Source organism: Lepisosteus platostomus, chromosome 11, assembly GCF_059453375.1.
Source record: "Lepisosteus platostomus isolate fLepPlt1 chromosome 11, fLepPlt1.hap1, whole genome shotgun sequence".
NCBI lineage: Eukaryota > Metazoa > Chordata > Actinopteri > Semionotiformes > Lepisosteidae > Lepisosteus > Lepisosteus platostomus.
In genome coordinates this window covers 23255923-23315030 of record NC_142621.1, presented here as the reverse complement: position 1 = coordinate 23315030, position 59108 = coordinate 23255923, and the positions used below count along the sequence as shown (strand labels likewise).

At 36.0% G+C, this 59108-nt stretch overlaps 1 protein-coding gene across 1 annotated transcript; it reads left to right on the top strand.

Annotated features, from left to right (window-relative positions):
• The first annotated feature begins 21091 nt into the window (after positions 1-21091).
• Positions 21092-58124, top strand: LOC148652203 (vitellogenin-like). The gene is made up of 34 exons (XM_088598892.1): positions 21092-21168; positions 21263-21283; positions 24090-24241; positions 24864-25115; positions 25460-25621; positions 25916-26064; positions 26544-26694; positions 27068-27225; positions 28790-28955; positions 32994-33119; positions 34225-34443; positions 36168-36385; positions 36495-36592; positions 39803-39927; positions 40013-40108; positions 40455-40574; positions 40928-41117; positions 42065-42152; positions 42489-42674; positions 43455-43599; positions 43900-44122; positions 45114-45223; positions 45435-45689; positions 45779-45841; positions 46021-46236; positions 48279-48421; positions 50384-50522; positions 51863-51977; positions 52911-53091; positions 53527-53624; positions 55364-55458; positions 55555-55714; positions 56513-56674; positions 57867-58124. Exons 1-34 carry the CDS (start codon positions 21129-21131, stop codon positions 57974-57976), a joined length of 4932 nt encoding a protein of 1643 aa, XP_088455018.1. The 5' UTR covers positions 21092-21128; the 3' UTR covers positions 57977-58124.
• The last annotated feature ends 984 nt before the right edge of the window (positions 58125-59108 follow it).

Here is a 59108-nt window from a genome sequence, read left to right as displayed (position 1 = left end):
ATATGCTGCAAACTATAGAAAACCAGAGGATATATAAAAGAGGCTTTTTTAGTTATGCAGATGTTTGTTTAATGGTTTGCACAAATAAAGACAGATTAACTCAAGAATTAAGAACTTACCTGCGTCTGTTAGATCAGTGGAGAGATTCATAAGTGAAATGGCTGAAAATGTTAACAACAGCCATTGGCATTAAAAGATATACAATAATTTAGTGTTGTATTTGTGAATGTATGGATATAAAGGTGGATATTAAGGTGCCACAATTAGTAATTTGTGCAGGATACTGTGACTGAGATGGAATTTGTGAAGAGCTGTGCTACCTAAAACCCATGTATGCACAGGCAGAGATATAACTAAGATGTTTATTGATCATTTTGAGGAAAGAGGAATTGACATCAAGAAAACATATTCTATGATGACTGATGGTGCCCCTGCTATGGTAAGAAAACAGAAGTGATTTGTAAAGATTATTGTGGATCATTGGTCACCCCTCTGTACCTTTTTCTTGTATTATTCATCAGAAAAATCTTTGTGCCAAGATTTTGAATTATGAGCCTAATAATGTAATGACTACAGCAGTGAAAATAGTAAATTTTCTTGTTGATTGATCTACCTTGATGTACAAGCAGTTTTCTAACTGTGCTTCAGGAGATGAACATTGAAGGGGGCTGATCAAACTTCAATGGGTATTTTCAAAACATGGATTTCTTGCAAAAAGTGCCATTTTTTCTCTGGACACTTAACCTCAACTTTCTGCTATTTCCAACATCTTCAAGAACTTTCAGAACATTGCACATTCCATGTTGCTGTGTTTGGAGTGTACATGCGAGAACAAGTATCAGAATTTTGTGTCAGATTTCTGGATTTCTAACATTTTGATCCAATATTTTCTTTTCTGATTAGACCAGACAACTGTGATATCAGTGACAAGGATTTTTCACTTTATCAATAGATGTGTGTTGAGGATTTGGGAATACAAGTAATTGAATTACAGTGCTCAGACATATGGAATTCAAAGATACAGGATCTGTGAAACACACTTGAGGTTATTGAAAGTGATCACAGGGTCTCTATCATGACCTGTATGTATCTGCCAGGAAAATCTGACTGTTTGAAGAAAGTAACATTTTCACTGTTCTCAGCATTTTGATCAACATACCTCAGTAATTGGGTGTTTTCACACATAACACCAGTTCTTTGCCCCTCCTGTTAACAGCTGATCACTCAGAGGGTTGTGTGCTGCTTAAAATATCAAGCTACGAATCTGAGGTTGGAGAACTCAGCAATGACAAGCAAGAGAAAGGATCACACTAAATGGAAAGATGTGTAGTGTGCTCTCTGAAGGCACCAGTTCTGTAGGGTTTGGGCATTTACTGGGACAATTATTAATTGTAGCAGTAAATCACAAAATTGATTATTTTGATGGCTTTAGAATCCAACCATGCGATATAACTCAAACAACGCACGCACACAGGTACTAATACACGAGGATACATTTATTAATACATAGAATATGCATGTAAACCTAACAGATCTTATCGAGAGGGTTATCAGAATACAAAAGATATATATTCAATCAGTTACAAAGTGTTACACATCAAGAGGACATACGTTCAGTATATCATTCATTTAGACCGTTTCGTAAATGAACTTGGTTACAACTTCTACATTGGATACTCAAAACAAGTACATAACTCTTAGGAATTAAATTATATCAACTGGTTGGGATAACAATTGAATTCTCGAGCTGTAATGCATTGAAGTTGAATACTCATCCAATCTCTGGGGATTCAGATCTCCTCCAGGCTCTCTGGCTCCGTGCCAGGCTGTGCTGTGCGGCTTGCGACGGTGCACTGCAGATGCTCACTGACCGGCTAGTTAGTGTTGGCTTTAACTAGCAAAGTTTGTGCACAGGAGAAAAGATGACTGTGGGTCCCAGCAGGTCAGGAAGAGGACCGGTTCGTTTCTTGATGAAGCGCTAGTTCTGAATACTGATTCAGCTGTCCACAGTTCCGACCTGTTCATGAGGCTTGCTAACCTCGGGTGGATCCTCTGGTTACTCTCTGGCAACCTCCGCTCTCGACTCTTAGAACAAAGGAAAGTTCTGGCACTCGGACACCCTGGCCGTTCTGTGGTTGTCCGGGCTGAGTCTCAGGATGGTCAGGAGGCGCGCTGCGAGAATATCCTGCCCTTGGGAGCCTTCTGCTCCTGGGCCGTCCTGCCCTGGAATTCTCCTTAGAATTCCCTTTAGAATTGTCTCAGAATTCTCTCAGGCCCTCTGTGTTGCCGGTTTTTACCTGGAGGAACTTCAACTCGTTCATTGGCTGAAAGTTCCATGGGCATCAGAGTCCCACGTGGGTTACTCGGCCCTACCAGTCCCTGATTGGTTGATCAAGGTGAGATATGAGTCACTTACTCCTGACACTTAGGAATGCAGTCCAGATGTCCATCTGGCACTCCCTAGACAGATAGGTGCCAATGGATGACCATTGATCATGATAGCCAGGCTTAGCTAAGTGCATCCCCATTTGGGAGCTGTCCCTTATCAAAGGAAAACATCTTTAAATCAGCCTGCATGAATAGTTTCTCTGTGGCTGCACCACAGAGATGAATAGAGAGATGAGGCCTCATTTGGGAAAGCACAGCAACACTTAATTCTGTCTTATTAATAAGCATTGCCGCTACAGATGTATTTTTAACATTAAGAAAGTATCCATAGCTTGCAAATCTATACATCTGTAAACAGGTACATGAGCTAACTCTTGGCACACTTTCTGAAAGGATATGGTAAAGTAAGTGAACTATAATTTATACTAGATATATTAAACTACTATTTAAGCCGTAACAATCTAATTGGAGGATTAGCAAAACAATCTGAAAACATAGACAAATTTCATACTGGGTTAAACCCTTGCAGGTAACATTTAATGTAGACAAGTGTTGGTAGCAAAAATTACAGACATGGAAAATGGTGAACTTAAAAAAAATGTTATTAAAAAGACCTAGGTGTTGAAATCTAATTTTCCTTCTAGACAATGTGAGAAAGCAATTAGAAGCTTTCTATCAAACTTTTATTTATACAGTAGTTAAAATTGTTAAGTGTTGAATTTAAATAAAGGATTATTGCATTAAAATTGTACTACAGTATGTACTAGTAAGACCTTATTGGATTTCATTTTCACTTTTAGTCACCGTGCAGCTTTTTGCAGCTTTTTGAATCAAGATCATAGATGAAAGATCTGATGAATTCCTGCAACAAGATTTCTTGCTCTGAGTCTGACTGGCTAAAAGAAATGAACCATTTTAATCTGAGAAGACTATGAATTAATGCAAGTATTCAAAATCATCAAAGGCATCAAGAAGGTCAGCCCAAAGAACTTCTTTAGAACCAGCAATGAAACAAAAAGCAACAAAAATATCTTATATTGAGAATTCATAAAATGAGAACTGGACACACTTTTTAAACGGAGGACTAAGGCAGTCTGAAACAATCTAGATAGCCTAAGTGCTTAAACTTATGTCTAGTTTACTTCAAGAAATAGCTGAATGGTTTTTCATATCCATTAACTACTAGCAACCAAAGGATCTAAATGGACTAAATTATCTCATGACAACTACAACCATTTTTAAGTTCTTACCAGACAATAATTCTTGTAATGTAAAGGTTCCATACCTGTTTATTTCTTGAGCATTCATTGATGTTCTTTTTATAAAACTTTAAAAATGACAAAAGTTAAGTTTCCAAAGCAACCTACTCTGAACATAGGAGACTAAGAATGTTTTCATTTGGAATCATCAATAGTTAAACCATGTTGGCAGTAGCATAATTGTCCATTTGGTGAATATTTAAATACTGTACATATTTCAAAATGATGTATAGTAATTACCAATTATTATAATAAATCTCACAATTTATAGCCCTGACTTTATAGACGTAAACAATCATGGTACCTTTAGTACCTGAAGTAAATTATTTTTATTGTAACTATAGGATATGGACAAAAACAACAGTTAAGTGGTATTTATAAATATAAAGTATATAATATAAAGTGATATTCACCCTGTATCTGGAAAGATTTGTTTGTTAAATTGACACAACATAGGTACGTAGGCTTTTTAGGAAAATCAATATGTGGAAAAGTACAGGTCCAGATAATGTGTGTGGTAGGGTCCTACAATCTGTTCAGATCAGCTTTGCAATATTTTTAGTTTTCTCTTCCAGATGTCCTTAAACTTACAGATCATTACCTCTCTGTGGAAGAAACCCATCATTATTCCTATTCCTAAACTGCCAAGCCTTAATAGCTACAGGACGGTTGCTCTCACATCTCTCCCAATGAAAACTCTTGAGAGAATAATTAAGGAACACATCACAAAGAACACACAAGCCCTCATCAACCCCCCGCACTTTGCATACAGGGAAAAGTGGGGTAGACAATGCAATACACACATTGCAAAGTCTGTCAACATCTGGACCAACCAGGGACCTTTGTAAGGATTTTATTGTTATTGTTATTTTATTGTTCACTTCTCCTCTGCATTGCATTCAACCACTTTCAGATATCAATCAATCTGAATGGTAACCTGATAAGGTGGGTGCAAGCCTTCCTAACTAACAGGTCGAATTGGGGAAGTGCTTATCTGACATTCACTACACATCAATTGGATCACCACAGGTCTTGTCACCTCTTGTACATTTTGTATACTAATGATTGCATAAGCAAACACACAGATAGACATCTCATTAAGTATGCTGATGACACAGCCCTGGTCAGTATATTAAAGGACACAGAATGCCATCATGGGCCTATTCTAAATGATTTCACTAACTGGTGCAATGAGTTCTCCCTAAAGTTAAATGTTTCAAAAATGAAGGAACTGGTTATTGATTTTAGGAAAAATACCACACCCCCTCAACCCACTATAATTGATGGTTAGCCTCTTGAAATTGATGATGGCTATAAGTACTTGGGACTGGTCTTTGACAAAAACCTAAAATGTGTAAAAAGTGTATTGTAATTGTGTTTTATCTTGTGTATTCTTCTTATTTATTGTTGTTGTCATTCTGTAAAGTGCTTCGAGAAGCCACCTTTAAAGGTTTTATTATATAAAATTACGTTTTTTATGATTATAAAATATGACAAATATTGTGACACTATCTATAAAAAAAGGCCAACAGAGACTCAGCTACATTAAGGTAGATAAAACTATTCTTACACTTTTCTACAAATCACTCATTGAAAGTATTTTAACATATTGGTTCACTTGTTGGTTTGGCAACATAAGTACCGGTAATTGTAATACGCTGGGTAAATTAGTGAATATACTGTAAGTGGCTAAATAATCAGGAATAATCAAATCAACTTAAGTATCCTTTACAAAGAGTGGGTGACTAAGAAAGCCAAACGCATCATGGAGTGTGTGTCTCACCCCCTCCATTGCGAATCCACACCTCTCCTATCTGGGAGGCGCCTCTGTGCCCCCAGGTGTAAAACCAACAAACTCAGGAAATCTTTCATTCCCACTGCAATCACACTCTTAAACAATGCAAAGTAACTACCTTGTCTCTTGTTTCTTATCTCCTGTAACACCACTGAATTCTCTTCCCTTTTGGTGATGTTTATTTGTCATTGTGTTGTGTTTGACTGTGCCGTAAAACAAATTTCCCCTAGGGGACAATAAAGCTTGAAATTAATTGAAAAGGTATCACTTTAATATATATAGAGGGATGTGTTACAACTAAATCTTTTTACTCTAAAAAGGAATGAAGAGCACGTTCAGCAATAGACTGATTCATCCACGGTGCGACAGGGAGCGCTACAGGAGGTCATTCTTGCCGTCTGCCATAAGACTGTACAACGCATCCACCGTGCGTCTTGGCAGAGGCAACAGCGACAGTGACCTGTTTCTGGACTAAACGCATATACACATCTACTGCTAAATCTGTTCTCTTTCTTTTTCTTTTTCTTTTTCCCGTTTACAACCACTTTTGTGCAATATATGCCAGGGACCTGTGCAATACATTTATATTTATATTTATATCTATGGTTACATCTATATTTATATTCATACGTGTGATACAATTTTCTGTGTACTGTTCTGTTCTAGTTTTCTCTTGTGTGTCCGGACTGTGAGTAACTCTTGTATTGTATTGTATTGTATGTATTGTACTATTATTAGTATATAATTCGTTACACTGTGGCTGTGTTGTGTGTGTTAAGCTGCTGTTGCACTGCAATTTCCCTCACGGGATCAATAAAGTATCTATCTATCTATCTATCTACTCTAAGATTTAAAGGATTATTTTAGTTGATTCTTTGCATGATATACTGTAATATAAAATTAATGACAGAATTGTTTAAAAACAGAATAAAAAGAAGGATTCTTGTTAACTCTGTCTCCATTTTTTTACATTATTGGATTATTTACATATAAATTATAAACCAAATAATAGTATTCCAATGCTTATATTTATAAGGAAAAATGTATCATGATTGTAGCACCTTTTTATATAAACTGCATGTATTGGTCACATAATCACATAAAATAATCCCTATAACCCCTATAAGTGTTATATGTATTAACTTATTTTGTGACATCCGTACTATGGCAAGATTTCACCCTGTATAATCTACTACTTCTATGTGAATCAACAGCCACTTACATGCTAGTTTTTGATAAGACATGATCTATTGATATTCTTATGCTTTAAAATACATCAACCTGTTTCAAGCATATAGTATCATATGTAATATTTTTTTAGACTTGGGCATACACTAGAAATATGGTGATAGTTATATGTGGTTTAAATAAAAGTTTATTTTTTAAAAGCTGCAACTCAGCCCTATTGACATAAGATGGTTAATTACTGGCCACATGATTACCACAAGAGTTGCTAAGCAGCTTTATGACTTCAGCAAAGAAAAGACTTGCATAAATTGCATTACTTAGGTTAATCATTGGCTTAAAAAGTAACATCCACAGAATGGTCTAAGATAACATTGTTAATTATAATAATTTGTTTTTGCAAATATCTTGCAATTCAATGTGTTGCATCCCTTAAAAAAATTGTTCTACATTTCAGAGGGAGACCCTAATTATTTTCTTAAGTCCATCTGTCAAACAGGACAGCAGCTCTAACATTTTGCACACTACAAAGCACTGGTCTAAAGCACTGTCCAGTAATTACTTGATTACAAAACTTAACAACAGATGTGAGATGCAATAAAACTCACAAGAAGAATATTCAAACCAATTGTTGACAGATTTCACTGGTTTCACTTTGTTGTTGGGTACCATTGGCTGCAAGCAAGCTTTGCAGTCAATAGAATGAAAACAATAATAAACATAATCAACATGATATGATAACCAATTATCGTAGTTTTCAGAAGTTATATCTACTTACCCATAAATTATGCAGTTCAGCTGGCGCTTGAATAATTGGGTGTTACAGGAAAACGTACTTCTAGGGAATACAGTATGTAGCAAGCCTTGCCAAAAGCTGAAGGCAGTATAATACACAGTCACTCCAGTGGCTAATTTTGAAAATCACGCATTCTAAGAGTTTTTAGGCAGTCAAGGAAATACAGATCAAAAACTAAAAAAGTTTATGGGTGCATTAACTGATAATAATCTAATACTTGTAAGTTATCATTATTTGACAGAAATAACCTTTAGTATCATTGTTAAGGTTGTATTTATCTTCCTATAAACTTTTTGTGACAGACAACCCCCACCTTGTCCAAATTAACTTGTTATAGGCACACCTAGACATTATATTTCTCATGCTACTCACACTTTTTCACCCTTTCTCATTACACAGATGTGAAGTTTTTAAATACCACTCTTGGTCATTACCACACAATATATTTCCATTTATTTATTAATACAATTCCTTCTCAGTCACCCTTGTACATGACCACATAGGAGCAAAGACCCGCTACAGTCTGACAGACCACCAGGGAATGCACTCTGCACCACCAGCTCCACCACTGTGTCTGTTAGTGAGAGGCTCTCTTTTCATCAGAATCCCTCTCCTTTCACAGTTCTTACACTTTGCTTCCCTTTCAGGGAAGGCTGGATGTTCCTCTCCACCTGTTGGTCTTCCAACATAGACACTTCAACACCTCTATGGCCCTTGTCCAGTCGCTTCTCTGGAATTAACCCCTGCAGCCATCACCGCACCTCTTAGATTGGCCACACTCAATTGTCCAGCCATGCAGTTTCTGCTTGTACCAAACACAAATGTACACATCAGACTGCTTTTTGCAGGATCATGAGAGCCTTATACTGAAGATTGTTACTCTTTCAAAGATGGTATTCCTTACTTAAGAAACATAAGGCAGGCAATTTATATAGTATGGCTCACAGCTGCAGCTTATCAAGGCATCATCCCCCTGCAGTGGTGACCTCCCAACCCAGCACCTGACAGCATAAAGCATAAAGCATTACCTTAAAACTGCGGAAAAATGGGGTTGTGTGGAACAGTGTTAAATGTAGTGTTCCAAATGCATTTCATATAAATACATGCTAACATACATTAGGAATTAAAACTAAACTTAACATAAATATTATTTGGGACATTATTTTAAATAAATCAAGTTCAAGTTCATGTTTATTTGTCATTCCAGCTATATACAAGTATACAGTGGAACGAAATATCATTCTTCCTCGTCCACGATGCAAATACAGGCAGGACAGACAAGACACTGACATAAACAGTGTAGACAGGATAAACATGCAGTGCAAAGTGCAGATAGTGCAAATTACAAAATAAATACATAATACAATATACACAACACACTGGGTGGATTAAAACCCTGTTTCTGTAATTGCGGCAGGTTGAAGTTGATTCCATGGTGTTGAGGAGCCTGACAGCCTGTGGGAAGAAGCTGTTACAGAGTCTGGTTGAGCTAGCCCATACACTGCAATATCTTATCCCAGATGGTAGGAGGGAAAAGCGTTTATGGGAGGGGTTGGAGAGGTCATCTACTATACTGGAGGACCTGTGTATGCAGCATTTGTAATAGATGACAGAAATGGAAGGGACGGAGGCTCCAACGATCTTTTCAGCTGTTTCCACAATTCGTTGCAGGATCGTGCAGTCTGAAGCGTTGCAATTCCAAAACCAAACAGTGATACAGCTGGTCAAGGTGCTCTCAATGGTGCTCCTGTAGAAAGTGGTAAGAATGGGCGGGGGAAGGTTTGCCCTCCTCAGTCGCCGCAGAAAATAGAGACGCTGCAGTGCTTTCTTGGCTAGGGAGGTGGTATTGAGGGACCAAGTGCTTCTAACTGTCTCCACAGGGGAGCTATTGATATACAGTGGGGAGTGATCAGCGTTGGCCCTCCTGAGGTCAATGATTATCTCTTTTGTTTTGTTTACATTAAGAGATAGATTGTTGTTTGTGCACCAGTACACTAGTTGCTCCACCTCCCCTCTGTATGGTGACTCATCGTTGTTGCTAATGAGGCCCACCACTGTTGTGTCATCAGCAAAATTGATAATGCAGTTTGAACTGTGCTTGGCAGTACAGTCATGAGTCATTAAAGCGAACAGAAGTAGACTGAGCACACAGTCTTGGGGGGTTCCGGTGCTCGTTGTGATGGTGCTGGAGATGTTATTACTGATCCAGACTGTCTGAGGTCTCTCGATTAGAAAGTCCAGAATCCAGTTACATAGGGAGGTGTTAAGGTTCAGCAGGCTCAATTTTTCTGTCAGCTTCTGGGGGATAATTGTATTAAATACTGAACTGAAGTCAATGAACAGCATTCTAACATAAGAGTCTTTCTAATCCAGGTGTGACAGGGCCAGGTGAAGGTCAAGTAATAGACTGGTTGGGGTGGTATGCAAACTGAAGGGGGTCCAAAGGGGTAGGGAGTCTCCAGCCACCCTAATAAATGGTCATCTCTGGCGCTTTACTGTCTGGGAGATTCCAAGGTAGTCTCATCCCAGGTTGTTTACAACCCTAATGTCAGAGAGCATTGTTACTCATCCTCCACCTTGATCATCCAATCAGGAACTAGCAGGGCAGGGTAACCCCACATGGGTCTCGAATGCCTGCAAAACTTTCAACCAATGAATAACCATAGTTCCTCCAGATAAAAGAGGCAGCACAGGGCCCAGAAGGTGCCCCTCCAGGACATTCTCAGACTCAGCTCGGACAATCACATGACGGCCAGTGTGTCCGAGTCCCAGGACTTTACTTTGTTCTAAGAGTCGAGACCGGAGGTCGCCTGCGCGTAACCAAAGGATCCATCCGAGGTTAGCCCAGCAACAAGCCTCGTGAACTTCCGGTACCCCACCACGAACGCTTGTCTGTTCAACGAGTGAACTATGGTCGGAACTGTCGACAGCTGAATCTTAGTATTCAGGACTAGCACTACATCGGGATAGAACCGGTCTTCTTTCCGTCTAAAGAGTGTGACTTGCTTGGACCTCCACTTTTCCATGTGCACAAACATTGCTAGTTCAGCCAGGACTAACTAGCCGGTCTTCAGAGTAACTGCCATCACTCCACAGCAGGAATCTCCCCCTCCTTCTCCCACACTTCCAGCTGTGCCAGGACTGCTTGGCACCGGGCCAGAGGATGCCTGTCGCTGTTCCTTTGTGTCCGATGGAGATCCACATAGATTGGATGAGTATTCAACATTCTGCATTACAGCTCGAGAATTCAATTGTTACCTCAACCCCAGTTGATGTCAATTTAATTGCTATGAGTGACGTACTTTTGAGTGTGTAGAAGTTGTAATCAAAGCTCATTAACGAAACAGTATAAATTAATGGTATACTGAATGTGTTTCTCTCTTGGTTTGTAACTCTTCGTGATTGAATATATACCTTCTGTATTCTGCTAACCCTCACTCTATTATGTTTATATGCACATTTTATACAGATGCAGCCATTCAAAACAAGCAGGGTACGCTGCAGTATAACGCGGTGGGCGTCGCATCAAAATGCGGTATAATGCGTCATTCTACGTCATTCTGCAAATTAGATTATGTTAATAGTATCCAGAATCACCTTGTAAAACCGCCAGGAGGAGCTAATAAAGCTTAACCTCTCCTGTACAGCATATGAGCTGTCACCAGAAAACGCTGGTTTCGAATCCCGATCACTGCTGAGGGACAATATTTATTCAATTAAGAATTTAAGTTGTATACTCTTTAGACTTTTAAATTTAAACTGTATATTACAGCATGTTAATCATCATACATTAAAAACTTGGTATATTTTATGAAAGCAAGATTGCTCAGTTGGGCAAAAGTACACAACCTACCTTTATCATAAATATTTTAATTATGCAGAAATATTTTATGCATCAAAGTCTTTACCGAATATATTACTAATAGTATTAATAATGAATGACCTTGGACAAGCTGTAAACTCAAAGTATTACCCTGGTCCACATTCTTTATAACCGTCTTTGTAAACTAAAATACTTTATTTTTTCATTGACAAAAAGTAACACCACAGCATTTCGTTGATCCGATCACACATTCGTTTCCAATCATACAACGTAAGTCTTGAGAATCTCCGATTCACCATGCCTTTCACATGCTCATAAAATATATTATTTAGGAACATAAACATATTACTGTATGTAAACTGTAGTGTATATGGCTGGCCTTGGTGGTTTAAAGAAAAAATACACACCAATATTCCATTTCTCCCTAAACATTTTAAGCATCAAAGTCTTACGTGTGGTTATTTCAAAACATTTTTACATGCTCCTTCTGACCATTTACTGTACGTTTATATACTTTGTGAAAATTGATTGTTTTAACCTTTTCTGCGAATACGCTCTTTATCGGAGTAAACAAAAGCATACTTTTAGAATTGGATTAATAGGGAATATAATATGGATTCGCGTATCTAAATAAATTAATAACGGTATAACTATATTCATATACTGTTGCACAAACAGTAGTATGAGACTTTCCATTGATACAGTATGTGTATGGCTGTTTCAGTGGTTGTCACATGACTTGCCTTGGTGGCATGATAGCTTAAGTGACTGATTTATAACCCTGCGGTCAGGTGTTCAAACCCATGAGTTTTCTTTTAACAAATAAACATTTCTTTGAAAAACTAAAATAGCAAATATTATTGGCATTATATTGACCTTTTTTATATTTCTACATATCACAACATGTTCGTACTGTATGTACACAGCGGTACCGCAGGGTGTAGGGCGCAAATCCACATGATCCCGAAAGCTCTACATTAATGTTGTGCATTCGCCTGGCGCCGTGTGATTTTCATCTCTCTCCCTCTCTGCGGGAGTGTTGGCTGTGCCGAATTAAACCGGTTTCACAGGTATTTTCAAAGTAGAATAGGGTGAGTCTTCCAATGACACTCCACCTTCCCCCACGGACACATGTTTTTTTAGAAAAACAGATCCACAACGCGAAGCTGTGTCAGTCTTCTGTGTAAAAAAAAATCGGTTTGAACACCATGGGTGCTGTTTTTAAGAAGCTGCTAAGTAAAGTATAGGAATTTTCCTGCTGTCAGCAGTATTGTGTATATAGTTTTATGTACAGGCTGTGAAAAGTTTCACAAGTAAAGGTCTTTAAAATTAGGTCGGACAAACAATTTTTTTAATTCTTAAAAAATACATAAAAAACAAGATATAATGATAATGTTCCTGCTTAGACATTGCAGGACTTTAAAAAAGCTATAAAAACAGGTTTCGATAGTTAATAACCACTTTTTATGCACGAAAAACGGGTGATTTTTCTTCCTCATGCTCAGAATTAGAATCTTTGTCTACGCTGTAAGGTTTTTACTTCTTAATTAAACGTTTAAATTACACTAATTTCATAAAAACAACGCACTTTTCGAATAGAAAAAATCATATTCTGTTCTCTTCCTGGTATGTAGAACAGATCAGCAGGTCTTTTTTCACCAATAAGTGGCTCTGAAAACAGCATGCTGCCCACTGCACTTTGTCAGAGGGGGAGGTATCACCGGGAAGGAGGAAGCGCAGAGCTCAGTATTGCACAATGGCTTTAAAGCACCAATTGCGTCTGTGTTCAAAACTTAGTGTTTAAAATTAAACAACGTAAATTATTTTCTTTGATTTCTAAGTCTCTATATTATCATTAGGCACAGGTTTCTTTTTTGATACCATCGTTAGACAAAACTGGAACTTATTGTACTTTCTAATGACATTACACGTGGAAAGATTACAGATTACAGATTTTAATCGTATTGAATTTTGTTATACATTTTAGAAAAGTTTTATCTATGCATACACCACAAAACTATTCTCGATTGTATTTCTGAATGCTATGTATAAAACAAACTTGCAGCTTCCTCAACAATTCTAAGATGATCACGAGGAAGTGTGAGAATGTGTGAGGAATAGAGAGAAAGCTATGCTTAAAGTGAATTAATGGACTTAGAATGCAAAGATAACGATTTACATTGCATTGTCAGATTGGGAATCAATAAAGGCATTTAATTAAACACGCATTTGGGATTTTAATCAAAACGGAGAAAATGGGGTTAGACCATTAGACATTCAATACACTTCCTCGTGATCATCTTAGAATACAGCGCTATATAAATTTCTATTTTGTCTTAATTACAAAATTAAACAACAAGAAATCTAACTTTAAATTTTGATTAAGAAAAATATTTCACACATAGTGTTCTGTATTTGCTTTGAAACCATATGGTATCATACTATATATACAGTATATTTATGCAGTATACTAACTCACTGCCTTTCATTGCTGTGTGTGCTACTGGTTTGGTATATCTGTGGATCTGACTTCATGGGATTCGCGTGGTGGAACAGTGGGAGGTGAGACCCGGCGGGGGGGTGGGTTTAGGGGGGTAGGACAAGGTGTTTTGATTATAATATGAATGAGTCCCTGACACATTTCGTCCAAGTTTATAAATTATGATTATGAAATTAATTATAAAAAATATGTTTTTGATGAGTTTTGAAGAGAAAAAAGTACCTTATCAGAAGTCGTGTACTGCGCAAAGTAGGTGAATTTGACAAACAGCTAATGTTGCTTAAAGAATTTCAAATCTATCTGACTGTACTGTAGCTCTAATGTAATTGAGCAGAAAGCCACCTTGGTCTTACTAACGGCTCTGTTAGAGTTTGTGTTAACTCACTGCACCCTTTTAAATGGATTTTTATCACCTTTTATCTGTCTGGGGAGTGGGGGTTGAATCCCTTACTCAGTTTAACATCTGATACATCCCACAAAACCCACTATCCATAAAACATCTGCCTTGCCACATTTCTCAAACTGCTCCAGAGTCGGGCACAGAGTAAAATCTTCTAAACTGAAAGACACGATGGACACCACAATTACCAGTAATACAAACTGTAGAACCGTAATACCTGTAATACAAAGGATAACTACAAGCTAAAACAACCCCAAGTGCAGCACGCGTGAACCAAGGAAAAAATATCAGCTCCACAAAACAAATCCTGAAAAAGTCCCAAATATGCTACATCATATTTTTTTTCCTACCTCAACGGACCTGGTGGAGGCCAATGAAGGCTGTCATGTAGTTAGAAACCTTTGAAAAACAATTAGAATCATCTCCCTCAATACCCTCCAGTAGGCTGGGAAGATGGATGTTACTTTATATTGTCAGACTCCTGTATTTTAGCCTGATGGGTTTTAAGCAAAATTACCTATTTTTTAACGTAGTGATGCTGTAGTGTTTCTGGCATTATGCCTCTTGGAAGATATCCATCTTTTTATTTTGTTTATCAACAGGAAGCAGATAGCTGTAATATTTTCCTCCAACCACTGAAGGCAAGACTCCATGGTCCCTAGAGTAGCACACACAGATATAAAATTGGGAAATAGATCAGTTTTCAGAGAGACTAAGGAAACACACAATAAAATTGATCAGGGAATGTTGAGATAATGTTTGTCTTAGTGAGACAAAAAAAGAAACAGGCATAAGCAACATTCTGGGCCTGCAGTGTCTGAGGTCAGCATCTGTTTCCTGACTGTCTTGCCGACTCTTTGGCTGATAAATTCATTTTCTTGTGTGACTAGTCCATCTGCGCTCCAAAGTGTCCCATAATTGATTTTACAAAGAGTATCAAATACAAACTGTCAGTAAGTGTGGTCACTACAAAACTACATGTTCATTTGTGTTGGAATTTTAGAGGTATTGATATTACCTCTGTACTTGTCTCATCTTGATAATGTAATGAAATTGAAGGGCTTATCATGAATACAGTAGTGCAGGGTTTAAATTTTTTTAATTAAGGTAAATTATCTTAAGATTACACGCTGATCACTTAAAATACTTTGTATACTTTGTGTTGCCAGAGTCCTGTTTTGGAGTCACTTCAAAGAAGAGCAACAAGGTTAATTCCTGTCCTTAAAAGTGTAGTATCCTCTCACGAGGCACCAGTAATGTAGGGGTTGTGCATTTACTGGGACAATTCTTAATTGTAACAGTAAGTCACAAAACGATTCTTTTCATGGTATTAGAATCCAACCTTGTGGGATAACTCAAACAATGCACACACGGGTACTAATACACAAGAATACATTTATTAATACATAAAATATGCATATAAACATAACAGATCTTATCATGAGGGTTAGCAGAATACCAAAGACATATATTCAGTCACGAAGAGTTACAAATACCAAGAGGGACAAATGCTCAGTATATCATTCATTTAGACCGTTTCGTAAATGAACTTGGATACAACTTCTACGCTAGATACTCGAAAGCAAGTACATCACTCTTAGGAATAAAATTGATATCAACTGGTTGAGATAACAATTGAAGTCTTGACCGGTAATGCAGTGAAGTTGAATACTCATCCATCTGTGGAGTTACAGATCTCCTGCAGACACAAGGAAGCAGTGGCAGGCTGGTTGCTGTCCAATCGGTGCTCTCTGGCTCGGTGCCAAGCAGTGGCGCTGATTTTGTGCACAAGGTTCATTCCTGATGAAGCGCTAGTTCTGAATAGTGATTCAGCTGTCCATAGTTCCGACCTGTTCACGAGGCTGGCTGCTAATCCTAACCTCGGGTGGATCCTTTGGTTACGCTTTGGCAACATCAGTCCTCGAGTCTTAGAACAAAGGAAAGTCCTGCACTCGGACACACTGGCCATTACATGGTGGTCTGGGCTGAGTCTGAGGATGCTCAGGTGGAGCCCTGAGGCTGAATGTCCAGCAGGCGCGCTGCGAGAATGTCCTGCGCTTGGGAACTGTGTTCCCTTGGGAACTGTTCTGCGCTTCCCAACTGTTCTGCCCTGCGAACCGTGTGCTACAGGCGCTCTGTGTTGCCTTTTTTTACCTGGAGGAACTGCAGGTTGTTCATTGGTTGAAAGTTTCATGGGCATCAGAGACCCACGTGGGTTTAACCTATCCTACCAGTTCCTGATTGGCTGATGATGAGTAACCATGCCCCCTGACCTTAGGGTCATAAACCAACTTTGAATAACTCTTTCCCTTGGAATCTCAGACTTTTAGGCACCGACATGAGCATTTATTAAGGTTGCTGGAGAATATCAGGAATTGGGAGTTGCTCCTTATCTGGACACTCTATCAGCTAGAAAAACCTTAATTGTGAGCCAAATGGAATGGTCTCTCTCGGTATCAAGCACCACTGAGATGAAGGAGAGAGGGACTGGCAAGTGAACAGAAAGCTTAATTCCTGTATTTTAATAAGCCTTGCTGCTACAAAAGGATGACTGTAAAATTAATTATTTTACTTTATTAATGCTCCTCCCCACTGGCCAATTACTATTATAACAGCACCAACAAATAATATTTCTTAGAAGTTTTCAGTGATGCTTAGGTTAGAAGTTTAAAATGGGAATATGACAACGGAATACCAAAGGAGGGAGTATTCTGTATTGATTATAACAACCTTCAAGTAAAAGAGAAAAAAACATTTTCAGAAGAAGAGAAACGTTGCAGTCTTCAAAATGAATTCACATTTTTGGGGGCTGAACAAATCTTTATCTAAACATAGTCACAACACCCTTTCTCAAAGCTAGATTTCTGTTTCTGTCCAACTGTCATTAAATTCTTTAACAAGTCCTGAAATTAAATTTGGATTTCTGCGTGTAGGGCTAAAGCTGGCCAAGACCCATAACAACATAACACCTGCAGATATATTTCCAATTCACCACTTCTCACACAAATTCTGGAATGAGTAATGGCAGTTCAATTACAGCCTTGTCTTGCATCAAATGAGCACTGCAAACATTTTTAGCTAATGTTTAGACAAATAGATTGGACCGAAATATCACTTGTTAAGGTACAGTAGTTGATACTCTATTGATGGCTTCTGACTTTGAGCCATTTAATATACTTTTCCTTCTGGATTTAAATGTAATGTTTTTATACTGTCAATCATGGTATTCTACTGGATCATGTGAAAATTATCTACTGATCATTGCAACATCTCTTATTTGGTTTGGATCCAGTTGTAGAGTAAAAATCCACCGGAGACCTTTTTTGCTGAGCAAAAGAGTTTATTGTGTAATCGGCCAAGGAGAAACACTCTGACTGTAATTAGGAAGATGTTTCCCAAAAAGAAGAGTTACAGTTGACCTTTTATTCACTTTACTTGATAAGGAAAACAAAAAGCTTAACTCTCAAACAGAAAAAACTTCAATCTTACTTAATATCTATTGGTTAAGTAAACCTCTACTTTTAATCAGGAGATGTCTACGTAACTATCAATGTTTTCTACAAGCAGGTGGTTATAATTGGCCTTCAACTCTGAATAATCTTTGGGATTCTCAAACACGCATTTATCTCTGTGTCTGCAGGCCTTATCAGTTGCTGTTTCTTCTTGCTGAATATGGTTTACAGAGAAGGAATTTTCAACCCTACTATAGTTTATCTATGTTTAAATCAAATGTTGTTTTACTTACTCAGGCTTTACACAGGGTGCTGTGTTGGGAGTTTTAGCAGCACACAATACATTTTTTTCAAGGAATGTTAAGATGATGTTTTTCTTAGTGAGACAAAAATGAAACATGTTTCTTCTTAGACGGTAACAGCAACAGTAAAGAAATATTTAGATGGTACTTCTGTGTTAGATTGTCCACCATCATGAATTTGGGTTTCTCTGCTACATGTACTGTATGCTGATTGTCACATGGAGGGCAGGAGGAGTGCCCAAGTGAGTTCTTTCAAAACAGAATGATGGCTCAGCTGCAATAGCACTTACAGTAGGTGCAAAAGTGGTTTATTTGGACAGTGCTCACCACAGACCAACAAAACAAATATATGTACAGATGCAGTCATTAAAAATGCACGGTAAAATGATTACTGCTTCTTGAAGGTTTACAGTATGTTGGTGAAGTCTGTTAATAAACACATTTTTACTGTGTGATCTACTATTCAATTTATACTTAAGTATTTTGTTATTATTACGCATCAGCTATTGTAGTAAAATGGTTAAATACATTGAACTGGCTTAGGCAAATATTTTTTTGTGAAATTAATGCCATAAGTTTAAAGTTTATTTATTATTGCAATGTTTGCATATCTTGCTTCAGAATGATAGCTTTAATGTCAGTTTGACATTAAACCTGCTATTGGTACATGGTGACATTAATGTTTTTTTCACATCCCTTTCATCAATATTTGCATTACATAAATGTTTAAAAAGGTTGAAACTCTAGCATTGCTGTAACATGTGTCAACTGTTTAATGATTGTACAGGTTTAAATTGCACTGAATTACCACTTACAGGGAAAAAGGTCTCCATAAAAACTGAAATTACTATGTCTGGTCACTAGATGGAGCAGAAATATCTCTTTTGTTGATTTATAAAACATGAACTATGAAACATCTTCCTTTTGAGAAGCATTCACCTTTATTTTCTATTTACAGCTGCTACAGTAAATGTAATTTCTATCCCCTTGTTTCTTTATGCTCAAAACATCACATACTGTATGCCAGTGGCCCTCCCTTAATCCTGGGGAATATTCTACTCTTTATGTGGGTTTACATTGAAACTGAGCTCTAATTTTACCACTGCATATAGAACTGAACTGCTTGTTTGTTGAAGCTTGGTTTATATGTTACAGAATTCAAGCCCTAAGTTTCATAAATGCCCTACTTGAAGCATATTGTTTCTACCAACATTCAGCATAGAGAATTTTAGTCTGTCTACCTGAGTTGTTAAGCTATAGTTTTGATAGCAGCTTTTAATGGGTGCTCAGTTTATTAAAATAGAAACAGGTGTCAATATATCAGTGTGCTCACATCGATCTTATTGTTTTTCTTCTGCAGAAGTCTGCTTGGCTCAGACATACTGTAGGTAGACATTTGATACCAATTACAATTCAAAAGTCATCAAAAAATTTAAAGTAAACTAAAAAATGTGCCACAAACAGCACAAGTCAAATAGCCTGTGTTGGAGGAAAAGCCAAAAAAACAGGTTACATAGGTTCCCCAGGAGTGTGTTTGGAAACCTTTGATTTGTGTAGTTTCCTTTAGTTTCAAATTCCTTTAAGCACCTAGTATAGTGAACCATTGACAAAAGAAAAGATTTCTGAAGACTGAACAACTGAAAAGTTAAATTTCAGGGTCTCACCAATGATGAATGCCGTAAAGAAGATAAAAGTAGTAAAATTGATACCTGACTTGTGTTTGTGAAGGTTTTTGTATATTGCTTTTGTAGAATTTTAAAAAAATGTAAACATAAACATCTTCAATCTTCAATTTCTTTTGAATGTATGTAGAAAAAAAAACATTATTTTTCCAACCAATTGTCTTCTTTAAATTCTTAAATTACTTAAACATGGTAATCAGTGTTACACATATTCCTCACACTGTCTAGCACAAATATTTAACTGGGTTTAAGGTTCCCACTTGCCATAGGTTTGTATGGGAGAGCCCCTTCTCTATTTATCATCTTGTGTAATGAATGACCTTGCTATGGCAGCATCTTTCCACATTGTTAAAAAGCCCTGTACCAGGAAATCAGTAATTAGTTGATTGGTTGAGAGGTTGATGGTTTGGGGTTTTAAGGGGTGCTAGTGACAGTAGTTTAAATCCAGTTTTAGCACACTCTTAAACATAGCACTCTCACACACTGACTCAGTAATATACAGTAGTTATGCAATGTTTTTTGTTGCTAACTTTACCACTGCTTACGTTATTTAATTGTCAATGCGTTGTATATTTAAAATCAAATACAGAATGTGGAAGGTGTATTATGTTGGGTACAAAATCAGGGATTCACATAATTCTGATGAGGTAGTTGGTGTATGCCAGTACAAAGGAAGATTGATATGTACAAAGAGCTTCCAGAGACAGTCTAAAGCATGAGTGACACCTCACTTAGAATATGTTGTGTCTTTTCGTGCATTACTGTTTATACAAAAAGAAATTGGTGTTTAATTAGTATAAGAGAGATCAACCACGCAGGTTGATTTTAGATATAAAGGCCTGTCTATTAACACTACAAGGTTAAAACTATTTAAATCATAAAATACTTTAGTATTTTATCTTGATTGATTCAAGTATTAAAAATACTTAATGATGCCCGTTGCTTCAGTGTCTGCATTGAAAATCAAACCATAGGACACAAGAAACCAGACAAAGTGCAAAAAAGTCTATGAGCAAAATATTTTTACACATTTTTTAGACAAAGGGTTTTAGTTTCTGGTACAAGGTACCCAACCAAATTAGTGAGGCAAATTACCCATTTTCCATCCAGAAAATTCTATCTATCTTTTTTTATGGTTGTTAGTAGCTTATTAATTCTTGAATCCCATGAACTGGAAAAGTCAGCTGAATCAGTGAAATATGAATAATAGTTATATTTCAATCACCAAGAGATCTGTTGATAAAGAGATGCCACCTGGTACTATCCCTTTCTCAGTGTGCATAGACTGTTTTCTAAATTTGATCTTAAAATAATTTCATTTTTTTATTTTTAAATGTTTACTTGCATTTAGAAAATGGTTGAATACCACCCCATATCTGAAAACCCAAATGATTAAATTAACAGTGCTCTGGGTCATTTTAACCGAGCTGACTGGATGACAGTGAATTCCAAAAGATATAAAGTCTGAAGTTCAGAAACTCCAACCCCTCAAGTTTTCTATAAATAATACACATGCAGTCTTTTGGACTCAATTGCAGATGTTATCATGAAGGGACTTCTCTTAATAGTGAGTTTAGCCTTAGTGGGTAAGTTGTCTTAGATTGGAACCCCTTTTAAAATTTAATATACATATTTGGCTATTTAAAGGCATTGATTTCTTTTCTTTCTGTGTTATTTTAGGATGTGATAAAACCAGTTTAGGTAAGTATTATACAGTTAATATGTTGAATTCCATAAATATTTAAATGTTAATTCAAAATAAGACTGGTGTTAAGTCAGATCAATATGTAATCAAATTTAGTAACTTTAGTAACTTTTATAGTTCATTTATGCACTATAACAAACGTATACAGTATGTATACAGTATGTTTTTGCAGTTCATGTTTCATGTGTAGGGCAACACAGTGGCACAGTGTTTAGCTTTGCTACCTCGCAGGGCTGGGCCCCTGGGTTCAATTCCAGTGGTGCTGTGTGGAGTTTGTATGTTCTCACATTGTTTTGTGGGTTTTTTCCTGGGGATTTGGTTTCCTATCACAGTGCAAAGACAAACTGTTAGGTTAAATGGCTTCTATAAAAAGTGCCCCAAGTATGAGTGTGTGCATGTTTGTGTCTGTGTGTGTCCTGCGATGGACTGGTGTCTCGTCAAGGATTTATCCTGCCATACAGTCTGTACATTGCTTGCCAGGATAGAGTCTGGGTCCCCCACAACCCTGAATTAGATAAAGCAGTTAGTAAATGGATGGATGGGTGGATTATATATGTGGAAATTAATCTTTTTTGGTTGCTATAAGTGTACTGTATATTGATGGAGTTCTAACTGAAAATACAGTAATATGCTTACACTATACCTGGTATAAACAGTATGTACTGTAGATGTTAAGATTATACTGAAACCATATAAAATATATACATGCAGAAATACATTTATACATTTAAATATGAAAATTATACTGTATACTGTAATCAGTAATAGAATTATTACGTTTGAAAGAACATTTTAAAATTGTGCAAGCTGTTAAGCACATCAATTGTTTAATCGGAGTAGTAGTAATAGGTACAAATACACATATTAAGAAGACATACATAGACAGATTAAAAATAATGAAATAAACCCAGCATTTCATTCTGCATATTGTCTATACATTCTTAATCATGTTTTTTTAGTGTTTTTTTCTGTATGTGTACCAAAAGTAGCATTTATAGAGCATTTTAAGAATCAAAAATAGCATTACGGTGCCCCCAGTATCAATTTCCAGCTATGCTACTGAGAGAATTTTGCTTTCCAAAAGAATTCTAAAACCGAATGGATGGCAAACCCAAAGGAAGACAGATGAGACTACTCAAAATTAGTCATCTAGATATACCTTCACTGCCCTCCATATGTATTCAGACAGTGATGTCAAAATTGCCTTTTTTTTGCTGTATAATCAAGCAATTCAAATCTGGGATGAAAAGATTAATAGGATGCAAGTGTCACTGTTAATTTCTGATTATTTATGTGTGTGTATATTGTACTGTTTCAGAATAATAGCAGTTATTGTGTTTTATCCCCCCCCCCATTTCAAAACCATAGGATTTAGCCTTTGCTCTTCCTTTTGGTATCTGCCTTTGGAGTCAGTGGGCCAAAACCAAAATGAAGACTTCTTCAGAATTATAAAGTCTATGCCACAAGATGCAAACTACTCATCAGCACCAAAAATAGAAGGATTACAATTTGTAAAAAGTACAGAGATGAGTCAGTGGAGCTCTGGAACAAAACATTATGGACAGATGAGACAAAAATAAACCCCTTCTAAAGTGATGGCAAGCTGAAAGTGTGGAACGAACTGCAGATGTTCACTCATCTTTATTGATGATGGAACTAATGTCTGTAGCAACTTGAATAACTTCACAAGTGTACAGGAATATCTTGTCTGTCAATATGTACAGATATGTCAGTATGTCCAACATGTAGCAAGACAATAATCCAAAACACATGGTTAACACAATCATGTTCAATGGGAAAAAAGTGGAAAGTTTTAGACTGGCCAAGTCAATCTCCTGATTTAAATGCAATTGAGCATGTATTTCACTTGCTGAAAAGAAAAGACTGAAGTCAGAAACTGCCCAAAACAAACAGAAACTGGAAATGGCAGCAGAAAAGGCTTGGCAATGTATCTAAAAAAAACAATAGTTTGGTGATGTCAGTGTGCTGCAGGCTTGATGCAGTTATTGTGTGCAAAGAATTTGCAACCAAATACCAAATAATAGTTTTATATGACTTTAATTTTCTAAAATTTGTTCCAGTATTTACAGTATGCTAAAATAGTAGGATGGAACACAAAAAGTAGTATTATTCTAAAACATTTTAGAAGCACAAATTCCCAGAAACACCCAGAATAAAAGGTGATATTCTATACTTTGGCTCATATTCATCTTTTCATCTCGAATTTGAATGGCTTGGGTTTAGCAAAAATAACTATTTTGACTTCACTGGAGGATAGGGTATTTATTCAAAATAACATTTCTTAGTTCAGGTGGGTAGCTGCATCAGCATGTTTAGGCTGCAAAGGAACAACTGATAGGTTTATTCCATGCTGAAAAGAGAAGAAAGAAAACACAACATTTTGTCTGTGAAGGCTCAGCATGGAATAACATTTCTTAGTTCTCAAGCCACAATGTTTCTTGATATTCATTACTTGTATTACACAGTACTTTCAAACCTTTGTTGTTTTAGGAATCTTTATGTGGGTACCTAAAAAAGGTGAACTGTCATTTTAATGAGTTTACATAAAATACAAATACATATAATAAGTTTTAAAAGGTAAAGATAACTCTGTCAATTGTAGGAGACAGGAGGGTGCAATTCAGAATTTTTAGGAAGTTCCAGGACAATTGGGTAGAATGATGAGCACTGTGAGGCACCACATAACTCATAAAGTGAGTTGTAATAATTCATAACATGTATTTACTTGCTCATCATTCTCCTTACATTCATTCAATACATTAATTCAATTCTTTGATTAAGAACCAGGGCTGAATTCAAGAAAGACCTATGAGTACAATTATGAGGGAACCGTGAGAATTGGACATGTTGAAAAGAATATGGTGGAATCAGGCTTAAAAATCTCCTGTTCGGTAGAAATCAGCGGGATTGCAGATCACACCTTCCTTCTCAAGGTACTGTACATATCTATCACTTTATGTGTACTGTATATTTCTACTTCTGTTAAAACAAGTATAAAAGTATAGGCAAATTAGTCTTTTTAGAGAATTAAACAGTCTACAAGAGAAAGGATTATTCTGCAAGTTAAGGAAAAATAAAATTTGTGCCTTCAGGATGCAACTTGGATTCACATCTACGGGCATCTTGTAGCCAGTTCTAAGTTTATTTTTAATTTATAGATAATTAAATTTGATTAGTTTTCACTGTTATTCACCATAGTGAAACACATAACAATAAGCCTTAATATCCCTTACTAAATATGTGTAGTTCACATTTTAGTAAATGTTTCTGAAAAATATGTAACCATGCTACAGTAAAACAGCCAAAAGCATAGAAATATTGTTCTAGTAAAATCAGAAATTTCAGCTCATGTACTGTATGTTTTTCTTATTGTGTAGTATTTTTTATGGCTATTAAAATATGATATTTCTTGTTCCATTAATAATCAAAGTAGACTTTAGAATAGGTCTTCCCTTTTATCTAACCTAGCACTTCAGTTATACAGCAGGAAATGTCTTCAAACAGGAGTGCCTGGAGTTTTCCTAAATGTTTATTTGATCATTGCTATTTTTATAGGTTATCAATCTGTCCGTTGAAGAATTAAATGGTATCCCTGGAAAGAGTGGATTTTATTCCTCACCAAAGCTGACAGACAGAATATCTTCACAACTTACACAACCCATTAAATTTGAGTACATTAAAGGACAAATTAGGGACATCTATGCAGCACCAAATGTCTCTGAGACAGTTGTGAACATTGTGAGAGGTATTCTCAATTTTCTACAAGTCACAGTCAAGAACACTCATGCTGTTTATCAACTTGAAGAGGTTTGTATCATTATTTTAAAACAGTTTTGTTTTGTCTGAAGGTATATGCTCCATTGAAGGACAAAATATCAAATACTATACCAGAACAATTATAGCAATACTGAATATACAGTATGTACAGTAATCTTTACAGACTTGATATATACAGTATAAGCTGTATATACAGTATATCAAGTCCCTCTCATGCAGATCATTGAATCATCTACTATGCTTGTCTGCTAATGTGATGTAAACATTCTATATTTCATTAGATCTATATTCACTTTTACAAGGTTTTATGTCAAGAATATTGATCTGAAACAGGATAAAAGTATACCAAAACAACACTTTATTTATTTTTGCAGCTTGGAATCCATGGCTTTTGCCATACCAGCTACGTTATTGAGAAGGACAAAAAATCCAAGGAAATCTATATCACTCGATCAACAGACTTAAGAAATTGTCAGGAAAAGGCAGAAAAGTACATTGGTCTAGCTAATGCTCCAAAATGTAAAAACTGTAAAGAGGTAAAATATTTTTTTTCTTTTTAAAATAAAGCATTCAAAAATGTGGATTTTAAAACAAATGTAATTAATACCATGATAGAAGCCAGCTATGATACCAAGTGGAAGAAAAACTACATAATTTTTAAACTTTTCATCCTTGAAATAAGCACAAATAATACAACTGTGTCTCTGTTACACACTTGTTATGATGCTATGACATTACTGAAGAAGAAAAGTACTGAAGTACTAGATCTGTACTAAAGTAGGCTATTTCTCTTAAAACATAACTAATGTGTTCTGTAATTATACATTTAGAAAGGCTCACAAGCAGAAGAAACTGTCACGTATACCTACACCATGAAACTAACTGACGGAGGTGCCCTGATCACTGAAGCAAATGTACAAGAAATGCACCAATTTACACCATTCAATGTAAAGGGAGGAACTTCTCTACTGGAGGCAACGTATGTCAATTGTTTATGGACTTGTTCATTGTTGGTTTGTACCAGTTAATGATTTTCTTAACCTTATTTGAAACATGGGGATTCAGGATTTATTGTTTTGGGAAACTACAGGGAGTTCTCCCTGTGTTTGCATGGGTTTACTCCAGGTTGCCCTAGTTTCCTTTGGCAGTTGAAAGACATACTGGTATATTGATTGGCTTCTGGACAAACTGGCACTTGGTGTGAGTGAGTGCAAGCCTGTGTGTTTGTCCTGGAATGGATTGGCATCACATCAGAATGTACCCAGCCTTGAGTCTGTTGCTTGCTTTGCCACTGCCCTGAATTGGAAGAATAATTTAGAATATGAAAAGTGAAGTACAAAACTTCAACAAACAATAATAAATTTTCCAAAGATGTTGTTTGAATTCATAGGTATTATGGAACATACTTTACATAGATTGTTTTTTCTGCTTTACTTTCTCAAATAATCTGTTTTATAGTAAAACATTTGTGCTAGTAAATGTGAAGGATGCTCAAGGGAAACCACCTAAAATACTACTCCAGAACAAAGGAAATCTGAAGTACAAGTTTGGAAGTGAATTAAATCAAATACCACTAGTTTTAATGAAAATGGAAAACCCAGAGTTCAAGGTACCGATATGAATCACCATTATTATCTTATGAGTCTTAAAAGAAAACAAATAATTTGTGTGTTTAAATTTATTCTTCAGTGTCTGCTTCTAAAAGATTATAAATTAACCAGAATTATTAAGTGGTGTTTCAGCTTCATTTTTAGTATTAATATGATTATGGTTTTAACGTTCAGCAAAGTCATTAACTTCATTGCATTTCATTGCATTGCCTACCTCACAGAGCTGCACACAGAGGTATATATTGTATAATCAATTATAAAAGAAATTCAGTTAACAAATAAAGTTAGAAACAAAATAATTTAGACATCATTGTATTTAGCATATTAAATAATTTAATAAACTAATCTTACATCTTCTTACATGCATTTCAGATTGCAGAATTAATTCAGCGCTTGGTGCAGGCCAATACACAGCAGATAGATGCTAATTTAACCACTGATATCCTAAAGCTGTATCAAGTCCTGCGTGGTTCAACAATTGCAAACCTTGAGGCTGTATGGAAAAACTCTTCTGATGACACAAACAAAAGGTAAATGTATACATAAAACAATTTTCCATTATTCTGATTAATTTGTTTAGTCTCTAATGTTAATTTTGAAAAATATTCACTTTGTTGACACTTCTCTCATCACAATCTTGTGTAAACGGTCAATTTTACATTTTATATTTTAATCAGTGCTTTGAAAGTTTTCATTTTTATTATATACATATTCATAAGTTCATATGTATTATATACATTTCATAAAAGCAAAAAGTCAAAAGAACTAAATAAACCCCACTTCAGTCTTTTTGATAAATATAATTGAAAGAAAATGTATCTATTGCAATCCTGACAGTTGTATTCTTACGATATTATGAAAGTTGTATTTTTATTTTCATTTTTTTCCATGGCTTTTTATTGTTACACTTGGCTAATGAAGGAATTTAATGTATTTTCAGTATACTCCCCTTTTGCTCCATCGATTTTTCCCCTCTGTGAAACGATATCGGCATTCGTATTTATGCAGGTTGTTTGTTATGTCACTTACTTAACAATGATATGCAATGTGATATTTCAACCATGTAGCAAATACTATACAGATGCAAAAATATGAAAGTTTGCTGCCCTAAGGATAATCTATATGATGGGCTTAGATTCTCCACAGTGTACACTTTAATGTTGTTGTAGACTACACAAAATGCTATTGTGCATTGACATGAAGTAAAAGAGCAGTAGCAGGCTATAAGCTGGGACACTTCTGCAAGATATATTAATAATGCTATATTGTGCATTCTAGCTGGAGGTGCCTGTTGGCTAGATGACAGTTGCAGATAATTAAAATTATTTAACTTATATATAGAATTTATCATATGCAACCCCATATCGGTGTTACCAAGTGGAGATTTGTCTTGATCTTCTGTGTGGCAGATGCACTCAGCATGTACATATTGTATTACTGACTTACTTTGACTTCCTGTAAGGGAATGCTTTTGTTTGACTAGCCCCATAAAACTCACTGTTTTACAGCATCTCAGTGAATACTCTCAAGATACATATTCACCTGTCATTTCCATTAATAATGCAGTTTAACTTCTCGCAATTGTCACTTCACAGAACTTGATTTCATGTCTAAATAAATCCTTTCACTGGCCTTGAATCAATGGCAATTAATGTCTCAGTTTGAATAAGTAAATGTATCCTAGAAACAAAAGAATGATGTATATTTATTTCTTTTGTAACCCGTTTTATGATCACAATTTTCAAATCAGAGACAAAGACACTATGGGGTTGAAATGTCCTTTACTGCATTTTCTAGCTACAGCCAAAATATCTATATTACAGGTGGATGCTGACATACCCTGTGATTGCACTTGGTGGCATCCATCTGTTGAAATTATTCTTATGCAAAAAGATATGGCTAGGTTATACATTTTGTCATACTGCAAAAAGGAATGAGGCTATGGTTAAATGTTTCCTCTTATTTTAAAAATCTGCCTCATTATCTCCTTTTGCCCCTTTTTTCTTAATTTATGAGCTTACATTTTTTTGTGCCATTTATAATAGTTCTTTCAAAAAACAAAATCGGTGTTAATCAAGAATATTGTACTTACAGGAGGTGGCTACTGGACTCCATGACTGCAATTTCAGATACCAAGATAATCACATTTCTTAAAAACAGAATTAGGAATGACGAGATTACACCAAATGAAGCGGGACAAGCTTTGCTCGTAATACTCAATAAAATCACACCTGATTCTGAAGCAGTTGAACAGTCTCGGGTAAGGCTAACTATATGCCATATGTTTATTACATTATGCAATAATTCTTGCAGAAACTGAATAGAATGTGTATTAACATACATATTTTGAAGCCATAAGAAATATAAAAAAGTTTGAATACTTTTTACTGAAGAAACTGAAGAAAAGTAGAAATATGCCATTTAATGGAAATTTTATTTCAGAAGGTTGCTGTGCAGATAGACTGAGTTTTTGTATCAGAGCTGCCAAAACCATTCCTGGTTAAGTACATACAGTGGTATAAAGTAAATATTACAATACACCTTCTTTCCGAGCATATAACAACTTCATTTCACACAAGGTGACCTATTTTGCTTTCTTAAACAAATTAGTAGTTGTGCATCCGAAAACATAAGGAATTTAGTCACTGGTTTTTGCCCCAGTTGTTCATTTTTTAAAAAACACTATTAACTTCTGAAGAGCTGAAAAGTTTTAGTGTATCCTCTCTAATAGTAGTACTACCATATTAGACGCTGCTTCTATTGCTGAAGAAGCAAGGCTTTGTTGTCTGTGTATGTTACCTTGTGCTATGAGGTTCACTTTCTATACATATAGTATTACACCCAAGCTTCTATTTGCACCATTATATCAACATACCTGATGGGCATTTTATACTGTGGTATGGTACTTTTTGACCTTGCATGTGCCTCTTGTGAAATCAGTGCAGCTGTGCAAATCTTCACCAGAGCTATTGTACACTTAGTCCCCTGCATGTCCCTTGTTTTCCCATACACTTATTGCCTTACATGCATGGGTACCTCCTCTATAGTCTGTACTGTGAATTCGAGCTCTTATAGAGTGGCCAGTGCAACTCTGACATTCATTCTTTGACACTACAGAATCTATCTCCCTATATTCTTCATGTCTTCTAGGCTTCCCTGACTTCCTATACGTGACCCTCACCTAACAATCCATGGAAGTCACTGGTCTGACTTAATTCCCGCTAGCTGCCTCTGCAGTCAAAATCCTGGTGCAAACCCTGATGTAGGGGGTTTGTGAATTTACTGGCACGATATTTAGTTGTAACAGTAAATTGCATGAGTTTACTTTGGCGTTTTAGGAATCAATCACCGAGACAACAAGGAGTCTTCACAAGGATTTACAACACACGGAATACATTTATTTATACTGTAACGTTGCCATAGCCAAAATGTAATGTAGTGGCTCTCTGAATGCACCAGTTCTGTAGGGTTTGGGCATTTACTGAGACAATTATTAATTGTAGCAGTAAATCAAAAAATTGATTCTTTTGATGGCTTTAGAATCCAACCATGCGACATAACTCAAACAACGCACACACACAGGTACTAATACACGAGGATACATTTATTAATACATAGAATATGCATATAAAACTAACAGATCTTATCGAGAGGGTTATCAGAATACAAAAGGTATATATTCAGTCAGTTACAAAGAGTTACATATATCAAGAGGACATACGTTCAGTATATCATTCATTAAGACCGTTTCATAAATGAACTTGGTTATAACTTCTACATTAGATACTCAAAACAAGTACATAACTCTTAGGAATTAAATTGATATCAACTGGTTGGGATAACAATTGAATTCTCGAGCTGTAATGCATTGAAGTTGAATACTCATCCAATCTCTGGGGATTCAGATCTCCTGCGGGCAAAAAGAAACAGTTGCAGGCTGTTGCTGTCCAATCCGCGCTCTCTGGCTGTGTGCCAGGCTGTGCTGTGCGGCTTGCGACGGTGCGCTGCAGATGCTCACTGGCCGGCTAGTTAGCTTTAACTAGCAAAGTTTGTGCACAGGAGAAAAGATGACTGTGGGTCCCAGCAAGTCAGGAAGAGGACCAGTTCGTTCCTGATGAAGAGCTAGTTCTGAATAGTGATTCAGCTGTCCACAGTTCTGACCTGTTCACGAGGCCTGCTGCTAATGCTAACCTCGGGTGGATCCTCTGGTTACTCTCTGGCAACCTCCGCTCTAGACTCTTAGAACAAAGGAAAGTTCTGGCACTCGGACACACTGAAAGTTCCATGGGCATCAGAGTCCCACGTGGGTTACTCGGCCCTACCAGTCCCTGATTGGTTGATCAAGGTGAGATATGAGTCACTTACTCCTGACACTTAGGAATGCAGTCCAGATGTCCAACTGGCACTCCCTAGACAGATAGGCACCAATGGATGACCACTGATCATGATAGCCAGGCTAAGCTAAGTGCATCCCCCTTTGGGAGGTGTCCTAGGAAACCTTATCAAAGGAACCTTAAATCAGCCTGAATGAATAGTTTCTCTGTGGCTGCACCACAGAGATGAACAGAGAGATGAGGCCTAATTTGGGAAGGCTCAGAACACTTAATTCTTTCTTATTAATAAGCCTCGCCGCTACAATACACAGAAACAATGTGTACAAAAAAGCATTCAAAGTGCACAGGGTGGTGACTGCTCAGTCGGGGGGAATCAAACAAAAAAGGGAGAAACTTGCTTTGCTCCCTGTGTTGCAGTTACTGCTGAATAATGCTCTATTCAGACATGTCGATGTAAAGTCCGACTGTATTGCTCTGGTGATCGAGCTGATGCACGGTGGTAGCTAGCTGGTCATGAGGTCCTGCTGCAGGCTACACCTCGGACAGAATTCTGTCTTTATGTATGGGCTTGGCCTCTAACTTGCTGCCTTGGGAAAAAGTCCCAAAATTCAAACAACAAACATGGCAAGCATGTGGTTCTACTGTCAGCCAGCCAATTTGGTTCAGCAAAGAGAGGAGGGTGGCCAAGTTAGAAGTGATACACTGCTTTTTAATTGGAGAAAATACAGTTAGTGATTGATTAAGAAGCTACCAGGTGGAGTGGGTACCCACACCCTGCAGCTCCCTGTTTGGTTGGTCATCTTGTTGTATGATTGACCATACCTTGTGACTTTTAGGGTTATCTCCAAATTTGCCTGTGTCCCTCTGCCATCCAGGCACCAGCAGTATACATCCATCTTAAGGGAGTACTGATAATGTATTTGGACTCTCCTGATACAAAAAATAAGTTAATCACTTGCTTACATGCAAAGACCACTAAATGATCCTGTGGCTGCGATCACAGATACATTCCTGTGACAGGCAACAGGCTGTTTGGTCCAGGCACTCAAAGATTTTAAGAAATACTCAATATCACAGAATTGTAAGTGAAATAGTAGGTCTTGTCCCTACACTGACAAACCCATAACTGTCAAATGATATAATCTATCCTAAAGGCAATATTAGGTCCACATCTCACCTCAAGAAAGCTTACACAATAGGGTATAAACATCAGCACTCCTATGGGATCTTCTTTAAAAAGCTGTCCACCAGGAAGCAGACAGTACTATGGCTTGTTTCAGATGTGTTTGTGTGAATCCATATCTTGACTATAGGAATGAATGTAGTGTCACTCATGGTAGCCTAACATCAGTTCTAGTTATGCCAGGTCAGGATTAAAATTGTGTCATCCATGGTGCCCATTTCTTGCTGATTAAGTCTAATCTAGTTCTCTGAAGGTCTGAAACAGCTTTGTATGTGTATAATGTCTCCCAGATTTTGAGCATAACATGGTTATATTGACTGAACATTTCAATGGTATGGGAGTACTGGTCTCCCCCAGTCTTGGACATTATTAGCAAACTCAAAGGTACACCCTTAAATGGCACAAATATATTCTCAGAAAGGGGACTGGAAATCAGGGAAAGGGCAGGTGCTCACTTCCAGCAATTAAACTGCTTTAGTGGGAAGGGTGGATGCATGCTGTAAATTTCTAAGACAGAGTACAAATATAGTCCTACCCACAAGCCAATATGAAAGAAGTCAGTCTATGGGAGTAAATGTATTGAATTAACTTATTTACTTTTTGCTCTTAATTTTTCTTGCTATTGTTCTCCAGTGTGGACATTTATTGAACTTCACACTTTGAAAGTGTTACATATATAGGGACATATGTTCCCTTGGATTAAAAAAAAAACCCACCAGATCAGTCATTATATAAACAACACACAATAACAGTATCTTTCAAATCTATATTATTTTTTTAGGAATTTCTTGAAACCACATTTAACAAGAACCATTCTGTTCTCTGGAGAATAACCATGCTTGCATATGGATCACTGATCTACAGGTACTGCGTCAACTCTGAGCACTGTCCTGGAAACGCACTGCAGGTACAATATATTATCATTTGATTGCTGCTTATTGTTTTTTTTTATTTTCCCTACAGCTGTTACAGAATTACAGCGGTTACCATGTCAACATCACTAGATGTTATAGCATTAATATTGGGCACACATTCCAAAATGTCATTGTTTTACAGTTGATGCATTTTAAAATGTGAACTCCTGACACAGGGTTAAGTTAAAATTAAGATAAATTCTAAAATAGCAAATTACCAAAACATCAAAACTGGGTGATTTAAAAATATCAATGTAAAAATTGCAAATTTGAAATTTACAGTGTCACATTTCAGCTAAGGATCATGTAGTTGGTAACATGTCTTTTACCAATACTTTTAGTTTATGATGTTATGTCAGAGAAACTGTCAATCTGCTGTAACCAATACATGTCCTTGTTGTACATGTTGTGATCCCCTTCATTTAATTATATATCTTGGAAATGCTTGTCAGAAGCCACATGATTAAGGTTCTGACTGACCAAAAACTACACTACCTGTCGCCCACATTACTTTATTTAGTTAGAATTTAGTTTTTAGTTACTTAATTGCCACATGCTGGTTACAAGACATCTTATAGAACATGATATCTCAAGATGAGTACCTAGCATATAACTTGTAATAATAATGACATTTCTCAGGACATGGGAAAGGTTCCTTTGGAATGCTTTGATTTCTAAAAACCAATAGCCACAAAGAATTTTAGAAAAAAATAGAAAAAAGAGTTATTAATGAAATGAAAAAGAAATAATTTGGAATATCCTTAGCCCTACCTCACACGGAGGAGAAATCCAAAAAATAATAGTTTGTTCTTAAATACAAAATAAAAGATACACTTCAACATAAGTTTAAAGGTAAGACTATAAAACTTTTGTGTCTGGTCCATGTAGCATACAAGTGAGCCACTTGTTAAAGTATGAAATAAGCAGACTTGCAGTGAGTTACGTGGAGCTGACAAACAACACTAGCTACTGCTGTGCTTGATCAACTTGGACTGGCGCTATCCTGTCACAATTATGTTAACATCTACCCTGGGGAAATTCTGAATAACAAAAAATAGTTTAAAACAAATATTCTGTTCCTCTTCAATTTTCTTACAGCCTCTTCATGATCTTGCTCTTGATGCTCTCAGCAATGGCAATGAAGAAGACATGATTCTAAACTTGAAGGCATTAGGGAATGCAGGCCAATATGCCAGCATGAAGATCATTATGAAATTCCTGCCAGGATTTGCTTCTGGAGCTTCACAGCTTCCTACCAGAGTCCAGAGTAATGCAGTACTGGCTTTGAGAAAAATTGCCATCAAAGATCCCAAGAGTGTGCGTATTTATTTTTTTAATGCAGTGGAGAGTGTGAAGCAAATCAGTAGCATAGAGTACCAACAGAAAATTATGGGAATTACATTTTCTTAAATTTTACCATTGTTTAATTGAAAATGTATTTTTCTTGAAAACAAAAGTGGTTTTTAATTTGCAGTTGTGTATGAAGTATAAAAAATGAATAGATGTATGTAAAATAATATATTTAGTACAGTTAAAGGGGTAAATACAATTGGTATCTGGTGGTTTAATATGGACTGAGTGCAGCCATGCTCTATTTTATGGTCAGAAATTTTGAGTGTTTGGTCTTCTCTTTAAAGGTAACTGGAAACAACTCATGTCGTGATGGGAAAAGGTTTAAGAGAATCCTAGAAAAAGAATAGTTTATGCATATCAGTCTGTAGAGCGTTACAAAACAATTTGAGGCTTCTTCCATCCACTGTCAGACAGGTACACAGGACCAGATGTCCTGCCAAGATCTCCTCAAGAGCAACCCAAAATCATCTAAGAAGTCAGAAAGACCCAGAATAACATCTGAGAATCTGCATACCTCTCTTACCACAGTTAATGTCAATATAAATGCTTCCACTGTGAGGAAAAGAGACTGAACAGGACTGGTTTCCATGGGAGGATATCTAGGAACAACTCCTGAAAGATCCACAAAAATTCTGGAAGATTGTTCTATAGACTGATGAGTCAAATATGGACTTTTTGGCCACAATGAGATGAGAAACTTTTTATATGGTGAAAACCAAACAATTGCTTTTAACAGAAAAATCTCATCCTGAATATCAAGCATGGTGGCAGGAGTATCATAATTTGGGGATGCTTTGCTAACCAGGACCCAGAAGGCTTGTCACCATAGACAGAACCATGAATTTGTTTCTATATCAGCAATTCTGGCGAAACCATCAGGAAAAAGGCTGAGGTGAATGGTCTTCATGAGACAATAGCCAGGAACAAACAAAAAGAACATTGGTGTTCATTCAAAGGTAGCCAAAGAGCACCTCGATGATTCACAAGATCACTGGGACAATATTCTGTGGAGAGACAAGTCAAAAATTGACACAATGAGAAAAGTTTAATGTATCAAATTCTGGAGGAGAATGTCAGACTATCCATTCATCAGCCGAAGCTTAGCCATAAGTAGGTGATGCACCAAGACAATGATCCTAAATTTACAAGTGGATCTACAAAAGAATGGCTGAAGAGAATGTTTAGAATTTGTGACTGAGAAGGTCAGAATTTGGACCTAACCCCACTGAAATATAATGGCAGGTCCTGAAGCAAGCTGTTCATACCAGGAAACCTTAAAATATCAAGAAGTTCAATAAACAAGAATGAAGATTAAAAGATAGGGATTAATCTACTGAAAAGAGGAGGGAATCAAAATATGTTAAATCTAGCCAGTCTGTAACTGGAAAACCAAACATTTAGGAGGAAATATGCAGTAGACAGGAGAAAGAGATCTGTGCAGCATGTGAATAAAAGTGATGAAGGAGACAGGCGAGAAGGTGAGAGTCCGCATTTGATTTTTTCAGGGTGTCTATAAATGGAGAGCAGGATAGATCCATAAGGATCATTTACAGAAATGAAACAGGAAAAGAGAGTTAGACAAAGAACTTTGCCATGAAACCTGAAAGGAATGATTAGTGAGGTAGAGACAAGCAAGAGATTTCATATTTTGAATAAAATGCTGAATGTATCCTCATCAACTTTCCTAGGTACAAGACATTGTAACGAAAATCTTTTTGGACAAAAATATCCATGCTGAAGTCAGAATGTTTGCTTGCCTGGTCATATTTGAAGCAAAACCATCTATGGCTCTTGTTTCAACAATAACTGGATATTTGTTGAAGGAATCCAACCTACAAGTAGCCAGTTTCTGCTATTCACAAATTGAAGCACTTGCAAGATCTGTTACTCCTGACAACCAAGAGCTGTGAGTGGTAAAAACATAATTAAAATCTTTTTTAAAGATAATAAATTACCATACAATGCAATGCATCATAATATGCTTTGTTACACTGTTTTACATTGATTTTTCACAGGTCTATTGCTTGCAGTGCAGCTGTGAAGATTCTGAGGCCCAAGCTTGCTCATCTAAGCTACCGTTACAGCAAAGCTTTTCATTTTGATTGGTTTCATGGTAAGCACAAATGTCATCCATCCTTAGATAGCCTTTTATTGCTGATAAGCATAACATCAGATATACAGTAAATGTCAATTCCTAGTTACTTAAGTAACTGATGTGTAAAATGCAATAAAAGCTTGTGAATATGTTACATACCCTTACTGATGTAGCACTGTTAAGGTCTAGACCAAATGTTTTAGTAAATAAGAGACATCTACCCAAATAACATCTGAACCAAGAAGATTTCAAACAATAGCCCGAAAGGCTATTGAAATTGCTTCAGAAAATGTTGTTTTTTATGGAGTTTACAACAAACGTTCGGTAGGGATAACAACAACAACCAAGTTTAATCAGACTCAGCTGTCAATAATTATCAATCGCTCCTGACATCCATTCCTCTCCCAAAATGCTATAAATACTGACGAGATCCCTATCTCTCTCTCTTGCATGTCTCTTGCATCCCACCTCTACCCCATCTCCACCTCTGCAGCTACCCCTTGGTCACCCTGCATGGGGGTCCTGGCCTCCTTGTCCAATGGCCGGGAGGTCAGCCCTCAGCCAAGCGGGTTAAGCCAAACTCTCGCTCCATAATCCTACATGACGCTTTAATCTTGGGTGCATATACAAATACAATAGTTGTATTTATGAAAAAATTAATATAAATACAGGATAAAGAAAAATAATTTTAAAATGATCAGAAATTATCTATTTTAATAACACTCTTGCACGTACATTAAATGCATGTCTATACATTTATATTTCTAAACAGATTTTGTTTGCTAAACAATTTATAGCATTTTTGAAGTTCCACAGTAAGTAAACAATAGATAGAATTACAAGTGCAAGCACAATAATACTAGTATAAAAAGTGATACACAAAAGCAAAATATATACAAATACATAACAATTCAGGATGTTTGGGAGTTCAAATTCTAATCCCAACTTCAGCATTACAGCAAATCACACTGGTTTGCTGGGTGTAATTGTCCAGCAGGATGTGACAATGCTGATCTCCAACTGGTACTGTCATTTCATCAGGAGAGATAATATTATTTATGGTGTTTGACAAAGTGTAATTTAAGCTATCTTTTTGTATTCTTCAGCTCATTTCATCATTAGAATTTGGCCAGTAGTAATTTAGACACTCGGCAAGTGCACCATGTTTCCAGTGAATAACCGGAACATTTAAACTACCAAACTTGAGTACCAAATACAATAATGCAGTACTATGTAAGCATTATTGATGATGTCATTGATACCTGAAAGGTCCAAGTTGAAGCCTTAACAAGTGTCTTGACCAGGTACTGCAAGAGGTCAAGAACTGAGTAGTTCTGATTTCTGGGTAATTCAAACAGTGGGGAGCAACTATGGGGAATGAAACACATGAATGGTGTGGGAATAGACATAGTGTGGCAGAAGAGGTGTAGTGTGCTCTCTGAAGGCACCAGTTCTGTAGGGTTTGGGCATTTACTGGGACAATTATTAATTGTAGCAGTAAATCACAAAATTGATTCTTTTGATGGCTTTAGAATCCAACCATGCGACATAACTCAAACAACGCACACACACACGGGTACTAATACACGAGGATACATTTATTAATACATAAAATATGCATATAAACCTAACAGATCTTATCGAGAGGGTTATCAGAATACAAAAGATATATATTCAGTCAGTTACAAAGAGTTACATATATCGAGAGGACATACGTTCAGTATATCATTCATTTAGACCGTTTCGTAAATGAACTTGGTTATAACTTCTACATTAGATACTCAAAACAAGTACATAACTCTTAGGAATTAAATTGATATCAACTGGTTGGGATAACAATTGAATTCTCGAGCTGTAATGCACTGAAGTTGAATACTCATCCAATCTCTGGGGATGCAAATCTCCTGCGGCCTCTAAGAAACAGTTTCAGGCTGTTGCTGTCCAATCCGCGCTCTCTGGCTCGGTGCCAAGCTGTGCTGTGCGGCTTGCGACGGTGCGCTGCAGATGCTCACTGACCGGCTAGTTAGTGTTGGCTTTAACTAGCAAAGTTTGTGCACAGGAGAAAAGATGACTGTGGGTCCCAGCAAGTTAGGAAGAGGACCGGTTCGTTCCTGATGAAGCGCTACTTCTGAATAGTGATTCAGCTGTCCACAGTTCTGACCTGTTCACGAGGCTTGCTGATGCTAACCTCGGGTGGATCCTCTGGTTACTCTCTGGCAACCTCCGCTCTAGACTCTTAGAACAAAGGAAAATTCTGGCACTCGGACACACTGGCCGTTCCATGGTTGTCCGGGTCTCAGGATGGTCAGGAGGCGCGCTGAGAGAATGTCCTGCCCTTGGGAGCCTTCTGCTCCTGGGCCGTCCTGCCCTGGAATTCTCCTTTGAATTCCCTTTAGAAAAGTCCACAGAATTCTCCTGAATCCCTTCTGAATCTACCAGGCTCTCTGTGTTGCCTGTTTTTACCTGGAGGAACTTCAGCTCGTTGATTGGCTGAAATTTCCATGGGCATCAGAGTCCCACGTGGGTTACTCGGCCCTACCAGTCCCTGATTGGTTGATCAAGGTGAGATATGAGTCACTTACTCCTGACACTTAGGAATGCAGTCCAGATGTCCATTTGGCACTCCCTAGACAGATAGGCGCCAATGGATGACCATTGATCATGATAGCCAGGCTTAGCTAAGTGCATCCCCCTTTGGGAGCTGTCCTAGGAAACCTTATCAAAGGAAACCTTAAATCAGCCTGCATGAATAGTTTCTCTGTGGCTGCACCACAGAGATGAACAGAGAAATGAGGCCTAATTTTGGAAAGCTCAGAAACACTTAATTCTGCCTTATTAATAAGCCTCGCCGCTACAGAGGTGTGGAGGCAGAGAGACAGAGTAGAGGGAGAGATAAGATGATGAAGAGGTGGTACTGTACTAGAATGTTTGAGACAACAATGGATGAGAACAAGAGTTTTCAATCAGAAGATATTTCCACTTTTAATTTAAATAACACTGTGTTTATAACAGGTTAATCTAGTTCTACATCACCCTGTGACCCTGAATGTTATCAGATGTTAATGTTATCAGAATAGAATTTAAATGAATTACCAAAGATACTGTAGTTCTTCATCATCTTCATAATTTGGATGGATTGAATTAGATTCCTCTTACTGCTTATCAAGTTTATTCTAAGGTTTAAGTGCTGAATTAAATCCATTTATTTGCTGTTTGCTGTCTTTTCAGATCCTACCTTGTCAGGTATAGCAGCCGACCTCTATATGATTAATAATGGTGCCAGTTCTCTACCAACGGCTGTTGTGTACCGATTTAAATCCTATTTTATTCAGAGAGTAATACAACCCTTGGAGGTAAGTGTAGATGATTATCTTTAGCCTTTTTACTGCTTTAAATTTTCTTATGTATTTCTAATACTGTGCACTTGCATTTTCATAGATTGGTTTACGTGCTGAAGGAATTCAGGAACTTTTCAACAAAAATCCCCTGCCAATCAATGGCAGACCTGGCAGAATTGAAAATTTTTTACAAATGGTAAGTAGCATTGGATAATGGATCTTAAAAGCTGTAGTATTCAGTCAACAATTGACATGTATAAGGATATAAAGAGAATAAGTTCAGACGCATTATATAATTTAGAATTAAAAAAGAAAACTCTCTGATCACTAAAAAAGGGAAATAATAATCACCAAAGCAAAATTTAAAATTAATCTAACAAAAAGAGAATTCAAGGTGATGTTTATTTTTCAAAGTCAACTGCTTTAATGTTAAGGTTGTAGAACTGTTAACAGGAACATTTGACATATTAAATTAAAACATAAAGTTTTACAGGAAATACAACAATAATCTATTCTTTTTAAAAAAAACCATAAACTATTAGTTGTCTGGATGGAAGGCCATACCAAAAGAAACTCCTCTTGTATCTGGCTATGTGAAGTTTTTTGGCCAAGAGGTATTCTTTGCAGATATCAACAGAAATATGCTATACAACAGCATGCAGGTAAGACTTGCTCTTCAGACCTCTCATTAATTAAGTTTAATTGTGTGAATACACAGATTTTAAAAAGCACAATATGTTCAGTTTTACATCTATATGCAAATATGTTCATGACGTACTGCTGAATTGTTCATTTGAAATAACAGAAGATTAGTTAACCCTGCATTAAATGATTAAGTAGTGCATTTATACTTTATTTATGAATTTTACTTAATCAAAATTGTCTTTCAACAGTTACAAAACAGGAATAAAAATGCACCTTTATAATGCCAGATGTTATTGAAAATACTTCAGGCATATAAAGAATTATCTTTAAAATGGACTAATAGGAAATCTACAATTTGCTTTTTTCATAGACCCTTAGCACAATGGCAGGGAAACAAAATAATAAATTGAAAATAATTGAAGATCTTCAAAATGGCATGGCACTTCATTGGACCAAGCCATATTTGATATTTGAAACACGCTATATACAATCCACTAGCCTTGGTCTCCCAGCTGAAATTAGCAAGTATTACTCTTCTATGATGGGAATATTCATTAATGGTAAGTACAGTATTAGTGTTTAGATCTGATGCACTTACTTTTATGTAGCTTATGGCTTACGTAACCCTGGTTGATAACCATCTAGTTTATAATTTAAATAATTCCAATAGTTTCCATTATTATTTTTTAATATCAGACATACATTTCAGAATTTTAATAATAATTGTCTTTAAAGGCAGTGGAAATAAAAATATTTTTAAATGAAATACTGTACTTTAGGGACAATATGGTCAACAACAGAATATTGTGATTTGAAGAAAAAGGGCAGAGGTGATAAAATAGTGCAACACAGTAAGACCTTGTTTAAAGTTAGTTTGTAATGATTTGAGCAAAGTTTTTTGCCCTTCCTTTTACAAACAAACAAAGATAACAATGCTTGCAATTCTGTATAGAGATATTCACAACTGGCTTTTACAACAGATATTTTAGCACTGTTCATCTTGTTAACACACACTTCATATGGAAAAGCTCTGTAGGCATATCTAATCCAGGGATCTAGAACAATTTCAGGGAATTAGTTTTTGTTTCCTGCTTCCAAGGAAAACATACTTCGTTGCCAAAAGGTCCAGACTTGCTTGCAATGGAGAATCATAATCACTTAATCCCTGTCACACCAATATTATATTACACTACACAGCCCTCTCATACCCTTTGACCCAAGCAGATTGGACAGCACTGTTTACCTCATTGCTTCTCACACCACCAGGCAGCTTGGGTGCCACTGTAATCTCAAGTGACCTGGAAAACATTCCTTTTCCTAAACTGCATTTTCTCTGGTAGATAACATATTAAATGTAACATTTTAATTTCTAACAGATGTGATATTCTTATTTTTTAATTTTATAGAAATACAGCTGATGAATAGTCCAGTTTTGAAATTACAAAGTTATTTTTTTAAAGATAAGACATATCTGGTAATTAGATGTCTATCACTATGTGTTTTGCAGCCAAAGCTAATTTTGATCCAGTCCCTTCAAATCACTTAGGCCAGCTAATGAACTCAAACATAGACCTACAAGCAGATGGCAGCATCAGGTAAAATAAAATAAAGTCAGTCAAGATTCTTCCATTTTCCAATCCCCTCTTTAATTACCATCATGCTTATTGTTCAATCATATATTTATATACTGGAAGACCAGAAAAACACAACTAATAAGTATTGGAATCAATAGAAGTTATTGTATTTTTGAGTATTCTACATATAGGGTAATAAACTAATTATATATATACACTGTATACAGTATAGCTATTATTCAGTGATATTATATTTATGCTTCAACATACTCTATACCCCAAAATATTACATTTTTCCCCAAAGAAAATGGTTTAAGCAATGCGGCAATATCTATTATTTTCTGCTTTGTGTTGCAGCATAATCAAAGATTTTAGTTGTTTTCATGGAATTAACACTGACATTGTGCAGGCTGCTCTTCAATTTGATGGAAAAGCAAATGTAGTCTTACCATTTAAAGTGAAAATCAAAATGAATATAAAGGAAGGGAAGTTTCAGATTGACATGCCTCCATGCCAAAGGGAAAATGAAATAATGTCAGTCAGGTACAGTATATTGCTCTTACTATTTAAACACTGTAATAAACATGCCATGCAAATAATTCACACATTTATTGATTATAACATGATCTTTAAATACTAAATACTATTTTGTATATAACATGATACATCATCTGAAGGCCCTTTACAATAAAACAGTAATGTGAATACAAATTAATTTTTATAATTTTGGGAAACAAGAAGTAGTTAGAGACTGGAGGTAGCAGGGATCCTTATACACAGTGAATATAATTCCTAGTGAATATCACAAGAATAAAAGTTTAATGTCTAATTTTCTTTAATTTCAACCTTAGCCATGACTAATTTTTGGACATTTGACACACATTAAAATACAACATGTGGGATTCAAAGTTATCCGTGTAATTTGTTTGCAAAAAAATATTATTTTATGACCTCAATGTCAAAATTTTTACTAACGTGATTCAATAATGACAATTAAAATATAAAAATAAAATCCCTTTTTTTCCCTCTTTTTTAAAATAATTTTTCAACACAAACTGGATAAATAACAGCATCTGAAGCTCAATATAAATACAGTATGTCAGCATTTAATCATCAGTATATTCATATAAGTATTTAAAAAATAATGTAATAGTTCATTCAATGAAAATGTGCAGTTACACTGTCACCACATGCATAATATATACTTGTAAAATTAAATGTTCTTTTGAAATGCATACTTCTTCCATTTACACAGTAAACGTCTTCCATAAAGCACTGTATAACTCAGTATAACTATTTACTATTTCTTATTGAAAACTGCAGCTCTCAGGTGTTTGCTATCTCAAGGAATAGAGAGGACCTCTCTGCTTCAAAAAAGACACCAGTTGTTGTGGTACCTGACACCAGGGAATCTGAAAGGCACAACGCATCCTCAAATGAAGCATCTAGGAAACCTAAAAAAAATGTGGTTTGCTTTTACCTTTGTTGTAGCAAATTATTAAGATTTTCAAAATGATTGCAGGGACAAATTTAACAACATTGTACCATATTTTATATTCTAAAGACAAAAACAAATTCTACATCTAAATAATCATTTCAGATACTGTATAAAATAATAAATGGAGATTAGCAATAATGCAATAAAATCAAGAAATCATGTTTTTACTATCTTCCTTCAGAACATTTAATTACATAATCCTTGTGTATCTGTTTGATTTTAATAAATAGTTGAATCATGTCAGAATGTATCTTTTCTTCTTCCAAACAGAAAGAAATTACCTCTACAAATCTTCAACTGAAATCAGGAGACAATGTGTACTGGACAGATTTCGCTCAGATGTACAGAGAAGAAGCACACTTGTGTGTTAAAACAAATACCTTTGGGATGGAAGTCTGTCTAGAAACAAAAGCAAGAAATGCATTCTTTCTTAATAGGTGTCCCTTTTATTATTTATTAGGAGAAAACTACATTAAATTAAAACTTAAACCAGGTACATTTCAATGCGAATAATTAAGATCTGTATAGAAAGTGTTGAAATTCATGTAAAAACAATGAAAACATAAATCTTCATAAAATACTGTCTAGGATCTTTGACAAATTTTGGTCAAGGTACAATGTTAAAACATTTTCATTCATTATACTGTGATACCTGTAAAGGAGATTTATTTCAACATTAGGGTCATTTACCAGGGTCATTTAAATGCATTGGAAACCATAATATTGAGCTTTGTCTAGCTGTGTGCTTCACCTTGTGTATATAGAATGATCCAGTACTCTTATTTACTTTTATTTTCTAGTGCAGTATGTCATTTTTCTTCTCATCCCAGAGTTTGTATAGTATTCCATACAGGTATGATTGTGTTAAAATATAAACCTATGGAGGCCAGACATGAATGTGGATGCAGTCTGAAATCTTCATTTAAAAAGCTGCAAGGGGGTAGAAAAGGACAATTCTAACACATCTTCACGACCCAGTCCTCAGAGTATAGACAGTACAACAGCACTGAAAATCTCTTTTGGGGATGCTGATGTGAGAATTTGTAACTGTGGTCATGTTGGTTATTGGAACACTACTTTGGCCAAGTGAGCAACTTCAACTGTTCCATCAGAGAGAAAGAGAATATGAACTGTTACTAAGACATTCATTAAGAAGCAGTTTATGTTTACACAAATGTTTATTTTGGCCCCCAAGCCATTATTTATCTTTATTTAGTTATTGCTTTAATATTTAACATTCCAGTCATAGACTTATTTTGTCGAATTAGTTTCTATTTTACAGTTTCCATGCCTCATTCATTCATTTGTCTCCAAACCTTGATAAAATGTGAAAATATTGTCAATTCAAATCAATTGCTACTTATAGCAAGGTTTGGATATATCAATGTAAATACAGTTGTAAATTATTCATCTTTATTTTGAACACACAGAAATATATTTTTGAGATACTGTAAAGTAATTATTTATGCTATGATTTTATGCAGCCCCAACAGATGGTACTATTCAGAAGATCAGTATCAAAATGAATGTAGGATCAGATCAAGAATCACAAAGGTTAAATCAGATGATGATAGATGCCCTCAACAGTATAAAGGTATGAATTTTTAAATATAGTCAGTGAAAGTTCTAGTTTTCATGAACAATTATGAAAGAACAGCATAAAAAGTAAAAATAGTCCTGGAACTAAAGCACATCATATTTTATTTTAATTTTCTGTTAAATTAGATTAGATTACATTTGACAAAATCTTAGGAAAACATAACTATAATACATTTTAACATATTTTTCTTGATGTGACATAATAGAAACAATCATCCAATTCCACAAGGAGCATCAGTTCTTCATCTAGTTCTTCTGGTAGCAGTGAATCATACCAAAAAGAACAATATGGCCATAAAAGCAGACAATGGCACAGAAAAAATCCCTCTGTGTCCAGCTCCTCCAGTTCATCCACATGGGAGCCAAGACATGGTCAGAAAAGACCACATTGGAGCAAAAGCAGAGTCCTGCGTACTGACAGAAACAGCACAGGGTCTTCAAGCTCCTCCTCACAGGAATCAGTATGTAACTCACTTGCCATACTTTTTTTCCAACCAGGTGAGCTCATCTTTCAATAGTCAAACCAATACCACTCTTTATATAATTACAGGAAAGGTCTGATCCTGATGTATATGATGATGATGATTTACTCCAGCTATCCAGGTCTGAGGAGGTAATAATTGTTTGATTAATCACTTGTATCTGTTTTTATTTTTCCTGTGTTTTAGCGTGGTAAGTTTTAGAATCTATAAATTAAAATAATTGAGTTACTGGATTTTAGAGGTGGATGGTCTGAAAATATTTTGATGAAGCGGGACGGCAGATCAGTATAAAATAGTCTCTCTTTTGCAGTCAAGAGTGTTTGGGAAGTCATCACAGCCCACAGTTACTTTCCAGGCTGTTGTAGTAAGGAGTAATGCCAAGCAAGAAGGCTATGTAGCCACTGCTTGTATCTCCCACACTACAACAAAAGATGAAATGAAACTACTGATTTCTGATGTCAACAAAGAAAGCAAATGGAAGATGTCCACAGATGCTGTAATGGATATGGATCCCTTGAGAACAAAGGTAATATCAATTTATATAATTATTTATATTCCATTATTTCTGAGTTCCACAAAGTAGAGGAGATTAAGGACATTAATTATATTTCTATTATAACATATATCCATCCATCCATTTTCTAACCATTTCTTCCAGTTCAGGATTGCAGGGGTGCCAGAGCCTATCCAGCAAGCAACAGGTGCAAGGCAGGGTACACACTGGTTGAGACTTTGGTCCTTCGTAGGACAGACACACAGACACACACTCACTCATTCACACCTAGGGCCATTTTTCCCAGAAACCAATTAACTTAAGAGTATGTTTTTTGACCATGGAAGGAAACCAGAGCACCCAGAGGAAACACACGTGAACAAGGGAGGAACATACAGAATCGACTAAGAGAGCAGTGCTGCATTACATGTGGGTTGGCAGAAGCTTGCAGTTTCCTGTTGCCATGAGAAACTAACATTCGCAATAGCATTTAGACTCCGGCTGACTCCATGTGAATGAGGTCAGGCCATTTGTTCTTTCAACTAGCTGCCTTTCAATCAGGCAGCGAATCATCCAATCAATCTTCTACTTAATCAGGTGGGTAGCTGCGTCAGCATGCGTAGGCTGCAAAGGAACAAGTAATAGGTTTATTCCATGCTGAAAAAAAGAAGAAAGAGAACACAACGTTTCGGCCGTGGAGCCTTCTTCAGGTGTGAGAGAGACAGGGCAGTAGGCAAAGGTAAAGTAGCAGGAGAACAAAGGTTGGGAGGGAGGAGGAGTGAGAGGCGGGAGCAGGGGACAGAAAGAGAGGCCAATCAAGAGGTGTGAAGTCAGAATGGGTGCAGAGAGGTGTGAAATGAAACTTCCAATGAATGGAGAAAATTTAAAAGAACAGTAGTCTGTCGTTAAGGGAAGGGAGAATGTGTGATCCTAGCTGCAGAATAATTTTAGTTTTGGTGGTCTTTCTGATGTATGAGTTCGGAAAACCGTCTTTGAGAACACAGACGGAGAGATTAGAGTGGTCGTGGCCGTCAGAGGTGAAATGAGAAACAATGGGCTTGGAGAGATCTTTAATCTTCACAGCCCTGACGTGTTCTCTGAAGCGGTCTCCGAGTCTCCTTCCTGTTTCTCCAATGTAGATGGCTGGACATTTACTGCAAGAGATTTAAGGTTTTTGTCTCTGCTAGATCTGTACTACAACATTGAGCTCCATAGAGCCATAAGACACTCTGCTTTCAGTCTCTGATCGCAGCAACCTAAGTTCCAAAGTGGCAATTCAGCGGCTATTCACACTTTTTTCTGGCAGCTCCCAGCCAGCTGGCCCCACTGACTTTAATCCTTCTGTCCATCTGCCTTTAACCAGCTATCTCACTGCCTTCATCCCACTGGTTTCGCTGTCTTCACTCAGTACCCCCATTGTCAAGCAACCTGGGCAGCCCTCCTGCTAGCCTCACTGCCCTCAATCCAGACAGCCCTCACCCAGCTTTCTGCCAGCCATCAAACCCTGATATCCAGCCTGCCAGCTCATCCCTCCACTAAGTCTTAATGCCTCCTCAGATCCCCCTAATCTCCTGGAGATGCACAAAGTCCTGCACTTGGGTTTCAGTCTGTCAGTTCTCCACAATGCTGCTACGCAGTACTAGCATCATAACACCTGGGAATTAAACCCAGGGCTCCTATCTCAGGAATGCTAACCACTGCATCACTGTGCCCCCAATATATTTTACTATTGCTATATTATATATTATAATTATATTAAGTGTAGTTAATATTATAACTGAAAAAATGTTATTTATTTAGTTAATTAAAATAATAAAATTTAATTCAGTACTATTCATAAGGAGTCTTATTCTAAATTACTCAGGTGCCAACCGTGTAAGATTCTGATCTGCCATATTGTTTTAGAATCATGATACATGGAACTATAATTAAATCAGCTAAAAAGCCCTTCTTTTAGTTGTCTGAATTATAATATGTAAGTACAGTGTCTTTTTCATGTTAAAACATTTGTAAATACATATTAAATACCAAATGAAGCAGGTACACTTTAAAGGCTTTTGTTTCTTTTTTAACAGGTGCAAGTTAGATGGGGAGACCATTGGAAATACAAATTTGCTGGTGAGGCTAGATATGTGGAAAAATGTGGATCTTATCCTTCTGTAAAGGCCACGTTACAGTGGGAGAAAGTGCCAAGATTCATGAAGACATTTGGAGAAAAGTAGGATGCTTTACAATAGAATTAAACATTATACATTTGAATTATACATTATAGAATTGTACATTTCAGATAACGTGTTTCTGCACTAAGCCATGATGTCCAATGGCCTGTTTGAAGTATACAGTATTGTTTCCACCAACTTCACCACACAAAAATAGGCAGTCTCTACCCAAATTGCTTTTTTGACTGAAAACCTATTAATGGTGATCAATTTACAATTACCTAGACAGAAGGGGGAATTAAAATGTATCAGACATTTACACATTTAGCTTTTTTATTTCTATAGATGTCTAGCTGTGCAGATAGAACACCGAAAAAAAAAAGGTACTGATATAGGGTGGGGACAAAATATAAAATATAAAAATATGGGCCAACCAAAAAAAACAAATAAATGACATAAACTGGGATTAAAAACAAGTCTGAAGCAAAAACAAGAAGACAGGATTTGAATAGGGACCAACTGTACTTGAAAGTTCACATTTTGTTACTGCAATCTATAATGCTGACACATAGTTTAATTCTTGTCAAGCAGGATCACGATGTGACAATAGTTTGCATTCTCTCACCTCTGAGGGAAAGTTGTATTACATGCCACTCTTGACAATAACATGCTTAAGGTAATAGCCTCTTTCAGTTTCAAAAGAAAGATGACACACCTACAATGCCTTGCAAAGTATTCACCCCCTTCCAATATTATCACATTTTCTTGACAGTTGGTGTACATTATACACATTTAATAATAATAATAATAATAATAATAACTTTATTTTATATAGCGCCTTTAAAGGTGGCTTCTCAATGCGCTTTACAGGATGACAATAACAATAAATAAGAAGACTACAACAATAAATAAGAAGATTTCACAAGATAAGACACAATTACAATTACAACAATACAACAATAACAATAGAGGAGACCGTGGAAGGTGGTACTAAGAAGAGCAGAGGGGTGAAGAATGGAACCAGTTAAGTAAAGGCTTTTCTGAAGAAGAAGGTTTTGAGTCTGGATTTGAAGGAGTTTAGAGAAGGTGACTCTCTGATATCCTTGGGCAAAGAGTTCCAGAGCTTGGGGGCATAGCAGGAGAAGGCCCTGTCGCCCATACAATGTAGGCGGGCTTGGGGGACAGTAAGGAGGGCAGAATTTGAAGAGCAGAGGTTGCGAGGTGGGGAGTAGGGCGATAATGGTTCAGACAGGTATTGATGTGCCAAGCCATGTAAAGCCTTATAGGTGAGCATGAGGATTTTAAAGTCTATGTGGAATTTGACCGGAAGCCAGTGCAAGGACTCCAAGATAGGAGTAATGTGAACACTTGCACTAGACCTGGTCAGGATTCTGGCTGCTGAATTTTGGACATACTGCAGTTTGTTCAGAGTAGATTTAGATACCCCAGCGAGTAGAGCATTGCAGTAGTCAATTCGAGAGAAGACAAATATGTTGATCAGCTTTTCAGCCACAGTTAATGATACTAAGGTGAAAAAAAGATGTTTTGACAGTATGCTGTACATGTGGGTCGAATGTTAAACCAGAATCGAATATAACCCCAAGGGGGTTATATTATATTTACAGTAAGTGAATCTATTTTAAATCTACCTAGAAAGCTGAACTGAACACTGCTTTCATGTATGGAGTAATGAATTAGCCTCAAGGTAATACCTACACATTATTTTGCAGTTCATAAAATGGAATGTCATTGGAAGTGGGTGAATACTTTTGCAAGACACAATATAGTACAGGAACAAATAAAGTTTTATTCTATGCTGGAAAGAGAAGAAAAAAAAACACAACTTGTTCCTTTGTAACCTACGCATGCTGAAGCAGCTACCTATTTGAACATTTTGTTTATATATATTTATTCTATATTGTTAGATATACTTGCTCTTTCAAGATAATCTTTAGTAACCTTTGGTCAAAGGTCTTATCTAATAGCTTTAATTCTAATTTCTGCTTCTATTACCCATTCAGGGTACATGAATACCTGCCAGGTATAGCCCTTCTTCTGCAGTGTTATCAGAAACAACAGCGGAATCCCTCACATCAAGTTTCTGTAACTCTCATGCCTACATCCTCAGCAATGTTTGATGTTATCCTGAAAACTCCTAGGGTAGGAATATTTTTAATTAATTCTAGTTTTTTAATAGATTGATAATAATTTAAATAAACAATGTTAAACTAGCATTCTTAACGAATGAAGCTTAATGTTTATTTTCATTCATAGCTATAGTTTCATAGTTTTTCAGTTTGTCTCATCACATTGTTTAATCCTCATATAGGCCATACAGTAATATTGAGAGTGACTGAAGCCTTCATACTAGCAAAAACATAAAGCACTTAGTTTGGCACCATCTGACTTAATTCACTTAATTATGCAATACTGCATACTGTATATAAGTACAAATGAGGGATTACAAAAAAGGTGAAAATCAGGATTTAACTGAGTGGTTTAGCCAATAAGCGAAATAAATATTCATAACCCCCAACTTGTAAGTTATTTCTCAAACAAACTTTATCTAAAATCTAAAATACACTTCTCAGTCATCTAAAGGTGTAACAAAATAAAGTGTGATATATTGTGGTCCCTGAATTTAGGGTCCTGGAGAATAGCAATCTGAGCAATCTCCAAACACAGGGTGTTGGAGCAGCCTTAGGAACCCTGAGATGGAGCTAGGCTCAATTGGGGGGAAAGAGAGAAATGGGTTCAGGCGAACTGGTTGATTGATGAAGGCAGGTTTGAATAATTGAAAAATAGATAAAGTGATAACAATTAGTGCCAGGAAGAGTTAGTAACTGCCTTTTAAAAAGCAGAGAAGAAAAAAAAAACTGTCCACCTTAAGGCTAGTACTCCCAGTCAAAAATGACAGTCTCCCTGAAGGCAGTAGGAGGGTATAGGAGAGTTGATGCCAGTAGGCGACTGCAGGAGTGATGATAGACTAGCTAGCAGCAATATAGAAAGAAAAACTATAAACACTCCTCCTTGAGGCTAATTCTCCCAGCCAAAATAACTGGCTCCCTGATGGCAATAGTGGGGCTGGTGAGTTAGTGCTGATAAGGTGACTGTGGGAATAGGACAAAAATAACAAGGTGAGAACAAATCTTGTGATCAGGAAAAATGCAACAGGGGATAAAAATTCCTGCGCATTCACAGTTCCCGGTTGAAAGGCTTTAAAAAAAGAGAAAAATCTAGCAAACAGAAAAAAAATAACAGGAGAAAAAATCCCAGCTCATTCAGAGCTCATGGCCGAAAGGCTTGAGGTGCTGCTCATTGTAGCAGTGCAGTTGACACTTTTACGGTAGTTCATTAAATGTAGCTCACTGTTTGTTTGAATGTTAAAGAGAGCTCACACTCCACTGTTAGATAACTCAATATTATGTTCGGGATCCCTGACCTGATATGAGTGATTTTATTTCATATTTTAGTTTGTTTATGTATTCATCTCTTTTCAGTTAACTGTGTATGGATACACTATTCCTCTCCCATTTGAAATTCCTACACACCGACGGTCCAAAGAAGAAATTGACCTAAATCCTTCTGGGTGCACAGATGTTGATGAAAATAAGGGTAAATATTGTATGCTTTCTTAGAATATTAGCCATATTTATATTTTAATAATTTATATTATTAGAACTATAATATAGTTATATTTATATATTAGAACTATAGTTCTAATAATTAGAATCAATTTAAATAACTCCTTATCCAATTCAGGATCACGGAGTCCTGGAGCCTATCCTGGGATGTACTGGGTGCAAGTGGGATACACCATGGATTGGATGCCAGTCCATCACAGACACTATGTACTGTATAAGGGTACAATCAGACACAGACTCATACACACTTACACAAGGCCAATTTTTTTTACAGAGGCCAATTTAAACTTCCAGCATGTCTTTGCAGTGCAAGAGTAAACTAGAGTACCCACAGGAAACCCATGTGAACACGGGCAGATAGCATCCTAGGAATCAAAGCTAATCACTTTGCCACTGTGCTACCCACACATTTTATGGTAATTAACAGCAATGAATAAATGTCAGTGTATCATTTTTTGGCAGGTGTGGAAAATCATAACTCTTGGGCGTTATCTTTGTAGGTGCTAGATTTCAGTGTTCTAAAATACAATATTATCCTCTATATATAACACCAATACCAAATTCCTTTCTTTACGATGTTAAATGTTTTCAGCATCTATATACCAAACTATGCAGTGTATAAAACTGAGTAAAAATAACCACTGTCAAGGTGTTAAATTATTTTGCATTTTTCTCTTAACCTCACCATAGCCTTTGCAAAAACTATTGTACTCAGCTTGTTCCACTTAGTTTCCCCTAATGGACTTGATTTAATTCTTCATTCAAATGGGTTTACCTAAGCCAAATATCTATCAAGGAGAATCAACCTTAATGTTGATCAACAAGTTACAAAAATCTGCATTTTAAAGATCGGTGAGACAAAAAGTCACTGGAATACTGAGTGAATTCCATTTTTTTTTTTCAGATGAGTGCTCTGTTACTGGAAATAACTTTAAAACCTTTAACAACATCAAGTTTACCTCACTGCTGCCAAAAGCTTGTTACCACGTTTTAGCCCAGGATTGCACCAATGACCTCAAATTTCTGGTGCTGATGAAACAAGAAACACCCAACAAGAAAGAAGTTAATATCAGAACACCTTTCGGGTATGAACAAATTAAAGCAAATTTGATTTAAAAGTACAATAAAAATAAGAAAAAACTTTGTAAAATAATATATTTAAGAATTATATTTTAAGACATTAATTTGTTGCTATTTTTACAGCTCTGATAATCTGTATTTGATGCTCAGCTATACCTATCTATAGCTGATATTACCCTCATGTACTATATATTGCAATTTTTGCGCCTTGGAAAATAAGGAGAACCAGTGCTTTACAGAAAAAAATTGAAAAATCAACTGAATTGTAAATATTATGTATTATTATGTAAAAAATCCTGTATTGAATGTATAACAAAATAACTACTTTTATCAGTGAAAATAATTTTAACATGTTTTTGACAGTTTTATTATATGCTAATGTTACATTCTTACATGCAAGGTTGAGTGATGTTTACCCTCCATTAACCATTTGTTTCCAGATCTCTAAATATCTACCATAAAGGTGCAGGGGATCTTGTACTGACACTGAATGACTCTCCAACCCTGTTGGCAACCTTGCCATTGAAAGACTCATCAGGTATGTGCATTTTTTAGCAGGTTAAAAAACATGGTTTTATATGGTTTTATACATTACATTCTTGCTAAAAGCTGTTGAACAGATGACAAGGTGGAAAACAAAGTGTGCATATGCATTCATATTATGATTGGTTTTTTTTTTACAAAATGGGAAATCTATATGAAAAAGAAATGCTTATTTGAAATGGATATTTCACTCAGGTGTTTACTAATGAAACAATCAACAATATGCATCAAGTTAAAGAAACATCAAGTTCTACTTCTTGTTCTTTTTCTTCTTCTTCATACTGTATCTTATTATATATAGTAAGTCAGTATGTGTCAAAAGAACTAGAAGCATTTAATATACAGTAAATAACCCTTCAGGGCCAGATGGTATTCTACCAGTAGTAGAGAATGTTATTCGTAAACTGTTAGCAACATCCTCCCAACAATTAATCAAACAAGGGCTATCCCTTTTGATTACAAAATACTAATGTAGTGCCAATTCATAAAGACAGAACCAATTATCGAACAATACGTCTTACTTCTCTTATATGTAAGGTCTAATTATTGTATTGGAAACAATAATCACAGCTATAATAGAGGATCATCTATATGGAAATAGGATTCTAAGCCATAGTCAGAATGGATTTAGAATAAGTACTGTTGTTTCAGTTATTTTTAAAAAGTAACAGTAAAAGTAATAATGTACAAACATAAATATTTACTATGATACAGTATAATTAAATTCTCAGAAAGCTTCTTATAAAGATCCTCATAAAAATGAATTCTTATGTTGGAGGTAATGAAATGCTTGTATGTTGGGATTAAGAAATGGTTAGGCATAGAAAACAGTATAAATAATGTTCCAGTTGGGGGTGATCTATTTAATGGTGTACCACAGGGTATTATCCTCACCCTAATGAAAAGTATATCAATAATTTAGATTCTGTCATTGTAAACCAATTGCATTTGCAGTTATGTTTTGTACAAAATACAAAATTAGGAGAATAGATACATATTCACATAGCAAAAACATAAACTCAGAATATAAAATGGAAAACAAAGAGCTTGCAAGAGCTACTGAGATGTGAAAGACTAAGGTGTACGTTAACATTTTCTAGAAACATGTAACAATGTAAAGATTAGAGTTTAAAAGCATAGAATTTAAGATACAAAATGGTTATGGGCATTCTGTCATACTGCGCACTTGTAAGACTGTAAATTTAGAATATTTTATACAATTTTGTGCACTATAATACAAAAATTATATTGCTGATTTGTAATCAGTTCAGTGAAGAGCAACCAGCTATATTTCTATACTCAAAACAAATGGTCGTAAATGGACAAAAAAAAAGAAATACATCTCAGAAAGAAAAGTTTAGAAAGTGACCTGATTCAGTTATTTAGAATCCTCCAAAGCATTTACAAAATTAATCCATGGAATTCAGAATTAACAATGAAACATAAACAGGAGAATGAGAATGAAAACAAAGGGAGAGTATATCTAAAGCTAAGAGGAGGTGCAATTCCTCTTTATAAAAGAATGGTGGGACTGTGGAGCAAGCTACCCAGCCATGTTGTTGAAGCTGATAACCTGGCTTCATTCAATAAATGGCTAAATGCAATATTCACATCAATTGGTTACTTAAAAACAAATAAGCTAGATGAAACAAATGGCCTCCTCCCCTTTTCAAACCCGATTTTCTAACTTTCTAATGTGATAGCAACATAACATGTTTTACTTATTTTTAACAGGTACTTTACTTATCAGCAAACATGGAGATGGTATCTTGGTACAAGCACCAACACTTGGACTTGGAAGTTTATATTTTAGTGGAGAATCAGTGAAGGTGACTTTTTATCTTTTACTGCTATCTGATATTTAGATTTTTGCTTAGAATGGCTCTTGCTAATGTTGCTGTAATTTTGCTTTTGCTACATTTCAGGTTGAGATTGAGTCCTGGATGAGAGGAAAAATGTGTGGCATGTGTGGAAAAGCTGATGGAGAAAAAAAGACTGAATTTAGAATGCCCAGTTGGAACACAGCCATGAATCCAAGCAGTTTTGTTCATTCCTGGATTCTGCAAGGAGAAATCTGTTCAGATGGTAAAAATTTCTCAAACAATACAGATATACTGATAAATAATTAACATAAATAGATTAATAAAATACATTGATTCATTTGTAATTCATATATTTGTTGTTTGAACAACATTTTGTAAACATTTTTTTAGTATTTATTTGTTTGAGTGTTTGAGTGGGATTTCCTAAGAACTAAGTTTTCCATAGCACTTAAAAATATATTTCTCATTGATTTAACAGATGTACAGTATACTGTTGCATTACACAGTTGTGCTTTTAAAACTTTAATTGTGGAAACAAGTTATTCTATACAATTATAAAGGTACCAACAATGCATGTTAATGATAATGTCTAAAATGTCTAAAATACGTAAACTGGCAGTATTTTTTAGGAACGACTAATAGCTTTATTCCATGCCAAAAAGAGAAGAAAGAAAACACAAACGTTTCGGCCGTGGAGCCTCATTCAGTTGTCACATCATCAGTGTGGATTCTTACATGAATTAAATATTCAATATCAGCAAAGCTAACAAGATGTTAAAAATCTGTTTCTAGATTATAGAATAATGTAACAAATGTATTGCAAGATATTGTACACAATTTTGAAGTTAATATATTATAAAGATTGTTATAGTAGTCCAATAGGGAAACTTTTCAGAAAATCTAATTGAAAAGAATTTTTCAAGAATGCTATATAATGTTTCTGTTGATGGTGTTATTTAATATTTTAAAACATTAAATTACAGTATCAACAGAAAAAAAAATTATGCAGTGTAGTTTTGTCTGTGAAACTATACATTAACTGTTTAACATCTTGCTTCAGTTTGTAAATTGCAACATCAGACTGTAAAGCTGGAGAAACATGTCAGCTTGATGGGAAAAGAATCAAACTGCTACACAGTGGAGCCAGTCCTGAGGTGCAGACCAGGATGTTCAGCATCTGACACAGTCCACATCTCGGTTCAATTTCACTGTGTTCCCCTGGGTAGGCTTGAGTTTTACAATGGTTTTTCATTTTCAATTTCACATTAAAAATGGCTGACTATCACATGTGGATAGTGTGTAGAAGTTCGATTTTCCTGTAAAATGGGAAATAATGCGTTAGGAAAATGCTAGATATGCTCTCACGAATTACTGTAAATGTATAGGAAAATCCTTTGTTAAGTAATAAGTAATATAAAGTGCAAGTTTCAAATGTGTAGGACACCAAAAGCTCCTAATGGTTCAACCAACTCGACTGAAGCTCTTTGGTCCAGACATCATCTGAACTCGGATGATGTTACTACTCAAGTTGTGACCAGGATTCCCCAAGTGCACAATTGGCAGAGCATTGGCAAGAATAGGGATGGGAATCATTATCCAGGGCAACAAAAAAAGTCTAAATATGAGTGGTTTGATGAATATAAGGGGTAAAAGTTTCCTGCCTTTCTTAATTCTTTCCAGATTAGGGAACATTTCCAAGTTGGGTGGATAAGAAAAACCCTGCATAAGGCACTAGATAGTTATAAACAATTTCATTTACTTCATACCCAAAGCATATTTACATATGTATGTATTTGGTCTTTTATTGGATTGTAGCTTTTGTTTAAGAAGTATTTAAGTATTCAAGAAAACACAAAATATGGATGCCAATTTAATTAAAAGTGGGCAAAAATATAATTAAGCAAAAATTTAAGTGGGCAAAAAAACTCACTGTCCATTGATATATATATATAATTGTTTCTCATTCAGTTCCTAGATAATTAAAAAACACCTATAGTAGGATATAGAAAAGTTTTTAAAACAGTAAAGACACAGAAATAATTACTTTAATCAATATCATGTAAATACAATTATACTGTACAAAACATTCATTGAATGGTGTAACTAAATGGCCTAGAGATAAATATGATCAAATTGTTCTACAGTAGATAATCAGTTTTGGACAATGCAATTGTTGGACTGAGACACGTTTAGTACTTGACAATGATAGTTATTATAGTAAAATATTTACAACTCATAAAGTGCTGAACAGCCCAGTACTAATTAGATATAAAATCTCTATGCAGTAAAACTTTTAAAATCATATATTGTCATTTAATTTTGTGACAGAGATTTCATTATTTCATAACCATTTCAGAACTATTGAAAGTATAGGTTTTCTTTAAACCAACTAACGACTCAAATTGATTCTGCAGATCACAACTTGAGCCAAACAGAGATCGTGACCAAATCTGAGCAAATGGAAGGAATGACTGAAGCCCACATTGCCTGCATCTGCAGTGGTACTGAATGTTCTGAAGCCTAAATTGAACATAGGATCATTCCATATAAAACATAAAAAGACAATGAATTGAAAAACAAGCATGCCTACAGAGTGGCCATTAAATACACTATTGCATATCATGTCTGGTCTTTAGGTTGTTTTATCAAATTAAATTGTGTTAATCCATTAATATCCATCCGGTTTTTGACTGCTTCATCCAATTCAAGGTAATAGGGGAGCCAAAGTCTTTCCTGGAAAGCAACAGGTTCACAGTCCCTTGCTGGGCACACACACTCACACGTTTTTGTGGAAAATCAAGATTGCTATTTGGTGCTCTGCCACGGATATAAACAAAGGTCCCAGAAGGTCACTGACATTTCTGTGCATGGTCAGCACAAAAAACTGAGACCTAGCTCTACTTTGAAATCTTACTAAACACAGACAGAATGTTGTGTAAACATAATGCAAATTTTATTCATATGTGGAGCCTTTCATCAATAGCACACTTATGAACTACTAATCTTCCATTTTCTTTCTATTAACAAAACATTGAGCTACAAACATTCTTTTCATATGAGTATGTAACAGATGCCCCTCGATGGTAGCATAGCATGTGGATCTGCACATAAACCCAACCTTATAGAGGGAGATCAAACAGCCCAGGAAACCACACCGATGTTACACTCCCTGTAACTTCCCATTACAACCACTGTAGCAGTGGAAGTTCCTTACCTATTGATTCAATTTAGCTGGTCTTGCTCTTCTTTCTCACCAGTGAGCCAACACAGAAACAACCAAAGCTTATATTTGATAAGTTATAGTCTTTGCCAGAATTCACTCCACTCAAATATACTATAATTTTTAAACAACTGCCTCCCAGTAATCTAACCCTGAAATCTTTTGCACTCACTGTTCCTGTGACTGTGAGGGTCTTGACAGACAAATTCTGATCCCAAAGTGAGTACTTTTATAGGGAGCTGGTGTCCCCAGGTGCAGCCACTTCCCTAATTTCCTCATTAAAATGTGTGGAATGCTTCCCAGGGACTGTTGAAACATTACCCCATTTCCACAGTCCCAGCTCATCAATTCTGCTACAGAGTGATTATCCTACTCCACAGCTGAGCATATTTCCCTACTAATTCACCGTAACAATAATTCAATATTGGCAAACCTT

Bases quoted from the DNA above. Each gene is read 5' to 3' on its own strand.
- LOC148652203 (XM_088598892.1), top strand. From the start codon at position 21,129: ATGAAGGGACTTCTCTTAATAGTGAGTTTAGCCTTAGTGG. The intron at 24,242-24,863 runs GTACTGTACATA...CTATTTTTATAG, and splicing joins ATCACACCTTCCTTCTCAAG to GTTATCAATCTGTCCGTTGA. The intron at 45,842-46,020 runs GTAATAATTGTT...TCTCTTTTGCAG, and splicing joins AGCTATCCAGGTCTGAGGAG to TCAAGAGTGTTTGGGAAGTC.